General features: G+C 44.6%; 2 protein-coding genes across 6 annotated transcripts in view; both read left to right on the top strand.

Moving 5' to 3' along the window:
• The first annotated feature begins 5,224 nt into the window (after positions 1 to 5,224).
• Positions 5,225 to 34,508, top strand: rcl1 (RNA terminal phosphate cyclase-like 1). Of its 3 annotated transcripts, XR_015078758.1 has the most exons (10): positions 5,225 to 5,395; positions 10,266 to 10,337; positions 15,202 to 15,377; positions 19,072 to 19,146; positions 21,467 to 21,591; positions 23,767 to 23,892; positions 24,980 to 25,136; positions 28,132 to 28,235; positions 28,864 to 29,331; positions 31,984 to 32,070. XR_015078758.1 is itself a non-coding variant. In XM_085990998.1 (9 exons), exons 1-9 carry the CDS (start codon positions 5,248 to 5,250, stop codon positions 32,129 to 32,131), a joined length of 1,137 nt encoding a protein of 378 aa, XP_085847124.1. In that variant the 5' UTR covers positions 5,226 to 5,247; the 3' UTR covers positions 32,132 to 34,508. The 3 variants fall into 3 exon arrangements, 2 of the variants coding, with proteins under 2 accessions (XP_085847124.1, XP_085847108.1); XM_085990998.1 differs by lacking the exons at positions 15,202 to 15,377; positions 28,864 to 29,331 and adding an exon at positions 12,641 to 12,803 and having other exon boundaries at positions 5,226 to 5,395; positions 19,053 to 19,146; positions 31,984 to 34,508; XM_085990982.1 differs by lacking the exon at positions 28,864 to 29,331 and having other exon boundaries at positions 5,230 to 5,395; positions 31,984 to 34,508.
• Positions 34,509 to 47,353: 12,845 nt separating this feature from the next.
• Positions 47,354 to 54,842, top strand: part of LOC147124650 (coiled-coil domain-containing protein 17-like) — a 175,505-nt gene continuing 168,016 nt past the window's right edge. Inside the window, exons 1-2 of one of the 3 annotated variants that reach the window (XM_085990957.1) lie at positions 47,354 to 47,758; positions 49,179 to 49,331. In XM_085990957.1, the coding sequence (XP_085847083.1) occupies positions 47,621 to 47,758; positions 49,179 to 49,331 (291 nt within the window). In that variant the 5' untranslated portion in view covers positions 47,354 to 47,620. The remainder of the gene's footprint in view (positions 47,759 to 49,178; positions 49,332 to 54,842) is intronic. The other 2 variants (XM_085990967.1, XM_085990950.1) reach the window with 2 other exon arrangements.

Here is a 54,842-nt window from a genome sequence, read left to right as displayed (position 1 = left end):
GACTTCCTGACCCTTTCGGGATAGCGCCTTTCCGGAGGTTCTTGTTCTTGGTGCAGAGGCGATTCTGACCCCTTTTCATCGGGTAGTTCATCGGGTTCCACTGCTACTGGGTCTGAAGTAGATGCTACCGGTATGTCGGGTTCATCCCCAGGTACTCGAGACATGGGGTTGACGCCTTCCTGTGACGCTAAGACCTGATCGACGTGGCATCTCACAATGTTCTCCCCGACATCCACTGTGTACATTAATGGCCCCTGCCTTGTACATATCATTCCGGGTTGCCACTTCTCTGTTCGATAGTCAGGGGCCAAGACTGGTTGCCCTACATTGAAGCTCCTTGTCGGCTTCTCATTGATGTGCTGGAATTGTTTGTCCTCAACATTTCTTCGTACATTTGGTCTGAGCAAATCCAGACGAGATCTCAACCTTCTGTTAAAGAACATCATGGCCGGGGTCTGGTTGGTAACTGCATGTGTCACGTTTCGGTAGGCTAATAAGAAATTGTCCATCTTATGCTGTAGTGGAATTTCCTCATCGCACATGGCCTTTATCGCCTTCTTCAAGGTTTGTACGAACCTCTTAGCCAATCCATTGGTGGCTGGATGATACGGGGTGGAGGTGTAATGCCTTACCCCATTCCTTTTCATGAATTTTTGGAACTCGTCGGACACAAACTGTGGTCCATTATCAGAGCAGATCTGCTCTGGCAAACCGTTTCTGGCAAATATGGTCCGCAGGACTGCAATTGTTTTCTCTGTAGTGGTTGAAGACATCTTTATCACCTCAGGCCACTTTGAATGAGCATCAACTGCTATTAAGAACATTGAGTCCATGAATGGACCAGCGAAATCAATGTGCACCCGTTGCCATGGAGAGGAGGGCCACTCCCATGGGTGTAGAGGGGCATGTGGTGATGCATTTTGGACCTTCTGCCATCCTAAGCAGCTCTTAGTTAGGTCTTCGATTTGTTGATCGATTCCCGGCCACCACACATAAGCCCTAGCAAGGCTTTTCATTTTCACTCCCCCCAGATGACCTTCATGTAGCTCCTTTAGCACTCTCTCCCTTAACTTGGGTGGAATCACCACTCTGGATCCACACATCACTGTCCCCTGGCATACTGACAGCTGTTCTCTTCTGGATGAGAATGCTGGCAACAGTGAGTCGCCATGTGTTGGCCATCCCCTCACCGTCAATTCATATACCCGTGACAGCGTCGGATCATTGCGGGTCTCCTTCTCTATATCCACGTTTGTTACTGGCAATCGTTCAATTATCGACGAATAAAATATCTCGATAGGGTCCACTGCTGGTGCTTCCTCCACCGTAGGCAGTGGCAGGCGCGATAGCCCATCAGCGTTCCCATGCTGTTTCGTGCCTTTATATTCTATTTCATATTGATTCGCCCCTAGAAACAGGGACCATCTTTGTAACCGCTGTGCAGTCATTACTGGCATGCCCTTCTTAGGATTAAAGATGGAGACAAGTGGTTGGTGGTCAGTCAGCAAGGTGAACTTCTGCCCATGCAGATAATGGTTGAATTTTTTTACTCCCCATACTAGGCTGAGGGCCTCTCTGTCAATCTGGGCGTAGTTGCGCTCGGCTGAGGTTAGTGACCGAGACGCAAAGGCCACTGGCCTCTCCAACCCGTCTGGGAATTTGTGCGACAGCACCGCTCCAATGCCATAGGGTGATGCATCACATGCCAAACGAATTGGTAGTGCTGGGTTGAAATGGGCCAACACCTCTTTTGATGTGATCAATTCTTTACACTTCTGGAAAGCTCGTCTACATTCGTCATCCCACTTCCATGGCACCCCTGTTTGCAGTAGGGTGTTCAGCGGGTGTAGTACCGTAGACAAATTTGGTAAGAACTTGTGGTAATAGTTTACCAGCCCGAGGAACGACCTCAGTTGTGACACATTTTCCGGTGCTGGAGCCTTGACTACTGCCTCAATCTTGTCAGGGGACTTATGTAACCCCTCTTCATCGATGACGAGGCCGCAATACGAGATCTGTTTCTGGAAAAACTCGCACTTGTGGCGATTAGCTTGTAGCCCATATTCCTTTAATCTGGCGAGCACCTTCTCCAATTTAGCGAGGTGATCACCGTCATTTTCGCCCGTGACCAAGATGTCGTCCAAATAACCCTGGGTCCCTGGAATCCCTTGCAGGACCTGATCCATCGCCCTTTGCCAGATAGCCGGAGCCGAGGCTACTCCAAACACCAGCCGGTTGTATTGATAGAGACCTTTATGAGTGTTGATCGTAAGGTAATGTTTCGAAGCTTCTTCTACCTCCATTTGCAAGTACGCCTGGGCTAGATCAATTTTGGTGAAGCGTTTACCTCCAGATAGCGAGGCAAAAATATCCTCAATTCGTGGAAGCGGATATTGCACCATGTGAAGGACTGGGTTCACTGTCACCTTAAAATCCCCACAGATGCGGATCTTCTTTGGTTCCCCAGGCGTATTACTCAACGACCTCTTCATTACAGGAACGATGGGTGTAGCCCACTCACTCCAGTCCACTTTGGACAATACTCCTGAACATTCCAACCCTTCCAGCTCTGCTTCAACCGCTGGTCTGATCGCATAAAGCACTGGTCTGGCCTTCAGAAACTTTGGGCTTGCATTATCCTCTATTTTAATTGTTGCTGTTATTCCTTTTAGTGTTCCTAGTCCCTACTGGAACACTTCTTTTGCGTCCGTTAGCATTTTTGACAGTCGTCCAGGTGTGACGTCATCATCCTTTTTGGCCTCCACCTTCAGTGCCTGTATGGAATGCCAATCTAAATGTATCTTTCGGATCCACTCACATCCTAGCAGTGGTGGTCCTCCATTTGGCAATACATATATATCCATTTTAGGTATTTCCTGACCTTTATATGTCACTTTCACCCTTATTTTTCCTTTGGGGTAGACTTTTTGCCCCGTATACGTCTTCAAGACAATCTCTGTAGCTTTCAAGGGTATGTGTGAAAATAGCCGCTTGTCGTCTCTTTGATTTATGACTGTTAGAGCTGACCCGGTGTCCAATTCCCTTTCCACTTGGACTCCGTCTATCTTGAGTGTAACCCAGATAGTCTGGTGATCCTCTATTTCGGTTACATTATATAGTTTCAGACAACCCAGCTCCTTGCTTCTGGAGTCTGTGTCACTTTTCTGTTCGTCTGAACCACTGTCCATCACCTGGTGTACCTTTTTGTACTTCTCCTGTGGAGATTTCTTACTGTTGGTTTTCTTCCCAGACCTGCAGACTCTTGCTATGTGTCCTGCTTTCCCACACTGTCTGCACACTTGGTCCTTGAACCAACGATCTTTCTGGTCATGTGTTGTTCTGCCGCAGCGATAGCACTTCCCTGTTCCATAGGTCATTTCGTTGGTGCCATATTCTTGCGGTCTCCGTTGTATCTCTGCAGCGCCCCTTGTGGCTGCTTCGTGTGATACTGCCATATTGAAAGCTTTGTCCAGCGTAAGGTCCTTTTCTGATAGAAGCCGTTTCTGGGTTCCTTCACTTTGTAGCCCACACACAAACTTGTCCCTTAACGTGTCTGCTAGTCCCGCTCCAAACTGGCAGTATTTCGATAGCTTGCGCAGTTCCGTTAGGTACTCAGCATTGCTTTCGTCTTTGTGTTGGTTCCTTTTATGGAACTTAAATTGTCTGCTGTGTGGGGCTTAAGTGGTCCTGTAGGATTTCTACTATGCTTCCAAAATCCTTGTTTACCGGCTTCTCTGGGGTTATTAGATTCCGCAGTAACCCATAAGTTTTTGCACCCATGGAATTTAACAGAACCAGTGCTTTATTAGCATCTGGCACTTCATTCGCCCTGCAGTACACCTCAATACGTTCCACATATGTCGCCGAATCTTCGACTTCATTGTCGAACATAGAGATACTGCCACTCTTCGGCATCGTTGGTTGTGCGTTATCTATCCCCAATGGCGCCTCCCGCGCTTCCCCTTCTTCTCCACTGGCACAAAATGGCGTCTCCCACGCTTTCCTTCCTTCCCGCGCTCGCCCGTCTTCTCCGCTGCGGCTTCACAAAATGGCGTCTCCCGCGCTCTTCCTTCTTCTCCGCGGCTCAATGGCGCCTCCTGCGCTCTCCCTGCTTCTCCGCGGCTCAATGGTGTCTCCCCTTGCTTTGCCCCGCGGACCCTAATCAGCCCGTTATCCCTGGCTGTGCTCTGCGCGTTCTTCCCTTGATATTTGTCGACGCCGCTCGGTCTAGAACCCGGCTGTTTCTTACCCTCTCTCTCTCCGGTTTTGCAGTATTTTTCCACGACGCCGCTCGGTGATCAACCCCTGGCTGCGCCCTGCTCTCTTCACCCTTTTTCTTACCCCGTCGACGCTGCCTGGCTCTCTCTCTCTGCCGTCGGTCGGCTCCAGCCGCCGCTGCTCGGGAAGGGCCTGCTCAGGACCTGTCGTCGGTCTCTTACTGCTCGTTGTGGCTGGGGTACCAAGCCCGGCTCTCCACAGCCTCCCCAGGGAAGTTGGATCTCTGCCTGACTGCTGGGCGGTTGCTCGCGGTCGACGTCCGTGTTCCTGGACTCGACTATTTTTTTTTCTTTAATGTTGCAGGTAGATTCGCATCAACACTCATCGCCACTGTTAGATCCGTGGTTCAGTGGATAAAGAATTACACAGATGCTGTATATAACAAACAACAGGTCTTTACTGGAGTAGGGTCATCTCTAGACTGGAGTATGGAGGCATGCGCACAGCTTATATACCGGTGTGGTTACTGCCGGTACTACAGTATACAGGAGCTGTAAAAAGTAGTTCTGACTTAAAGCACATACACTACACAGGGTGTGCTCAGTATCTCAGTGTGTGACAGTGTGCGGGGTGTGCTCAGTATCTCAGTGTGTGTCAGTGTGCAGTGTGTGCTCAGTATCTCAGTGTGTGACAGTGTGCAGGGTGTGCTCAGTATCTCAGTGTGTGACAGTGTGCAGGGTGTGCTCAGTATCTCAGTGTGTGACAGTGTGCAGGGTGTGCTCAGTATCTCAGTGTGTGACAGTGTGCAGGGTGTGCTCAGTATGTGTCAGTGTGCAGGGTGAGCTCAGTATCTCAGCGTGTGTCAGTGTGCAGGGTGTGCTCAGTATCTCAGTGTGTGACAGTGTGCAGGGTGTGCTCAGTATCTCAGTGTGTGCTCAGTATCTCAGGGTGTGACAGTGTGCAGGGTGTGTCACAGCTGGTGGAGTGCGGGTGGGCGGGGCTGACCTGTGACCCGGGCTTGGGTTCACCATGTGCAGGAAGATGGCGGCCGGCGGACAAGCACTGCGCTGGGAGGGCTCCCGCTACCTGCGGATGAGGCTGTTGCTGTCGGCGTTGAGCGGTCGGACCGTGCGGATCACGGGGATCAGGAGCGAGGAGTTGAACCCGGGCCTGCGGGGTGAGTGCGGGGCCAGGGCCGCACAGGCGGGGACCGGACTCCCCGCAGCCACACGCACTTCGAATTTAAAGTTTCTCCTGTTGTATTTGGTTAAATTGCAGCCCCATTTGCCCAATGCATTGACAGACACGACGCCATCCTGTATCTCTACTTTACAATTAACTTTTTTTTGCATTATGTGCACTATTTAAATATTTATTTATAAATGTATTTTGTGATGTGAGGAGGGTGTTTGCTGGCGGACTGACTCCTGACGGCCCATTGCCGCCCGTCCCCTTGATGCCTCGTGATCTTTAGTGGGGTGTGGGTTGGTTTAAAGACAAATTTGGATTTTGCTTGTTGCAAAGGAAAGTTTGCAACAGAATTCAGCCCCCCGCCTCTCCTGATCTCTAAACGCGGGGAAATGGTTTTTTTGTCGCCTTAAATCGGTTTGGGAAACGCAAGCTGGCGCAGGTTGGTGTCGCTCTGATTGTGGCAGATCGCCCATCCGTGTGTCTGCTGTTCGACTTCATTCTTGGCCATCTTGCGAATAGACTCTTGTTTTTGCTGTCGAGATGGAGGGATACGTGTTCTTTTTAGTCATTTATTAACTTTTAATCTAGGCTGGACTCCTGGTGCATTTTAGTTGCAAGAAGTTGCGACATCTAATCTTAACCCGTGCTTCAGGCAGCTTTCTGACACCAGTCATTATTTACAATATATAAACGGTGGGGCTTGAAGACACTGAAAGGAGGCAACTTCCTGGATGCAATTAAAAAGTTCGGTTCCCACAGAGCGCTTCCCCCCCCCCCCCCCCCCCCCCCACACACACACACACACACATTTTTAAGGCCAGCAGTGGCCCTGTCCTGGGTTAATGTTGGTATTCTCGATGCTGAGGTTTCTCGATTGTTCAGGTGCACCAGTCTGTCAGTGCTCGTCTCCTGAAATTTTTGTGTGGTGGGGAGAGAGAAAATACTGAACTAATGGGAATTAATGTTTGATGGTGTTGTAGTAAGTATTTCAGGGGAGTCTAATATTCACACTACATTTGCTTAAATCATGGAAGGCCATTTGGCCCATTGTGTCTGTGGCGACTCTTTGAAAGAGCTGTCCAAATGGATTTTGCTTCCTGCACCACCTCTATCTTTCCCCAACGCCCAGCATTTTTTTCCCTTTCAAGTAAATTATAGTATTGAGTCTGTTTCCACCACCCTTTCAGGCAGTGCATTCCAGGTCATAACTGACTGCGTCAAAAAAATTCTCATCTGTCCTCTGGTTCTTTTGGCAATTATCTTAAATCTGTGTCCTCTGGTTACTGACAGTGGAAACAGTTTCTTATTTACTCTCTCAACCCTTCATTTTAAACACATCTATTAAATTTTCCCTTAATCTTCTCTGCTCTAAGAAGAACCAGCCCATATTCTCTAGTCTCTTCACCTGCCGTAACTTCGGTGGAATCCCTGAAGAAACGGCCATTTCTCAAAAAATTCTGCTGACGTTACGGTCCAGGCATTGAGAAAGCAAGAACTTGCATTTATATAGCGGCTTTCAGAACCTTTGGCTGTAAAGTGCGTTGGGACATCCCATGAAGTACTTTTGAAGTGTAATCACTGTTGTAATGTAGGAAACCTGCAGAATTTCAACCTTTCTTTCCATGTCACAACTACTGAAAAATGGTGTCAGTAAAAGTATCAGCTGTGTCTCAGTGGGTAGCAGTCTCGCCTCTGAGTTAGAAGGTTGTCGGGCCCAATCCCACTCCAGATACTTGAGCGCATAATCCAGGCTGTCGCTCCCGTGCAGTACTGAGCGAGTGCTGCACTGTTGGAGCTGCTGCTTTTTGGATGTAATGTTGAACCGAGGTCCCCTCTACCCTCGTATTACCAGGGTGAAACGCTGGTTGTGGTGGGGCAATTTCTTATGCAATTAATTAATAGTATCTCACACAGTATTGGCACAACATTAAAACCTGTTGGCTTAAATGTAATTTTTTCTTACAGCACATTGGTACCAAAATAAACCTTGATGACATTTGAGTTTTGAGTAATATTTTTTGAAGTCCACTTGACTTGGTAGTCTGTGGTGATTTTTAAAAATTAATTCATGGGATGTGGGTGTCGCTGGCAAGGCCAGCAATTATTGCCGATCCCTAATTGCACTTGAGAAGGTGGTGGTGAGCTGTCTTCTTGAACCACTGTAGTTCGTGTGGTGAAGGCACTCCCACAATGGATAAATAAGGGAGAACCAGTGGACGTGGTGTATTTGGACTTTCAGAAGGCTTTCGATAAGGTCCCGCATAAGAGATTGGCGTGCAAAGTTAAAGCACATGGGATTGGGGGTAAGGTACTGACTTGGATAGAGAACTGGTTGGCAGACAGGAAGCAAAGAGTTGGAATAAACGGGTCTTTTTCCGAGTGGCAGGCAGTGACTAGTGGGGTACCGCAGGGATCGGTGCTAGGACCCCAGCTATTCACAATATATATTAATGATCTAGACGAGGGAACTAGATGTAATATCTCCAAGTTTGCAGATGACACGAAGCTGGGTGGGCGTGTGTGCTGTGAGGAGGATGCAGAGAAACTCCAGTATGATTTGGACAGGTTGGGTGACTGGGCAGATGCAGTATAATGTGGATAAATGCGAGTTTATCCACTTTGTTGTCAAAAACAGGAAGGCAGATTATTATCTGAACGGCAATAGGTTGGGAGAAGGGGAAGTGCAACGAGACCTGGGTGTCCTTGTGCACCAGTCGCTGAAGGTAAGCATGCAGGTGCAGCAGGTGGTTAAGAAGGCAAATGGTATGTTGGCCTTCGTAGCGAGAGGATTCGAGTACAGGAGCAAGGATGTCTTGCTGCAGTTGTACAGGGCCTTGGTGAGACCACATCTTGAATATTGTGTGCAGTTTTGGTCGCCTTATCTGAGGAAGGATGTTCTTGCCATGGAGGGAGTGCAGCGAAGATTCACCAGACTGATGCTTGGGATGGCAGGCATGACTTATGAAGAGAGATTGGGTCGATTAGGCTTATATTCGCTAGAGTTTAGAAGAATGAGAGGGGCTCTCATTGAAACTTATAAAATTCTAACAGGACTAGACAGACTAGATGCAGGAAGGATATTCCCGATGGCGGGGAGTCCAGAACCAGGGGTCACAGTCTAAGGATAAGGGATAAGCCATTTAGGACTGAGATGAGGAGAAATTTCTTCACCCAGCGAGTGGTGAACCTGTGGAATTCTCTACCACAGAAGGCAGTTGAGGCCAACTTATTAAATATATTCAAGAAGGAGTTAAATATATTTCTTAAGGCTAAAGGGATCAAGGAATATGGGGAGAAAGCAGGGACAGGGTACTGAATTTGGATGATCAGCCATGATCTCATTAAATGGCGGAACAGGCTCGAGGGGCCGAATGGCCTACTCCTGCTCCTGTCTTCTATGTTGTTAGGGAGTGAGTCCCAGGATTTTGACCCAGTGATGATGAAGGAACGGCGATATACTTACAAGTCAGGATGGTGTGTGACTTGGAAGGGAACTTGCTGGAGGTAGTGTTCCCATGTGCCTGCTGCCCTTGTCCTTCTAGGTGGTTGAGGTTGCGGGTTTAGGGGCTGTTGTCGAAGAAGCCTTGGCGAGTTGCTGCAGTGCATCTTGTCGATGGTACACACTGCAGCCCCGGTGCGCAGGTGGTGGAAGGAGTGAATATTTAAGGTGGTGGATGGGGTGCCAATCAAGCAGGCTGTTTTGTCCTGGATGGTGTCGAGCTTCTTGAGTGTTGTTGGAGCTGCACTCATCCAAGCAAGTGGGGAGTATTCCATCACACTCCTAACTTGTGCCTTGTAGATGGTGGAAAGGCTTTGGAGTGTCAGGAGATGAGTCACTCGCCACAGAATACCCAGCTTCTGACCTCTTGTAGCCACAATATTTGTTAAGTTTCTGGTCAATTGTGACCCCCTGGATGTTGATGCTGGGGGATCTGGTGATGGTAGTCCTGTTAAATGTCAAAGAGGGAGGTGGCTAGACTATTGTTGGAGATGCCCATTGCCTGGCACTTGTGTGGCGTGAATGTTACTTGCCACTTACCAGCCCAAGCCTGAATGTTGTCCAGGTCTTGCTGCATACGGGCATGGACTGCTTCATTATCTGAGGAGTTGCGAATGGAACTGAATACTGTGCGATCATCCCCAATTCTGACCTTATGATGGAGGAAAGGTCATTGAAGCAACTGAAGATGGTTGGGCCAAGGACACTGCCCTGAGGAACTCCAGCAGCAATGACCTGGGGCTGAGATGATTGGCCTCCAACAACGACAACCATGGTCTGAGTGAGAACCTTCTGCACCTGTCACAACATTACAAACAGAATCTAATGCTGGGCTCACACTGCACCTTTGTGACTGGGGCATTGTAAATTATAGCACTGGAATAGTATGAAAATGTACAGTATAAAGCTTCTGACCCTGATTGGTGTTGGAGAACTTTCGAGAAAAATGAGAGCTTTGCTGGGTGCCAATATAAAGAGTGGTGCAAAGTCTGTCTTTTTTAAAAAAAAAGACAAAACTAGGTGACCTGTATTTGAGGTTTTACTGATCAGTGGAGTTGGCTCTTGGTCAGTCAAAATCTCACTGGCAGCCAGAAGCCGGTAAACAACACTTTGTGCAAGAGTTTAAACATGCACGTCTTGCACTGTGTGCGTTGGGAGCAGGCCATGCAAACACCGCTCCCGGCTTGCACTGCTACAGGAACACTAATAGGTGCTGTGCAAAGACCAGCATCGGTGTGTTACAAACAACTTTGGCAAAGAAGGATTAAAAAAAATTCTGGACTAAAAATTAAATTGCTGACTTGTGTTTTACTGTATCTAGATGTCTTCATATGATTTCCTTTCCTTACATTTACAGATTTTGAAGCGAGTTTCATTCGGTTGATGGACAAAGTAACAAATGGCTCCCGGATTGAAATAAATGAAACTGGTGAGTTCTTCATAAATAAGTGGTAATGGTCTTCAGCGTGAGCTGCCCCCTGAACAGGATGGGGTTCGTGCCAGCATGTGGGTGATTTTACACTGAAATCAGGTCAGGTATCTTAGAGAAGAAAAAAAAGTTGCTCACTACTATTTTTAATATGTCATCTATGAAATCCTAAAAGATATTTTGTAACTTTGCAGCAAACTTTGTTAGTATGTGAAGTAATGTTATGTATTTCTGCTATTTTTAGCCAGTGTATCTATCTTGGAAGCGTATCTATCTTGGACAAGTGACAGTGTATGGGTACAGGTGGATTGTCCAAATTATTAATTTCAAGGTCCTTGTGCATTCAGTTACTGACAGTATGGAACTTTATTGCTTGTAAAAAATACTCTTTTTCAATACAAGCCATTAATGAACTTTGATTTGCTCTTGCACTCGCTTCCTTCATTTCACCCCTCTTGTCAGCCTTGGCTCAGTGGTAGAACTCTCCCCTCTGAGCCAGAGCTCATAGGTTTAAGACCATTATAGGGACTTGAGCACATAACCTTGGCTGACACTTTAGTCCAGTACTGAAGGAGTGCCAGCTTTTGGACAAGACGTTAAACTGAAGCCCCACCTGCTCTCTAAGTATGCGTAAAAGATCCCATGGCTCTATTCAAAGATCAGTGAAGTTCTCCTGGTGTGCTAGCCAATATTTATCTCCACTAACGCAAGCAAAAAGAGATTAAGTAGTCATTCATCTCATTATTGTTTGTGGGACCATGCTGTGTGCAAATTGGCAACCACGTTTGCCTACAATACTACAGTAACTGCACTTCAAAAGTAATTCATTGCTTGTGAAGTGCTTTTGGGGCTTTGGAAGTCAAAGACATTATATAAATGAAAGTTCTTTCTTGCTCTCTTTCTCCTTCTGGTTCGGTGTCCACTCACTGCCCACAGCCCACTAAGGACAGATGTATGGGTCAGAATTTGCTGTCAAAACAACAGTGAGACTAATTGCGATCGGCATTATTTATATGCAAATTGCACAGCAGCTTCAAGCGAGGGGAAGATGCACTGTTAAATGCGAATATCCAGAAGTTGCTGTCCAAATTGCGCGCTCTGCCGTTGGGTTCGTGAAAAGCATTTTGCTGGCTGCCTCACCATTGAAATGCATTGAATGTCGTGAAGTTGCTTTATTTGCGCAGTAGATACAAACCAAATCTGCCGCAGTTATTTAGGGCTAGTAATTAGCGTAAGTACCCTTTTTAATTACTTAATAAGTGATAGTCAATCAACCTCTCTGGCACTGTAAATGAACTATTACTAGTGTAGAGTCTCATTCCTTCAGGTTTTGAAATTTTTGGGAGATTTAAAAAATGTCAAATTTTAAATAATTTTTTTCCTTTTTTTTCTCTCTCTCAAACCAATCTTCTTTCCCTCTCTGTTTCTCTTTCTGTACCTGATTTGACATTGAATTCACCCACTCACTCTAAGTTACACTTCCTTCTCGGTCCTTGCTGTGTTTATTTCCCAATCCTTCAATCTGATTGCTTAAGGAGATACCCTGTTGGTTGCCCTGTTCACTCTGGTCCCAGATGCCCTGTTTCCCTTGCTGTTATCAGCTCACACTTTCAGCAACTTTGTGGACAAAATTGTTTTGAGCTGAAGGATGCAAGGGCAAGTTCAACTAAAGGCAGACATCGTTAGCCCTGCTACAGAAAAATCTGGCCCTGTGACTTTAAAACAGGGCCTAAATTGTGTTTATACAGCTTGGTGTATTATCCTCTTTCCCCATACCCTTTTCACCCAAAGACTATTCTTGGTCTTCACTCCCCATGTGTAATGCCAGGGGGGAGATTGACTAAAGTTCTATAAAGATTTCAGTGTAAATGTTATGCTGTCTGCAGCAATATTCAGTGGCAATTACAACACTAGACACAGTGGAAAACGTAGCACCAAGCAAATTAAATCAAAAATCTACTGTTGTAGTGATTTTTAAATGTTTGGTATTTAAGTGGTTGACTTTGTAAAGCTGAGGGGTAATGCCCACAATATGTGCCCTATGTATTCTGCAAGACTTCTGCAACCCCATCTATGTTAAAATTACTGAGGGATTGGGTGGCAAGTGCTCTTTTTCCTCGGAGACCTAAGTTTAAATCCAGCTCAGATACGCAATACAAAAATATAAGAAGCGGGAAAAGGACTTTAGCTAAAAGCCTGTCCCTTTTTCAGAGGTTAAGTCTACCGACCCATCTTCACACCTTAACCTTCAATCCCATATCTCTCTAGAATCGATTCGAACACCTTTATTCTATCCACTTCAGTGGCTTTCCCTGGTAACTTGCTCCAGAACCCTATGACCCTTTTGATGAAAATGTTCCACCTGTCTTCCCATCTTTATCCAAGCATCTGGAGTGTCAGCTTGGCTCAGTTACTGGAGTGTTCATCCTTGAGGCAGAGGATTGGGGGTTCAAGCCTACACCAGGACGGAACACCTTATCTAAGGTGACACTTCAGTGCAGAACTCAGGATGAGACATTAAATTGAGACCCCTTCTGCCTATTCAGTGGCTTGGGTGGATGTTAAAGATTGAGGAAGAGGCGAGACTTTAGCTGATGGCTAACATTGTTCCCTCAACTAACGTTACCAAAAGCAGATGAATTTCAGTGCAGTTTGTGGGATCTTGCTGCTGTGTTTGCCTACACAATGACCACTGCACTTAAGGTACTGTAATTCATTGGATGTTTCTGAGAAATGCAATAAGATGTTATATAAATGCATGTCTTTTCCTAATTTCTACCCTGTTAAGTATACATAGCAAGCATTGCCGGCTTTAATTTTTGACAGTTCTTTCATGTTATGAAAACTTCACTTGGGTTACCTGAAGGTGTCTCTCCTAAAGAAAAGTTCTCCTCTGTACCAGGGCAATAATATCATTCTATGATCATTCTTCCAAAACTACATACCCTGGATGGGATCTGACCAACAGATTGGGTATATGGGATGTATGTCTCTCATTGTAAACATTCTATGTGGAACGAGGGACAATCTGAATCCAGTTGGTACTTCGTGTGAACATAAAGCAAAATGTAGTCCCACTACTTAAAACATCCACATTTAAAATGGGCAGTCGCTTATCGGCCAAAAAGCGATAACCATTGTCCATTTGCATTATTGTCAATTTCAAAGTTGCCGGTTATAGTAAGTGCTCTGTTTATGTCGGGCAGAAACAGCTGTGCTTATTCACTAGTTCGCACCTCGTTAAGGTGCACTGAATGTAATTTTAAAAAAAAAGCCTTATTGAGGCAGACTTCACTTCCCTCCAGCTATCATTTCTTCTGCAATAGTCCAGATATGAGCCCATACTTGAGCAAATTCACTGCGTGAAGCACTTTGAGACATTCTGATAATGTGACAAGGCACTATATAAATGTAAGGATCTCTCTTCCTACAAATGTATTTAAGTAAAATTGGGTTTAAAGGAGGTGAAGTCAAAGCACCAACTACAGAAACTTCAATGCTGCAGCCCTAGAAAATACCAATTGACTTTCTTGTAATCATCGGCAGCTCCAAGGCAGGTTAAGAATTAACATTAAGAAATGCCTTACAAAACAGTAGTGGAATTTTTAAACTCTCCTCAATCTTAATTGAAAGGTAATGTATTGGGCAAATGTAAACTCCGGAATGGACGATATTGCACATGAACAGCATTTAAAAAGGAACAGAACAAAGGAAAACACACCAGAACTTGAGCCACATTTTTGTGTTTCCCTTTTGCCCCCTTTAGCTATTCACACACTTTCTGTGTTCAATGTATGTCTTTTATTTCATTCATTATGTTTCTTGCTAACATTTCTGCCATTTATCCATCTCGTTTTCTCCTCACAGGTCATTCTCGTTCTTTCCCTGTGTTTTTATTTTCTCCTCTTATTCTGTTCCTTTTTAAATGCTCGTCATCTGTAATATCTTCTAGTCCTGAGGAAGGGTCTAAAACGGGGTTGTCGATTCCTGTTTTACACAGCCACTGCCTGACCTGAGTATTTCCAGCTATTTCCATTTTATGTTTTCTAGTTACTAAAGGCTCACGGTACAAGTTATCAATAATTTGACAATTTAGCAATCTAATTTGAAGGCTAAGGATGGTGTGGGAGGGAGGGAGATCATACAGCATTGGGATGCTTTTTTGAGTTTGGAGTTAAAGCACATTTTTGGGGCAGAACAAAGGAAGCTTGAGAGCTTTGCTCTGCATCACCCTTGTATATTATACTTGATCTGGGAGTGCTTGAGACATCAACGGGTTTTTGAAATGCAATGCTTCTCCTATCTGACATCAGCTGGGTGAATTTAGAAGGGATTTCTCGCCTGTTGCCTGGCTCCTTTTTTGAGTGGTGACAACTTATTTGTTGGAAGGAAGGCTGTGCAGTTGTCTGTCTGTATCTGATATTTGATCCTGTTTTCTACAGTTAATTATGCTGTCAAATCAACTGCATCAAGATATTCACCAGCATGGCCAGCTTGTTGTATACTCTCTTTTCCCCTCCATTATTTTGCCCACCACCAACCTCTTAGGCCAGTAGATCAACTATAATTGCCAGTCGAAGCTGGTTGCAAGGTGTGTGACAACTCAGTGACAGTGCCCTGATATCTTTGCTCTTCTTTCCTCTTCACTCTCTCCCTTTCCTAGTCAAGTGACTGATACTTGTTTGATGCCTATCCCTGATGTTATGGCTGAGTTTGGGAATTAATAAGTGGTATATAGATGGGAAACATGAATCTGTCTACTTCGATGTAACCATGTATAGGTGCTCCCAGATAATGGCCTTTGTTAATTATTTTCTCATGTTTGAATTAAATACATCTTGATGGACCACTTTGTTTCCTTCAGGTACTACACTATATTACCAACCAGGTCTTCTACACGGAGGAACGGTTGAACATGAGTGCCACCCCCAACGTTCCATTGGCTATTACCTGGAAGCCTTGCTCTGTCTAGCTCCCTTTATGAAGAGACCATTAAAAGCCATCCTGAGAGGCGTCACCAATGATCAAACAGATCCTTCTGTAAGATGTAGTTAACATTTTTGTTGAGAAATTTGAGGTGCTAGTTCAGAGTACTTGACTTGACCTATTGATAATATAACTTGGGTATTTTGGACTTTTCAGACTGTGCGAAATTGGCTAACATTGATTATTATACATATTTTTTTCACTCATTCTCGCTGCCAAGGCCGGCATTTATTGTCCATCCCTAGTTGCCTTGAGGAGCTGGTGGTGGGCTGCCTTGTTGAGCCGTTGGTAGTGGTTTGATACAACTGAATGGCTTGCTAGACCACTTCAGAGGACAGTTAAGTCAATCACATTACTGTGGGATAGAGTCACATTTGGCCAGACCGGGTAAGGTCATTAGTGAGCCAGTTGGGTTTTTATGACAATCTGACAACTTCATGGTCACTTTTAATGATACTAGCTTTTTATTTCCAGATTTTTAAAACTGAATTCATATTCTCAAACTGCCATGGTATGATTTGAACTCCTGTTCTCTGACTTGTCCAGGCCTCTGGATTACTTGTGCAACCACTGCATTACTGTACTCGGGTTTTGCCTTAAGACCCTGGCACTTATGTGGCCTGGGGCCCATTGCAGCCCACTTACTCCTCATCCGCAATCCTCAGGATACATACTGTACCATCCACAAGCCACCCGCTCTGGGGCTGTTGCTGAAACCAGGATGTATGGTTAAAGGGCTTGTGGTCCTTGATGAAATATTACTCAGTAATCCTACCTTAAAATGTAACCAGAAGACTTGCCCTTCCATCTTGATTTCATCCTAGTTTTTAAAAAAATTACTTAAAACAACATTGTTCTTTATGCTTAACTGAGCGAATCTGCTGTTTTGAGTAATTGAAGATCTATGTGTTGAGATGTTATACAAAGTTGGTGCCTTCTGATTGTACTTTAGAGCTTTGCCAAGGAAGTTCCTTTTGCATCAGTCCCACTATGACAAACACTCAAATTTTCCCTTTTAACCTAGGTTTTTCCTCCAGCTTTATGTTTGTTGTCCCTTTATTTTGGTAAGCAGTAGTTGACCTGGTCCTTGCTCATCCAGGTGCTGCTGCATTCACCCATCACCCCTGTGCTTGCTGACCTATATTGGCTCCCATTCAAGCAATGCCTTGATTTCTAAAATTCTCATCCTCATGTTCAAATCCATCCATGGTCTCACCCCTCCCTATCTTTGTAACCTCCTTCAGCCTTTCAACCCTCCGAGAACTCTGCATTCCTCCAACTCTGGCCTCTTGTTCATCCTCCGCCCCACCATTGGCGGCCGTGCCTTCAGCCGTCTAAGCCCTGAGCTCTAGAATTTCCTCCCTAAACCTCTCCATCCCTCTCCTTTAAGATGCTCCTTAAAATCTACCTCTTTAACCAAGCCTTTGTCACCTGTCCTAATTTCTCCTCCTTTGGCTCAGTGTCAATTTTTATCTGATTACGCTCCTGTGAAGTGCCCTGGAATGTTTTATTACATTAAAGGTGCTATATAAATGCAAGCTGTCGTTGCCCTGAACTCGCCTTTTTCCAGTTTCCGAGCTCTCCTCATGACCTCTCCACGCTCATCTTGTCTATGAGATCCACTTCCTGCTCCCTCGACCCTATTCCCACCAAACTGTTGACCACCCAACTTCCTTTTCTGGCTCCTATGTTAGCTGACATTGTTAATGGTGGTTCTCTCCTCGGGTACTGTCCCCATCTCCTTCAAATCTGCCGTTATCACCCCTCTCAAAAAACCAACCCTTGACCCTGCTGTCCTTGCAAACTACCGCCCCATCTCCAACCTCCCTTTCCTCTCAAGTCCTTGAACGTGTTGTTGCCTCCCAAATCCGTGCCCATCTTTCCCGCAACTCCATGTTTGAATCCCTCCAATCAGGTTTCCGCCCCTGCCACAGTACCGAAACAGCTCTCATCAAAGTCAGAAATGACATCCTTTGTGACTGACAAAGGTAAGCTATCCATCCTCGTCCTTCTTGACTTGTCTGCAGCCTTTGACATAGTTGACCACTCCATCCTTCTCCAACGCCTCTCCACCATCGGTCCAGCTGGGTGGGTCTGCACTCGCCTGGTTTCATTCTTATCTATCTAATCGTAGCCAGGGAATCACCTGCAATGGATTCTCTTCCTGCTCCCACACCATTACCTCTGGTGTCGCCCAAGGATCTATCCTTGGCCCCCTCCTATTTCTCATCCACATGCTGTCCCTTGGTGACATCATCTGAAAACAGAGACAGTTTCCACATGTACTCTGACGACAGCCAGCTCTACTTTATCACCACTTCTCTTGACCCCTGCACAGTCTCTAAATTGTCAGACTGCTTGTCCGACATACAGTTCTGGATGAGCAGAAATTTTCTCCAGTTAAATATTGGGAAGACCGAAGCCATTGTTTTTGGTCCCTGCCACAAACTCCGTTCCCTAGCCACTGACTCCATCCCTCTCCCTAACATCTGTCTGAGGCTGAACCACACTGTTCGCAACCTTGGTGTTAAATTTGACCCTGAAATGAGCTCCGACCACATTTCTGCGGCACGTCTAAGACCTGTCTATTTCCATCTCCGTAACATCGCCCATCTCCGCCCTTGCCTCAGCTCATCTGCTGAAACCCTCACCCATGCCTTTGTTACCTCTAGACTTGACGATTCCAACGCACTCCTGGCTGGCCTCCTACGTTATGCCCTACATAAACTTGAGGTCATTCAAAACTTGGCTGCCCATGTCCTAATTTGCGCCAAGTCCCATTCACCCATCACCCCTGTGCTCGCTGACCTACATTGGCTCCCGGTTAAGCAATGCCTTGATTTCAAAATTCTCACCCTTGTTTTCAAATCCCTCCATGGCCTTGCCCCTCCCTATCTCTGTAATCTCCTTCAGCCCCACAACCCCCCTGAGGCATCTGCGCTCCTTTAATTCTGCCCTCATGAGCATCCCTGATTATAATTGCTCAACCATTGGTGGCCGTGCCTTCTGTTGCCTAGGTCCTAAGCTCTGGAATTCCCTGCCCAAACCTCTCTGTCTCTCTACCTCTCTTTCCTCCTTTAAGATACTCCTTAAAACCTACCTCTTTGACCTACCCTAATTTCTCTGGCTCGGTGTCAAATTGTTTCTTATAATGCCCCTGTGAAGTGTCTTGGGACGTTTTACCATGTTAAACGCGCTATACAAATACAAGTTGTTGTTGTATATGACATTATTGTGTTGGTTGATGAGCACTTTTTAAATCTCTTCCCTTTTACCTGCACTCCTAACCCACGAGTGCTTTAAGCTATTGGAGGAATGCGAGGAAAAACTGCATCTTATTGCAACAACAACTTGTAGTTATAAAGCAGTGAAACATCCCAAGGCGCTTCACAGGAGTGTTATCAAACAAAATTACATCAGTTGGTTACACTTTTCAAAAAAAAACTTAAAAACAACCAAAAACCTTTCAGGAATTTTTGAAGAAGCATGCACGCTATTTCTTAAATCAGGAAGTGTTGCAAAGGTACATTCTACAATGATGGTGAAAATTAGTATATACTGATATTTAAAAATAGTAATTAGCGCTTCATTTTTATTTCAGAAGTGGTCAAAGCTAAAAGAGAAAACTTTTTGGATATATTTAGATCGTATTTCTACTGTGTAGAAAATATGTATTATCTAGTCATTCAGTACATGCTGGTATGAATTATGGTTTTAATATCATTTATTCCTTATGTGTTTCATTAAGGTGGATACTCTTAAAGTGACGGCCCTCCCCTTAATGAAAAAGTTTGGTGTAGATGGTGAAGGCCTTGAGCTGAAAGTAAGAAAATCTTCATATTAGCTTTTAAGGCACAGCGTATCTTTCCCTTTTTAAAATGGTGGCAAAGTTTAATGTCATTCCCATTTCAATCTGTTAGAGAAGATTAGGCCAAAAATGAAAATTAACTGAAGGGATTAGTTTTCTACTCGAGCGACAGTGAATAAATGTTCTGTTATTCTGAGCACTAATTTTGGGCAGTATTCACCTGGAGAAATGTGCAGAGCACCATTTGGGGGACATTTTCACAAAGGATTTATGTACCTTTAGAGCTCTACAGGAAGTTCATTCCAATGGACTTGTTGTCGTGCTGGAGGATCGTGTGGAATGTTCTTTCTGCGTCAATATTTTAATGCCTGGAAGAAGTTTTTTTTATCTCTGGCGTTGGATCTGATTTGACACTTAATGGTTGAGTGCATTCCGAAATCTTGTGTTTAAAGGCAGGCTAATGGCTGTAACAGAAGTGGGCTAAAACATTGCCTTTTCTTCTTTGCCACTTGAATTTAGACCTGGAACAGCCTGGAATTCAAATCTTCCCCCTCTTCTGCTTGTAAATGAAATTTGTTTTGTTCATTCATTCATGGGATGTGATTGTCGCTGGCAAATGTCACTTTTATTGCCCATCCGTAATTGCCCTTGAGAAGGTGGTGGTGAGGTGCCTTCTTGAACCGCTGCAGTCCGTGTGGTGAAGGTACTCACATCTTCAACCCTCCATAAATTTTAGCTCGTCCAAAACTGCTGCCCGTATCCTAATTCGCACCAAGTCCCGTTCACCCATCACCCTTTGCTTGCTGACCTCTATTGGCTCCCAGTCCACTAATGCCTGGGTTTTTAATATTTTCATCGTTGTGTTCAAATCCTTCCATGGCCTTGCCCCTCACTATCTCTGTAACCTCGTCCAGCCCTACAACCCTCCAAGAGCTCTGGGTTCCTCCAACTCGGGCCTCTTGTGCATCCCCCACTCTTTTCACCCCCACCATTAGCAGCCGTGCTTTCAGCTGTCTAGGCCCGAAGGTCTGTAATTCTTTCCCTAAACCTCTGCCTGTCCACCTCTCTCTCCTTTAAGACCTTCCTCAAAAATGACTTCTTTCACCAAGCTTTTAGCCACCCTGGTTTGGTGTCAATTTTTATTTGATTTCACTCCTGTGAAGCGCCTTGGGGTGTCTTATTATTACCTTAAAGGTGCTATATAAAGATTGCAAGATTGTTGTCCTAGAGACTTCAGAAGATGGTTGAGTTTGGAGAGAATTTTTCAATTAACCCAATTATTCTAACAATATCGGCAACAATGATTTCTGGTCTATTGTTGAGGCAGAGCGAGCTGAACTCTGTGCCTGGCAGTGTTGAACCTGACGAGTAGTAGTTGCTGACACTGCCCAAAATGCAGCAGTATTCAGTTCCTCAGCACTTTGAAGAATGTAAAAAAAAATTATAAATTTTGCCAGGTTTTAATGAGCAGAATATTTCACTGTTGGCATTAATTGCCTTTGCTGCACTGACATTTAAAATTTGTATTAAGAGTTATTAAGTCACCATTTTTTTTTGGAGGGGGGGGGCTATTAACTTGTGATATCAAGTTGGTCAGAAGACACAGTTACTGTTATGAATGTGTTAAATAGTAATAGCTGCTTCAGCTGGTGCTGAATGAATCCAGCGGTATGCTTAAATATAAGGAATACGCTGCACTATTGGCTACACTTTACAGGTGATCTCTCAAGAACCATTCCTCGAGTTGGGGTGTTGCACCCTGAAGTGTAGGTGTATGTAATTGGCATTATGCTTATGAATGCAAAAATTAAAGAGCAATCTTTGCATTAAAATTTAGTTGGCAAAAGTTATCTAAAGGAAGACACAATGCACTTTACCTTAAGATCTATTGAGTCACTTAAGTGAAGATCTTATTTGCTACGGCTATTGTATTCACCTTCCTCTACAAAATGTAATGCCCCCTTTTTAAAAATGGGTCTGAATATTAATCGTCATCGGATATGTGAAAAATTATAAGATTCTTTTCCTTAAGATTGAAGTGGCCCTAAATCAGAGTTTTATTTCTCCCTCCAAAATCAGTGTTTCCCGTGATTTGGGCTTAAATTTGATAGCTGTCTAAATGAACAATCAGTGCGATGCGATATTGCTCCAATACAAATAGTCCATTAACTGCAAATTAAGCGTTGGTCGCCTTTGTCTGCGATAACTGACTGTTACAGTCCTTATCTAACCGGTCAAATAGATCCGGAGCAAGGAAAATAAATTGTATAAATATGGTGTTACCTGGATCATCAGTAATTGTAGTAAAGATTGTGTTGTGCGCTTGTTTTGATAGGTAGTCCGGAGAGGCATGGCCCCTGGAGGAGGCGGTGAGGTTATCTTCTCGTGCCCAGTGCAGAGGTTTTTAAAGCCTGTCCAGTTAACGGACCCTGGCAAAATCAAACGGATCAGAGGTGTGGCGTATCCTTCTGCACGGAGCCTAGTTCTGTACATGTAGTTCATCCATTTGTTTAAAACTTAATTCTCCTTTCTTTGGGAGCATTGTTTTATAGAAGCACATTATTTGGTAGGGAGCGGAGGATGGAGAGGAAAATGAGTGGCTAAGCAATATATTTTTTCCCTGCCCGGAGGTTCAATACTCCCTCATATTATTGTGCTACCTCAGGGTACATGAAGCTGTTTTTAACCATATGAATTATGACAATTTATAAATGTGCAGTCGTGTCCAGATGTCATTTGAACATGTAGAACAGACACTTTGGCTCTTAACCATCTCTGGAGTTCCCAAAACGCTTCACTGCCAATGAGGTAATTTGAAGTGTAGTCGCTATTGTAATGTAGGGAAACATGGCAGGCAATTTGTGCACAGCAAGGTCCCACAAACATCGGAGAGATAAATAACCAAGTAATCTTTTTAGTGATGTTGGTTGAGGGTTAAGTATTGGCCAGAACCCTGGGGAGAAGTCGCCTGCTCGTCATGGGATCTCTGCACCTCTGAGTGCAGGAATCCCACAGTACTGTAGTGTCAGCCTAGTTTGTGTGTTCAAGTCTCTGGAGTGGGGTTTGAACCCACGACCTTCTGACTCGGAGGCGAGAGTTCTGCCTTTGAGCTAAAGCTGACTCCTGTCAAACCTATCAAACACATGTCTGAATGGCAGATGCTGAAACAATTTATTTTCGAGTCTCTTGTGTGGAATTCTCAAATTTTTCCTTGGTGTCCTGATACGTGAAACTTGTGGCCCCTCTACACACAGCTAAATTGGGGGCATTGCCAGGACAGCGGTAGAAATTACATGGTTTTACTTAACATATTGTTTAGTTTTAATACCAGATTCTCCCTTCCCCTTCTCTTCGCCCCTCCCATATTCAAAAAACCCACAGTGCATTCCCAATCTCGGCTGTGCGATCCCAGGTGGAAGAGGAGTCTGAGACTCTGCGTGGAAGAGGAGTCTGAGACTCTGCGCTTCCTCCAGAGTGTGGTAAATTACCCCTGAAACCTCTGGGATGCCTTGTAGTGGGATGAGCAGAAATTTCCTCCAACTAAATATTGGGAAGACTGAAGCCATTGTCTTTGGTCCCCGCCACAAACTCCGTTCCCTGACCACCGTTTCCATCCTCGGCCACTGTCTTATGCTGAGCAAAACCATTTGAAGCCTTGGTGTTGTGTTTGACCCCGAGATGAGTTTCCAACCACATATCTGCTCCATCACCAAGACTGCCTACTTCCACCTCTAACATCGCTTGACTCTGACCCTGCCTCAGCTCCTCTGCTGCTGAAACCCTCAGCCATGCCTTTGTTACCTCTAGACATGACTATTCCAGTGCTTGCCTGGCAGGCCTCCCATCTTCCACCCTCCATAAACTTGTGCTCATCTAAAACTCTGCTGCCCGTATCCTAACTCGCTCCAAATCTCGCTCACCCATCACCATTGTGCTTGCTGATCTTCACTGGCTCCCGGTCCGACAACCCCTCAATTTTAAATCCTCATCCTTGTTTTCGAATTCCTTTGTGGCCTCCTCCAGCCCTGCAAGCCTTCAAGATCTCTGCGCTCCTTCAATTCTGGCCTCTTATGCACCCCTGATTTTAATTGCTCCACCGTTGGCGGCCGTGGTTTCAGCTGCCTTGGCCCTAGACTCTGGAATTCCCTCCCTAAACCTTTCTGCCTCTCTCTTTTAAGATGCTTCTTAAAACCCGCTTCTTTGACCAAGCTTTTGGTCATCTGTCCTAATATCTCCTTCTGTGGCTCTTGTTAAGCACCTTGGGACGTTTTTGCTACTTTAAATGCACTATATAAATGAAAGTTGTTATACAGCGGCATTGGTAGAGGCCCAAGTTGTGGTCACCTGTCTGCACTCCCTGAGATAGGGAACAACACACGGGACCCAATGGGCAAAGAAGACAAAACGGAGGGAGGAATAGATAGTGAGGAAAATTGGCATTGAACGAATATTTAGACACGAGAGTTTGTTTGCCTGCACCTAGTGACTGAACTGTGCATTACATTGGAAGCAACGTTGAAGCTTTTGTTGTGCAAAGTGGATGAAGACTTATTTTTTTTTAAATCTCTTCTACGAGTTGCAGTCCTGTGTTTCAGAATTTGCTGCTGTATGACTTTCCTTCACCGAGAACTACAGGTACTCTGTCAGGGTTTCGCCACAAATGGCCAACAGGATTGTTGATTCGGCCAGAAGCATTTTAAACAAGTTCATACCGGATATCTACATCTACACTGATCACATGAAAGGAGTACATTCAGGAAAGTGAGTCATTCTGGGGCAATGGGAGACCCACTGTTAAACTTAATTTTGATAGAACATTTTGATCATTTTTTTGAAATGCAATGCATGGTAGAAAGCCAGATAAGATGCTCTGGTTAACAATCATGAAGTGTAGTTCAAACTTCAAGCGAACAATTTTCCATATGTGTATTTTGTTTTCATTTACATGGGATTGTTTCTCCTTGTTGCAGTCCTGTGACTGAGATTTAATACTGTGGGTTGCCAACTTTTCTCTATAATTGCTGTCACTGTTTGTCTATATTCTGATGGCAATCCTTTACTGAAATGGATAGGTCTCCCTCTGTCAGGCTGCAGTCTCTCTCTCTCCCCATTTAATAGTGACACTTTGTTTGGGCAAAACCCTTCAGTCAACTTGCTTAGCCCCGCACTCGTGATTTTCTGTGTAGCGGAGCGTAACTCAATTTAAATGTTAATGTTGGGATTCAAGCCTGGAACTGCTGAATGGGAATCTCTTGTCAACCACCAGCGCTATTGTACATTATCCAGTGTTGCTAAGGCGCTGTATATGTTGTTTAGTATTTGGTAGAATATTGGGATTTGGAAAAAAAAAAAAAAATTGAAAGCAGTCAAAAGTAGAATGAAACCTCTACTGCCCTATCATATCTGCTTTTTTATATATAGGAAGACTTGAATGCATGTTCCTGCTCATATGCAGCCTGACTTGTGCCTTGGATACTGTGTGATACAGCGATGTGCTCACTATTGTGCATGTCACCCAACTGACCTGGAGACAGAGTGATGGAAGGATGTGTGTTGTGCAGGATTAGATGGTTGATTCCCTAAAAGACAAGTATTAAACCATGCCACATTAATGAGAGAACAATAAGGCTACACTTAAAGTAGTGTATATGTTTTTCTGTGACTAAATTTCAAAAATGACAGTATATGAACCATCAGCCAGTCTAGTGAGAAGTAAAGGACTCCAATCTCCTCTGAGCTCAGTCTATCTTTTGCACTAATAAGATGTCGTGGGAGAATTTCCACATGACACTGTTGAAGTGTGGGACTTGGGTGAGAGTGTTTTTAATAAACTGTGATTATGTTTTAGGTCTCCAGGATTTGGCCTGTCTTTAGTAGCAGAAACAACAAATGGAACGTTTCTCAGTGCCGAGCTGGCTTCAAATCCTCAGGGTCAAGGGTCACCGATCCTACCAGAAGACCTTGGCAAGAACTGCGCAAAGCTGCTTTTAGAAGAAGTCTACAGAGTGAGTATCCACTAAACTGCTTGGTGGTCTTAACAGCAGGAAATTCAGAGAGAAAAACTCTGGGCTATATCAAATAATTAATTTCCTTTCCAAAAAAAAACAAAGAAGGCCTCTCCAATAGGCCAGCAAATCTCTCTCTTTCAGATCAAATATAATTCCTCTATAAACTAAATTGCATTTCAAAAAGAACATGTTTGCTTCCAGGTTGATGCTGAGTTCTAAGTTTGAATTTATTTTGTTTGATAGTATAGATTATTTGGTTTTACTTGCTTTTAAAAAAAAAAAGACTGTGTTGCTTTGATGATTTCTTTTTCCCCATTCGTTCTTGGGATGTGGGCATCACTGGAAAGGCTGGCATTGCCTATCCCTGAGAAGGTGGTGGGCCTCCTTGAACCACTGCAGTTTGATACAACTGAGGCTTGCTAGGCCTCTTCAGAGGGCAGTTAATTGTCACCACATTGGTATGGGCCTAGAGTCAAGTATAGGCTAGACTGGGTAAGGACAGCAAGTTTCCTTCCTTTAAAGGACAACCAGTTGGGTTTTTACGACAATCTGATAGTTTCATGGTCACTTTTAAACTGAATTCAAATGATCAAATTGCCGTGGTAGGATCTGAACTTAATAGTATAGGCTTCTGGATTACTAGTCCAGTAACGTAGCCACTACACTACCCTGCTATCTGCATACTTGATCTTTTTCGCTTGCGACTTTTACATGTGGCTAAGTCTACAGGAGTGATTCCCTCCCATTTGGGAAGAACTGAAGGGAGAAATGAAGGGACACGTGCACTGTGGGGTGATGCTGCAAAAATTCATAAACCAATTATATTGATTGCCATTTCTGGGCTCCTACTGCTTTCTAGATCCAAACCTACAGAAGTGGAGATCTGAGCTGGTTACAAAATGTTACATTTTGCCCTGCCTGCATCAGTTGCTACAGACATGATCAGGCATCATTGTGTAGTATGTTCTTCTGGATGTCTTTAGAGCTGGGTTTTAATGGTACTTCAGTGACTGAGCAAATTGTTTACTATTGTGGTTTTGATTAGTTTATAGCTAAACTGCATGTTGTGAAGACCTATTTTTTGACTAGTTGAGGTACTCTTCAAATATTCCCACTGTACTACAACTGCATCTTAGTGCAAGTCTCCTTTTAGAATGCCAACTTTTCCCTCCATGTCAGAAAGCAATGTCCCCTTGTTCTGAAGCAGCCACTAAAAGTGGAATACATCAAACAATTTTATTTAAGATGCATAACTGCTAGCACAAAATAAATTCAATTGTTTTATCTACACTGGAAAAACTAGATTTTGTCGCATTTGTCCTCCCTTTTTTTTCTCCCTTTCTTTCCTGCTAGGGTGGCATTCTACCACTTCTGGCGGCCCTCTGATACCTCTCCCAACTGGCCATTCTTAATGGCTGAGCAAAGCGGGAGGGTGCAAGCAGACTGGGATGGTCATGGCATCAGAACTGAGCCTAATCCTTTTCTTGATGAAAATCTAAAAGTACACACTTCCCATCATGGATAACTGGATAGCATTTAGGAGCAAGAAGCCTGCCTGCTTTTATTCTCATTAACCATGGGATGCCAAAGTGAATAGTAGCAGCCTGACTGCATTCTGGCTAAGATCAGCTAGCTCAATGCAGGTCAAATTAGGGAGCTTCAGAAACTAGTTTCTAAGTGAAAGATGAATGGTAAACGTCTCCCTTGTGTGTCGGTGACCAGAACTGGACGCAGTACTCGAGGTGCAATCTGACCAGAGCCCTGTGCAGTTTCATCATAAGTCCCTCTGACTAGTTTTCTACTTTTTTGGGCTATGTAGTTCAATATTCTGTTGGCTTTGTTGGTTGCAGCTTTGAATTGGTTGGGCATGTTGAGCACCTAGTCTAAAACTCCTAGATATATTTCAACTTCATCCTTGGCTATTTCAACGCCAATCATGGAGTTTGTGTGCTAGCTATTTTTCCTTTCAATGTGTAGTACTTACATTGGTCTGCATTAAACTTTGTCTGCCATTGTTCAGCCCAGCTCAACTGTAATTTCTGGGCTGCCTACTCTAATTCCACTGACCCTCCTAGTCAATATTCCCTTTAAGCTGTGCGGCCGCGCAGCGCTCTTGCAGCTTCCGCGCAGCCGGCTCACCCCCCAAAAATTAACGGGAACATTGCTCCTATTTGACCAGTTTCTGTACTAGGGTTCTATCCTAAGATAATGATGAGTCATTCTAGTGTGTCTGGCTTGTAAGTATGTTTTACTTATGAATAGTGGAGTGTTGTGCATTAAATTTATAACTATTTTAATATTTACACTGGTGTCTCTCCATTGCATTACCTGATGATTAATGCACTTGGAAGAGCTTCTGTACACAATCGGAGGTCACGAGTCTAAAAAATTACTAAGTAATGGCAGCTTAATGGTATAAGGAATTGATTAGCCCTGTGCATTTATCCAAATAGTTTTTCACCGAGAGCTAGTGGCTTTGACTGAATCTTTCCCTGTTGAGGTAAGCTGTTGATGCTCAGAACAATTTGTAGCCAGCTTTGAACAGGAATTTAACCTCAGTCTGGACGCAATGCCAAAATTGTTCTACTTAATAATCTGGTTGAGGGATAAGTATTGGCCAGGACTCCCCTGCTCTTCTGCGAATAGTGCCATGGTACCTTGTACATCCGCCTGAGAAGGCCTCGGTTTAATGTCTCATCTGAAAGTTGGCACCTCCGACAGTGCAGCACTCCCTCAGCACTGCCCTGGACTGTCAGCCTGGTTTATTGCATTGTATGGCTGTTACCACCCACTATATAGCACCAGGAGTCAATGCTGAAGGGGAGAGCCAGTCTCATCGGTGCCCCAGTGGAAATGGCTTTATTTTTAACGTGAAGTGCGTTCATTGTAGACTAGAACCTAGCACTTTGTGCGTCACTCAGATTTTAGTTTTCTTTCTAAGGCAATGTTGGGCTTTTGTAACTCGCTTTGTTTTCTGATTCTGTTTGTACAGGGTGGCTGTGTAGATTCGATAAATCAGAGCTTGGCTCTGCTGTACATGACCCTTGGACAGCAGGATGTTTCCAAAGTTCAGATTGGTCCACTGTCCCCATACACGTAAGCGAAAGCCTTATATTGTGTGCGCATGGCGTGGAAGTGAACTTCATGCAAAAAGATAGTTTGCTATGTAGTGCTTTTTTTGTTGTGTTGGTTTAAAATGTGTCTCATTTAATAGTTTTCAAAATGTTCCCACGACTGGAGGTGGGAAGGTCCGGAGATCTGAACTGTCCTTTTTCAGTTATCACGGTACCGGTGCTGTTTCTTCAAGAGGTACAGTACTGTGATAACTGAAGAGTGGCAGTGCCATCACAAGACTGTTGACCGTTGCGCATTCACCACCTCTCATTTCTGGATGAAGTTTGGAGATAACAATGTCAGGCAAACCTTGATTTACCAGGATTCTGTGCCGGAAGCAGCTTCCCCTTGGTCTTGAGTAAAGCTGAGAAAGTGAACTAAAAGACTGTATTGGATGAAAATGAATGGAGAATGGATCAGATTGATTTCCATTGCTCTCCTAGCTCGGGATTGTCACACGGATTTCAGTAAAGCCTATATGGGTTGTGTGATGCACTTGCTTTGTTTTCTGTTTACCTTTTTGTTTTTTACCTTTCCCATCTACTTGATTGACCTTACATTTGATTCACTTTTTTTCCCCTTCTCTCTCTCCTTGTTCTTTTTTTTTCAGCGACTACTGGTTGAGAGAGTTACATACTAATGGCAGCAGAGCTTACCCATACTGCCTAGCGAGAGTGAACCTGGCCTATAACCTTTAGAGATTAACGTGTCAGACTTGGCTCAGGAGTAGCACTCTGAGTCACAAGATTGTACATTCAAGCCACGCCCCAGAGATTTGAGCACAATCCAGGCTGACACTTCAGTGCAGTACTGAGGGAGTGCTGCAGTGCCAGAGGTGCTGTCTTTAGGATGAGCTCTGCCTGTCCTTCCAGATGGATGTAAAAGCTTTCACGGCACTATTTCGGAGAAGAGCAGGGGAGTTCTCCCCAGTGTGTTGGCCGATAATTATCCCTCAATCAACATCTCGCACAGATTTGGTTATTATCTCATTTCACCAGCTATGAAGCACTTTGGGATGTCCTGAGCTTGTGAAATACGCTATATAAATGCAAGTTCTTTCTTTGTGTTTTCACTCATGGTAAGCAGCATGGGTTAACTCCATTTCCAGAATGTATCATAAACACAATATTTGCACGCATAAATTTAACAAGTGCAGAAATAGTGACACGTTTTCTTAAGGAACACAATCCACTAATATAAATAATGAAGTGTTATGAACCCAGCAAAGACTTCGTAAAATAAAATTGTGTTTGATTATTTAAGATAATTGATAAAAGAACTGGGCCGGGGGTGGGGTTGGAGTTGAGAAATATTTTTTTTTGCAGTGAGTTGTGATCTGAAATGTGCTGCCTGAAAAGTTGGTACAAGCAGACTCAGTGATAACTTTCAAAAGGGAATTGGATAAATACTTGAAAAGGAAAGATTTACAGGGCTGTGGGGAAAAATCGGGAGGTGCGGTACTAATTGGATAGCTCTTTCAAAGAGGCAGGATGGGCCGAATGACCTCCTTCTGTGCTGCAGGATTCTATGATCCCTCTTGTCCCAGTAAATTGTGAAAACCCGCTGTATTTAAGATTTGCTGTTGGGTTGATTTTTTTTTTGTTTACTAGTAGAGAGTAAATGATTAGTAAATTGTAAATTGCCCAGCAAAGTGAACTGGCTTAATCACAGAACATTTCCAAATTAAATAAAATCAAAAGTCCATTTGTGTAGAAACCCATTTCGTACGTTGACATTAATCATTGACAGAATTCATACTCGCCATAATAACAACAGAAAATGCTGGAAAAACTCAGCAGGTCAGGCAACATCCGTGGAGAGAAATTTGAGTTGACGTTGTCATTGTGTGCAAATACTGAATTTGCACTCGGACATGAAATAGTTTAGCACTGAAATAACCCTAAATTAGAAAAATGAAGATGCATGACATAGTTTTAAATTAAGAATAAATATTATAAACCTCTTACTTGGTCATACGTTTTCCCCAATACATTTGTGTGTGTGTGTGTGTGTTTTCACAGGGTGACCATGCAGTAATGGACAGTTAAAGCTTCGACCACTGTTTTTTGGGTGGGATGTGGTTGGTGATGGGGAGAGAGAGTGGCTTACTACAACAACAACAACTTGTATTTATATAGCGCCTTTAATGTAGTAAAACGTCCCAAGGCGCTTCACAGGTGTATTAAAAGACAAAAAATGTGACACTGAGCCACATAAGGAGAAATTGGGGCAGGTGACCAAAAGCTTGGTCAAAGTGGTAGGTTTTAAGGAGCATCTTAAAGGAGGAAAGAGAGGTAGCGAGGCGGAAAAGCTTAGGCAGGGAATTCCAGAGCTTGGGGCCTAGGCAACAGAAGGCACAGCCACCAATGGTTGAGTGATTATAATCAGGGATGCTCAAGAGGGCCAAATTAGAGGAGCGCAGATACCTCGTGGGGAGGGGGTTGTGGGGCTGGAGGAGATTACAGAGATAGGGAGGGGCGAGGCCATGGAGGGATTTGAAAACAAGGATGAGAATTTTGAAATCGAGGCATTGCTTAACTGGGAGCCAATGTAGGTCAGCGAGCACCGGGGTGATGGGTGAACGGGACTTGGTGCGAGTTAGGACACGGGCAGCCAATTTTTGGATGACCTCAAGTTTACGTAGGGTAGAATGTGGGCGGCCAACCAGGAGTGCGTTGGAACAGTCAAATCTAGAGGTAACAAAGGCATGGATGAGGGAGCCTGTTCACATTCCTCAAAAATGTTTTGATTAGGCCACTGTCTCATTTTGAAGCCAATACAGAGAGGATCAAATTTTGAGACACCACTTTATTTTAACACCTTTACCAACGTTACTACTTTCAGATTTGTTTCTCTCCTCCACCTCCCTGTTTTGCTCAGGCCTACAAAGGGGTTGTTCTGCTTTCTATTATCCGTTCTAATGAAGGGTCTCCACCTGAGATCGGTCTTTTCCTGTTTCAGATGCTGACAAACCTTTCTTTGCAGGATTCTCTGTTTTGCTGCAAAATCTCCTTTGTTTTTGCACAGATGATTCGGTTCTCATTTCAGATTCACCAATTAGAAGTGGGAAATTATAGCTTCACATAAACAGCGCGATTTCTATATTGTGTTTTATGACAGTACGCGATTGTGCCCGGCTATTGCGTTTGAGGTGTTGCTGCTGGAACATCTTTGTGCTGTTTTTTTATTAGTGTCTGTCACAAATTAGGCTCATCATAGTGACTTTACTTATTTTTCCAGACTACAGACACATTAATTGACTTCATTAAGAATGTGGAACAAAGGCAGGTCTGGTTCAGTCTGTCAGTTGCGAGGATTGTTAACAGCCAATTGCTACAAAAGACATAATTTAAGCAATTTGATAGATACTACTATCGAATCAAAGGAACATGACTTTTCACAAGCAACATTAATCATTTACTTGGAAAGTCCATTTTTAAAAAGTAATGGAGAAGTTGAAAACTGAATGTTTTTTTGTGACTTTTTTTTGTTTCAACCTTTGATTCATCGTTCCTCTGTGGATTCTCTTGTTTGCTGTGTAGATTTGTGAGCTTTACATTCTTCCACAGTACAAGTCTGAAGGATGCAATGTTGAGATTCTGAAGAAAATATTTGTCCTGGGAGTATAGGATGTATGGTTTCTGTTAAATATTTAATGATTACAAGAGTGAAACACTAAAGACTGCAGATCCCCAAAATACTGAATGTAACTTTTTAATTTTTTTTAAAGGATTGAGTTTCTGCGCCATCTGAAAAGCTTCTTCCAAATCATGTTCAAGATTGAAGCCCAGCCCATGGAAGAACAGAAAGGTGGAGAGAAAGTATTAATGACTTGTATTGGCGTTGGCTTTTCTAACATCAGCAAGACCGTCACGTAGGAGAGACTACCACGCTGTTGCATTTTGACATGTTTGGTGCAGTTATATTTAAACTTTTGCAAAACGTCACTCAGAAAAATGTTCCTCTGGAATTTTATACATGGAAAAATTGTGTTTTACAAGGGCGTGGCATGATTCATCTGTGAATGACATTGCTTTTCTGTTTGGCTTACATGAAAACCTTAAGTGCTCAATGCCAGTTGACCAGTTTCTGTCCAGAAACTAATGTCAGTTTTTTTTTTTTTAAAGCAGTTGTAAATCTTGCATTTACTCAGCCGAAGAATTTTTCACATTACTGTAGTTATTGTCAAGAGCCTTCAGAATGTTCATTCTCAGTGCGGGGTCAGTGTTGGGTTAGATATTTATATTTTATAGGGGCTGGAGGTAAGAGATAAAGGCATCCTCCGTAGTTTCAGTTGGGATAACAACTGATTTCTAGCACAATGGTGCTGACTGGATAATTCAAAGTGAATGCAGCCAGTTTTGTGAAAAATTGAAACTATTTTCCAGGTAAAACAGGAGTCAACACAACTAGTATGTTAGTTCTTCCAGTTCTTCTCCCCTATTTCCCTGTCCTCCCTGCTCAGAACTGGGAAAAAAAGACATAATTTGTGCTGAAAGTGTAAGAAGTCTTAACAAACAGATGGATGGTGGGAGACCTTTCAGTTCATCCAGGTTCAGGACTTAATGTGACCATTTTTCATGTCGCCTGTACTCTGCAGTGGGAGGCCAGTACCTTTTTGCAGTATATTTACTAATTTCCAAAGAATAGCAAAAGAATGAACTGCTGATTCATTAAAAAAGTCTTTGTTCCTCCACTGGTTCTGCAGCAATCAGACCGAGAACAGACAGGCACTCCCCTATGTCTGTGCCACTTGGTACCCAGTCATTAGGTGATTGAGCAGCTGAGTGATTCACCTGCCTCTGTCCCTTCCTAGCAAAAATGAGGAGTTCACCATGTGGAGATTACACTAACAGTCCACAAAGCCACTGTGCTTTGGGTACAAAAACCTGCTACCCTGTAAACAGTTGATCAATGTCAGCCTTGGCTCAGTGGTAGTCCTCTTTCATTTGAATCAGAAGGTTGTGGGTTCAAGCCCCACTCCAGAGACTTGAGCACATAATTTAGGCTGACGCTTCAGTGCAGTACTAAAGGAGTGTTGCACTGTTGGAGGTGCTGTCTTTCAGATAAGACGTTAAATTGAGGCCTGTGTCTTGCCCTTCAGGTGGACTTAAAAGATCCCATGGCACTAATTTGAAGAAGAGCAGGGAAGTTCCCCCGGTGTCTAACCAATAATTGTGCTTCAACCAACATCACTAAACAGATTACCTGGTCATTATCTCATTGCTGTTTGTGGGGCAAATTGCTGTGTGCACATTGGCTGCTGCGTTTCCCAACATTACAACAATGACTGCACTTCAAAAGTACTTCATTGGCTGTAAAGCCCTTTGGGACGTCCTGTGGGACATGGGAACAAGAGTAGGCAATTCAACCCCTCAAACCTGTTCCGCCATACAGTTAGAGCATGGCTGATCTGTATCATAACTCCATTTACCTGCCTTAGTTCTATATACCTTAATACCCTTGCCTAACAAACTGACCTAATCTCAACAGTTTTTAGGGGAGAGTGTTCCAGATTTCCACTACTTTCTGTGAAGAAGGTGCTTCCTGACATCACTCCTGAATGGCCTAGCTCTAATTTTATAGTTCTGCCCCCTTTTCTGGACTCCCACCAGAGGGAATAGTTTTTCTCTGTCTACCCTATTAACTCCTTTAATCATCTTAAAAACTTCAATTAAATCACCCTTTAATTTTCTATATTCAAGAAAATACAAGCCTAGTTTATGCAACCTGTCCTCATAATTTAACTCTTGGCCCCAGTATCATTCTGGTGAATCTGCGCTACATTTCTCCAAGGAGCTGCTTTCTGTGGTGTGATGTCCAGAACTGAACGCAGTACTCCAGATGAGGTCTAACCAGAGCTTTATATAACTGGAACATACCTTCCACTCCTATGTATTCCAACCCTCTTGAGATAGAGGTTGTGAAAGGCACTATATAAATGCAAGTTCATTCTTTATTGTTTATGTAATGTCTGATAACAGTAGGCCCATTAAGAAATGGTAGCTTGTGTTTAAGCAGGAAGTAGTTGCCACTTTTCAAGTAGTGTTTAAGAAAGGATGCTGTATTTTTTTTGAAGTTTCTAGTCATTTGTGTTAATGACCATGTTCTAATGGTTTGTCATTTGTACATCTGTTTAAAAATGAAAATAATTACATTCTCATACACTTTCTCCAATCCAATCAAAATGCATTGTTGCATTTATACTGTCTGTTGTTAAAGTGCCTTTTTATAATAAAATGCCTCTGGAATCTTTAGTTGTGAATGCCCTGAATACTCGCCCAGCCAAAGCTCTTTACTTGAACTGGTGTGAAATTGTGTCACTTCTGGCAAGGTCACTTAACAACACAGGGTTGTTGGAGGTTGCATCTTTGAGAGTTCCTCACCCTTTAAAGCCCAGGAATCGGTGTGTAGCAGTTAACCAGCACTGAGTGAAGATGGTTGGAGAACAAAACATTCACTTGGAGGGGGTGGCTCTTGGTTACGTGGAAGCCATTCACTAAAAGTTTTGAAGGTGTAGTATTGGGGCCACCAAACCGCATCAAAAATGTGTATAAATTGGGAGTGCACGGCCTGAAAGGGTGGTGGAAACAGATTCAGCAGTAACTTTCAAAAGGGAATTGGATATATAATTGAAAAGGAAAAATTTGCAGGACTATGGGGAAAGAGTAGGGGAGTGGGCCTAATTGGATCGCTCTTTCAAAGCGTCAGCACAGGCACGATGGGTCAAATGGCCACCTTCTGTGCTGTAAGAGTCTGAAATTGCTGTGACTTTTGCTACAAATTCTAAGTTTCATGCTCATTTGTGTACATAAATTGTTTTCTTATTTAGGCAGTAAACTGATACGAGCTTGTAACCTGCACCATATGTTCTAGTTTGTGTTCGCACTGAACCAAGTTGTATAACCTGTGTATTAACTTGGCATGCAGTGTGGAAAACGGACAACACAAAAGCAATATATGAGTAGAATTTCAAAGCTTTATTTTTCACCTTATATCTACAGACAATTGGTGTCATTCTGATATCTAAGTTAACCTAATTTTGAATCATGACTTTGCAGGATATTCAATGGTAAAACACAGAATAATTAGTTAATTCCACGTGTGAGGGAAGAATAACCATTCCAGCTGCGTGCAAGAATTCCACGATTTCCCTTGGAAACCCCCCTAATGCATCGAACAGTGTACAAAAGTGTTGATTGGTGTTCAAATGCTGGCTTTTAATAAAGTAGCTTGTCTAACAGTCAACATAAATTGTTGCAATTTTACAATTACAGTACTTGCATAATGCAAAAGTGGAGTGTAATCAAGCCAACCATTAAGAATGGTTTTGGAGTCAGGCTAGGCTAGTGGACCCCCATACACCAATCTCTTAATTGTTTATCCTCTCTGCTAATTAAAGTGCTTATTTTTAAAATTCATTCTCTGAACATGGGTGTCACTGGCAAGGCTACCATTTATTGCCCATATCTAGTTGCCCTGAGAAAGTGGTGGTGTGCCGCCGCCTTGAACCTCTAGTCCATGTGGCGAAGGTGCTGTTGTGTAGTGAGTTCCAGGATTTTGACCCAGCAACAATGAAGGAACAGTGTTATATGTCCAAGCCTGGATAGTATGTGACTTGGAGGTGATGGTGTTCTCGTGCACCTTTCCACCCTTGTCCTAGGTGGTAGATCTTGCGAGTTTGGGAGGTGCTGCCGAAGAAGCTTTGGAGAGTTGCTGCAGTGCTCCTGTAGCTAGTACACGCTGCAGCCACGGTACGCAGGTGGTGGAGGGAGTGGATGAGGTGCCAGAACACACATCTGTTTCTCCTTTTGTCCCGCCTCGTGTTGAGATTGGTGCTCTTTTTACTCCTCCCCATCCTGTTGATGCTTCTGCCTCATCTTTTCTTCAGCCTTGTACCTGCACTTCTGCTTTTCTGCCTCCAGTTGAGGCACTTCTACTTAGTGACTCACCAGCCTGATTTCTATGCTGCTCACTGCACCCTAGATCCCACTGGTGGTTCGACAGTCACCATCTCTCTGCGTTTCCCTCCAGAATTATCTTTCACTCACGAACAAGGCCCTTACTATCCATAACCTTATTGTGGATGATCACATTGACATCATTGCTTTGACTGAAACATGCGTTATGGGTGGGAACACTATATCCCTTACTGAAGCCACCTCGTCTGGCTGCACTTCCTGTCACCTGCCCTGCCCAAACAGTCATGATGCTGGTGTAGCCCTTATAACCAAATCCCATTACTCCTCTGGCATCTTCTCCTATGAGCACCTCAACCTGTTCCATCCCTCTCACCTCGCCGTTAAAATTCTCATCAACTGCCTCTCCAAAAGCTCCACACTGAATTTCTCGTGACATATCCTCCCTCAGCTTCTATACAGAGCAACTCCTCATCCGTGGCAAGTTCAATACCCATCTCAACTGATCTTGCCCTCTCTGAATTCACTACTTTCATGTCCTCCCTAAAACTTTTCTTCCATATAAATTCTCCTACTTTCAGAACTTTAAAATCAACTCCAGATAAGCAAGCTTTGATTGGAGTTGATAGATCGGTTTGGTTTTCGATAAACTAATCTGATAGAGCATCTTTATCAATTTACTAAAATGAATAATCAATTTTGCTGGTACGTGACCAAAGTAATTTGTAAACAATGCTGCACATCTGGAGCATTTTTATCTATTTTGAGCATTGCAGAAGTGTTTCTTTCCTGACTGCCCTCTCAACCTTGTCATCTTACATTGTCTGTGGTCTCAAAAACAGACAAGACCATGGCCGATCACTTCCTTGTATCACTTGGGCACTTCTACCCTCTTTCACCCACACTTCTGCACCCACCCCTGGAAAAATAAAGCCTAAGTTATTTAAAACTACACTCTCGACTCCCAATTGTCTATCATTTGGCCTTGCGTTTGCCACAACACCTCTAGCTGTTGATGTGCTCAACCAGTCCCTCGCCACAACCTTCGATACCCTTGTCCCCAGCAAAACTGTCATTCTGCCCTGATCTTTGTTACCTAAAGTCTAAGGAGTACAAACAAGCATACTTGGCACACAACTGTCTTGCCTATCAATTGCCAGATTTGGATCAACTACATCAAGCTACTGGGTCTCTGCCAAATCAGCCTTCTACTCTAGGATCATCATGGAGGGCAAAACAATCCTAAACTTTTTATATAACACTACCTGTGCCCTGCCTCCTTCATCCTCAACTCTTAACAAGTACAAGGAGCTCATGGATTTCTGTCACCAAGAGATGCAATCCATTCAGCACCTCCTGTTTACCCCTTGTCCACCAAAGTCAAACCAACCCCTCAGTCATCCTCTTATCCTTCCTTTTGTTTTTATCCCTTGACTGCATTCCCATTAAACCCCTGACCACCCAATTTCCCTCTTGGTCCTATGTTAGATGAGTTTTTAAATGGTTCCCTCTCAGGCACCATCACACTTTATATAAAAAAAAAAAAACTGCCATCATCATTCCTTTCAAAAAAAAAAAATCACCCTCAACCTGTCTTTTCTAACTATCACCCTATCTCCAACCTCCCTTTCCACTCCTAAATGTGCCCACCTCTCCCTAAACTCCTTGTTTGGGTCCCTCCAATTAGGTTTCCAACCTTTCTACAAAATTACGAATGACATTTTCTGTTACTGTCATCGTGGTGCATTATCCCTCCTCGACCCCTCTGCAGCCTTTCACACAGTCGATCACAGCATCCTCCACTGCTTCTGCTCTGTTGACCAGCTCGGTGGGGCAGCCTTCTCTTTTTGTTCTACTCATACAAATTCAACTGTAGCCAGAGCGCTTTCCTCCAGGAAAACAATAGGAAGACTGAAGGCATTTTCGATCCCCTGCACAGCGCTGAATCCATTTCCCTCTCTGCAGCCACTTTCTACCTTCCTCTCCTTTTAAGGCCCTCCTCTAAACTTGCCTTTTTGACCAAAGTTTTAGTTACCCTTCCTAATCACTCTTCCTTTGGCTCCGGATCCATTTTCCCTCATTCCTCTGTGAAGTGCCTTGAGACACTTTCCAATGTTGAAGGTGCCAGATAAATGCAAGTTGTTTCAGTTTAAGATTTTGCCTCCAGGATCTATTCCTGGGCCTGTAGTCATGGTAACTGCTGTTTGATTCTGACTATTTGCTTGAATTTAAACTTTGGGCAGTTGGTGTGGTCTACCACCAGTTGCTAAGGTTCAAGGTTTCTCTAACTCTTTCCATACAGACTTGTCTGAGCTGACAAAAATGCCCCAAATGAGTACCATGAATAAGAAACAATTAAGCTCCTTTGTTGGTGTTGCACACCAGAGACCATGTGGGTTGCCTGCCACAGTCTTCAGTCTATTTCGAAAAGAGGTAAAAGCCAGACTGACAGATGGTTATGTGAATGCTGAAATTAATACTTTCATTTATAAGTAAGATAATTTCACAGAAGCAGAAAAAACAAGTTACTGATAGTATACCTAGATAATAAACGTAGAATCAGTCCACAAGACCTTGAAATATTGTTAGAATTCATTTCTTTCTGTCTGCATAACTTGGATAAAATCTTTTGTAGATTTTCCAATGTGATGTTGCTATATGGTGAGGCAATTTCGCTGCTCACCACAAGATGTCTGTTACAGAAACTGAAATGGGGCTGAATTTTGAGCTGAGGAGTAGTAGTAATAACATTTATTCTGAAAGAGGTCTTTCCTTCCTAAGGTGCTTTGAGACGTTAACTCTTTAAAATTATTTTAATAAATATGTCTTCATACTTTTAAAGATGCCACTAATATAAAACTAACCTTTAATTCACATTACACTGTATCTAAAATCATATAAAAATATAATACAGAATTTTTTTCTGATCCAAAACAAAGCTGCTCTGGGGAGAAAATGATTTGGGGATAGCAATCCAGCCCTTGCAATTCAGGCAGCTCAATCCTATTTGCACCATATATTTCTTATCTGCTGATTTGTCCTGCTTCAGTTTTCTACGGTTGGAGATTTGGAAAGTGCTTTGTTTTTGGCACTATTCCCACATTGGTGAATACATCCTAACTGCAACACCAAAATTTGCTTAGTATCAGCAACTTGAGATATAAACAAATTAATGGAAATGTGGACTTTTTTTATTCATTCACTGGACGTGGCCATTGCTGGCAAGGCCAGCATTTATTGCCCATTCCTAATTGCCCTTGAAAAGGTGGAGGTGAGCCACTGCCTTGAACAGCTGCAATCCTTGTGGTGAATGTTGATGGTGGGGGAATTAGACGATGGTAATGCCATTGAATGTCAAGGGGAGGTGGTTCGACTTTCTCTTGTTGGAGATGGTCATTGCCTGGCACTTGTGTGGAGCAAATGTTACTTGAACTTTATATGTTGGCCCCGAGTCTTTGTGTCATGTACTTGTGCAACCGGCAAGGACAAAATGTTGGACACCTCTGCAATAAGGTATACAATACTCTCGCAATTGCCCTGACACTTTAAAACACTTTTGTAATGCTCAAAATGGATAAAACATTTAAGGTGTGCGGCCTTGTTTACTAATTACTTTTGTCATGTACCATTTTAATAATTTGCTAAACAGCATCTAATCTGATAGATAAGTTTGGTTTTCAATGAAAGTGTTCTATCAACTTTATTCAATGCTTGCGTAATACTATTTATTATGTGGAGTGGATTCACTTTGAGTTCTGAGGGTGATGGGACTTAATAAACGCTTCATCCAGCTGGTTCCCTTCTGCTCACTATCAATCAGGTTTTCTGTTTCTACTAATGGAATGGTGTCTTGACATTTTGACCTTGAGGTGCTCACCATGGTTGACTCCTTCATCTTTGTTACAGTAGTACTGAGACACTAGAGCAGTACGTGAGCCGTCCATGGCGAAGAGGGTATTCTAGTATTAGGCCAACTTTCTATGCAGAAAATACCCTGTTTTGTTTATATACAAAAAATAGTCCCTACTGCCTGTCATGTGTTACATTGAGTTATATGTTGGAGGACTTGGACCCTCTACTCCATGCCAGTATTGTGGCCTTATTTGGGTTTTTAAGTACATAGGAGTGTAATGAACCCTGTAAAAGGGCAGTTTTCATGTGTTCTTCCATACAGATTGTAGAGGTTTGGATAGAAAGATGGCCATTTTTCTACTTAACCGCAAGCATTGCAGTCCTCAAACCACCCAAAACTCAGTAATAAAACAGGCAAAGCTTCCTGCCTGGAGATATATTTACCACCACTGGGTCTTTCTGCCAACTCATTTTGGCATAATCCGAGCATGAAAGATGTAATCAAAGATGCTAATGGAATGTTGACCTTATCTCAAGGGGGTTTGAATTCAAAAATGAGGCAATGATTCTTCAGTTGTGCAGAGTGTTGATCAGAACCCAGCTGGAGTACTGCGTTCAGTTTTGGACACCGAACCTCAGGAAAGTTGAATTTTGTAATAATATGGACAAACTGCTACAGTCCTGTCTATATTAATGAGTTTAAACACAAAGTCAAAAACACTTGCAGATCTATTAAAAGTTAAATGTTACACATACGACCAACACTCGAGATTACAAAGGAAGCTTTGCTGCAGAAGATACGCACATTACAGCTCAACCCTCCGGATGTTGCCCATCATTTCCCAGGGCTACTTCATTTTGTTTTCACCCCTTTTATACTGTTGCGAGCTGCACTAATCCTATAGGCTTTGGCATTCCGTAACCCTTTACCGCACTCAGTCTCCTATCTCTCATCTTGTGGTCTCGAGAAAAACATTGGTGACATGCCACCAAAACAACGATATTGAGTCTCTAGTTTAGAGTAATAGATTGAATCTAAATGTAAACGTGTGCCAGTTAGCCTTTGAGAATGCCTCTTGTACAGTTATTATACTGTTAGTTACTTTTGCCATCTTTAATTCTAAGATTTAATTACAGAACAATATAAAATGGAACTGAATGAGTGATTCTTGTGCGTAAACTGGATTACTTTACTATTTCTCAATCTTAATCTCTAGCAGTACACTGGCCTTGGAAGGGGTACAGTGCAGATTCATCAAAATGATACCAGGGCTTAAAAGGTTAAATTATAAGGACAGGTAGCCTGAGAAGGATAAGGCAGCTGGTGTATAAGTAATTAATTGTATTCCTGTAGCTCTGGGTTTAGATAGTGGACTCAATAGATGAAACTTATCACATGATTTTAAGAGTGCATACATTTAAAATAGTTAAGTTGGGGTGGGGTTTACCATGAAACAGAAGTATAGTGGAAAAGTACTGAGAAACATGATTAAATAACCCTGAATAAGAGATCGGGCCTCCTGTCTAATGGTTTTGTGCCAAAGTGATGTACTGCAGAGCTGGACAAATCTGGCTTGAGTGAGTTTTCAGATAAACTGCTAGCATGTGGTACTTGGGTTACATCCTATTTTATGACCAAAAGTAGGTATGTTAGGATAAAAGTATAAATGTAGAATGCAACCTACCAATTAAAAGATGAACCAATCCAATCTACAACTTTTGGAGCAAACGTTCAAAATTGAAACCTGAATAAATGTTTTGTTTTTATTCAGCCCAGTTTGTTTCTCAAAGTTGCTCGTGGCCTTCTGAATTGTGTACAACATTCAGAACATCTCCATACATAAAGAATAACAAAAAAGAAAGCAGGAGGAAAAATTACAGTTTTTAAAATAAAATGAGGGATCAAAAGACTAGAACTACTTTCCATGAGACTTAATAAAGTGAGGTTAATGTTCAAGATGAAAGGAAGAGACTAAAATTTAAATCTTTTCTAGGATTAAATATTAGATGTGGGGACTTTGGTGCCTTCGTCTCATGGCTAGTGGAACAGATATATTAGGAATGATTGCAGAACTCCTTCAAGTATTGCAGCAGTGAGCATTCAGTTGAATCTTCACTACTGTTTGTTCAACAACAACTTACATTTATATTGCACCTTTAATGTAATAAAATGTCCCAAGGAGCTTCACAGGAATGTATAAAACATTTTTTTTTGACACAAGCCATATAAGATGTTAGGGCAGATGACCAAAAGCTTGGTCAAAGAGGTAGGTTTTAAGGAGAAAGGAGAAGTAGAGGTGGAGAGATTTAGGGAGGAAATTGCAGAGCTTCGGACCTAGGTAGCTGAAGGCATGGCTGCCAAAACTGGAGCAATTAAAATCGGGGATGTTCAAGAGGTCAGAATTGGCAGAGCGCAGAGCTCTCAGGGGATTTTAGGACAGGAGGAGATTATAGAGATAGGGAGGGGTGAGGCCATGGGTGGATTTGAAAACAAGGATGAGAATTTTAAAATCGAGGCATTGCTCAAGTGGGAGCCAATGTAGGTCAACGAGCACAGAGGAGATGGGTGGACGGGACCTGGTGTGAGTTAGGACACAGATGGCAGAGTTTTGGATGACTTCAAGTTTATGGAGGGTAGAACTAGGGAGGCTAGCAAATAGTGCATTGGAATAGTCAAGTCTAGAGGTAACAAAGGCATGGATGAGAGTGTCGGCAGCAGATAAGCTGAGGCATGGGCAGAGACAGGTGATATTACAGAGGTGGAAATGGGCGGTCTTAGTGATGGAACAGATATAAGGTTGGAAGCTCAACTCATGATCAAATATGACACCAAGATTGCAAACAGACTTAATCAGCCTCAGACAGTTGCCAGGGAGAGAGATGGAATTGGTGGCAAGGGAATGGAGTTTGTGGCGTGTACTGAAGACGATGGCTTCGGTCTTCCCGATATTTAATTGGTGGAAATTTCTGCTCATCCAGTGCTGGATGTCAGGTGAGCTGTATGACAGTATAGAGACAGTGGAGGGTTTGAGTTCGAGACTGGTGGAGGAGAGGTAGAGCAGGGTATCATCAGCCTACATGTGAAAACTCATGCTGTATTGCCGGATGACGTCACCGAGAGACAGCATGTAGATAAGAAATAGGAGGGGGCCAAGAATAGATCTTTGGGGGACACCAGAAGTGACAGTGCGGGAGCGGGAAGAGAAGCCATTGCAGGTGATTCTATGTCTACGGCTGGAAAGATAGAAATGGAACCAGGCGAGTGCAGTTCCATCCAGCTGGATGACAGTGGAGAGGTGCTGGAGCAGAATTTTGTGGTCAACCATGTCAAAGGCTGCAGACAGGTCCAGAAGGATGAGAAGGGATAGTTTACCCCTTGCAATAAAGGCCAATATTCCATTTGCCTTCTTGATTACTTGCTGTACCTGCATACTAACTTTCATGCACAAGGACCCCCAGGTCCCTCTGAACTGTAACATTTTGTAATACCTCCCTCCATTTAAATAATCATTTGCTTTTTTATTTTTCCTGCCGAAGTGGATAACCTCACACTTTCCCACATTATATTCCATCTGCCAAATATTTGCCCACTCACTTAACCTGTCTATATCCCTTTGCAGATTCTTTGAGTGCTCTGCACAACTTGCTTTCCCACCCATCTTTGTATCATCTGCAGACTTGGCTACATTACACTCGGTCTCTTCATCCAAGTCATTAATGTAGATTGTAAATAGTTGAGGCCCCAGCACCGATCCCTGTGGCACCCCACTAGTTACCGTTTGCCAACCAGAAAATGACCCATTTATCCCAACTCTCTGCTATCTGTTAGTTAACCAATTCTCGATCCATGCTAATATATTACCCTTAACTCCGTGAGCTCTTATATTATGCAGTAACCTTTTATGTGGCACCTTATCGAATGCCTTCTGGAAATCCAAACACACCACATCCACTGGTTCACCCTTATCCACCCTGCTCGTTACATTCTCAAAGAACTCCAGCAGATTTGTTAAACATGATTTCCCTTTCATAAAACTATGCTGACTCTGCTTGACTGCATTATGATTTTCCAAATGCCCTGCTACTGCTTCCTTAATGAAGGACTCCAGCATTTTCCCAACGACAGATGTTAGGCTAACTGGTCTATAGTTTCCTGCTTTCTGTCTCCCTCCTTTCTTAAATAGGGGTGTTACATTTGCAGTTTTCCAATCTGCTGGGACCTCTCCAGAGTCCAGGGAATTTTGGTATATTGCAACCAATGCATCCACTATCTCTGCAGCCACTTCTTTTAAGACCCTGGGATGCAGGCCATCTGGTCCAGGGGACTTGTCGGCTTTTAGTCCCATTATTTTACCAAGTACTTTTTCCTTAGTGATAGTGATTGTCTTTAGTTCCCCCCTCCCTGTGGCCCCTTGATTATCCATTATTGGGATGTTGTTAGTGTCTTCTACCGTGAAGACAGATACAAAATATTTGTTCAGAGTCTCTGCCACTTCCCCGTTCCCCATTATTAATTCCCCATTCTCATCCTCTAAGGGGCCAACATTTACTTTAGCTACTCTCTTCCTTTTTATATACCTGTAGAAGCTCTTACTTTCTGTTTTAATATTTCTTGCCAGTTTACTCTCATAATTCATCTCTCCCTTTATTATTTTTTTAGTCATCCTTTGCTGGTTTTTAAAAATTTCCCAATCCTCTGGCCTCCCCCAATCTTGGCAATATTGTATGCCTTCGTTTTCAATTTGATACCATCCTTTATTTCCTTAATTAGCCACGGATAGTGCTCCCTTCTCTTAAAATCTTTCTTTCTCACTGGAATATTTTTGTCATCAATACTCCTGTGAAGTGTCTTGGGATGTTTTATTACATTAAAGGCACTATATTAGTTGTTGTAATACAAGTTCTCCTTGACCTGCCTGTATTGCGTGACCACATCTTATATACCAGCTGGCATTGTATTATGGAACATGTTTTCTCAACTCAAATTCAACTCACAATTTCTTAATTTGAATTGAATTTTGAATTCCTCTTTCTCAACATAAATTAAAATTCTAATTTCTATAACAAGTTAAAGTACTAATCTTTTTAAATTTAATTTCACTTCTCTTATTTTGATTTTTTTTCTTTTCGGATTAGAAATTTAAATAGGAATTCCTGGGATGGCGGGATTGGCCTATGAGGAGAGATTGAGTAGACTAGGCCTATATCCTCTAGAGTTTAGAAGAATGAGAGGTGATCACATTGAAACATATAACATTCTTACAGGATTTGACTGGGTAGATACAGGGAGGATGTTTCCCCCGGATGGGAAGTCTGGAACCAGGGGTCACAGTCTCAGAATAAGGGATCGACCATTTAGGACTGAGATAAGGAGTAATTTCTTCACTCAGTGGGTGGTGAATCTTTGGAATTCTCTACCCCAGATGGCTGTGGAGGCTCAGTCGAGTATATTCAAGATAGAGATCGATAGATTTTTGGATATTAAGGGACTCAAGCGATATGGGGATAGTGCAGGAAAGTGGGGTTGAGGTAGAAGATCAGCCATGATTTTATTGAATGGTGGAGCGGGCTCGAGGGGCCGAATGGCCTACTCCTGCTCCTATTTCTTATGTTCTTATGAATTACTTTCTTTTTCCTTAATGCAAATTTTAATTTTAATCCCTAGGAAGTACTCAAATTATAGTTCTAATTATGTTGATAATGCATTGCTTAAGATATAAAAATTATTCTTCTGTCATCAGTAGTGTTTAAATGAAAATAAAGTCACCGGATCAAACTTCTTTTCCTCTTGTCAAGTAAACCATATCAAATTATTACACATTTTATTGTTACAGTGATCAGTTCTTGTCCCTAATTCATATTCAGTTCATCAAACAATTGAACTTCAAATCCTTTTCCTAAATTTAAATTTATATCCTGCTTCAATTTAAAATTTTGATTGCATTTAACAACTCAGATACCTTTTCTCCAGTTAAATGAGTCTAAGGTGCCAGCTTTGATTCACTGGTAGCACACTCTCGCCTCTGAGTCAGAGGGTCATGATTTCAAGCCCCAGTCCAGAGACTTGAGCACGTAATCTAGGCTGACACTTCAGTTCTGTACTGAGGGAGTGCTGCACTGTCAGAGGTGCTGTCTTTCAGATGAGACCTCTCAGCTGAAAAATGCCATTTGCAGAAGAGCTGGGGAGTTCTCACTGGTGTCCTGGCCAATATTTATTCCTCAACCAACACCTAAGACAGATGGTCTGGTCATTATCACATTTCTGTTTATGGGTCCCTGGTGAGTGCAAATTGGCTGCCACTTTTTCTGCATTACAACAGTGACTACACTCCAAAAGGTACTTCATTGGCTGTGAAGCACTTTGGGATATCCTGAGGTTGTCAAAGGCACTATATAAATGAAAATTCCTTTCCATCCTTCTAAATGCATATTCAAATTGCAATCTTTTCATTTAAATATTTTATTAAATTATTTCAAATTTTGTTCTTTCATTTGTAATCTAATTTCTTTTCCCGAATATTCTGTGTGGTACATTCCATATAAACTTCAACTTCATTATTCTTTTTCAATTCCTGATATTCTTCTAATTTGAACTCAAAAAGCTGTCCTCAATTTGAATTTAAATGCAATCTTTGTTCTTAATTACAGTTAATGTTTCCCCTCATTCAATTCCTTTGACTTATCAATATAAATTGATTTATATTTTTCCAATCAAATTGAATTACATTTCATAATTTGATTTTTGTTTTATGAATTCAGATTTAAATTTAAAACCATTTTATAAATTGATTACTCTGTACTCAAGAACTATGTCTTTTTTCTTAGTACGGATTCTTTGCTTTTCCGATTGAATCAATAATCTAACCCATATATGTAAGTTAATTTCCATTTTCAGGATTCTGATTCAAATGTATGTCCCGTCTCTGGGTTTAGTTTTATACTGCTGACTCTTTTCTCTATTTATAGTCTCATTGGGTTTATTTTAAAATTTAAAAATGTAATTTTCGATTAAAATAGTGCTTTCTCACTTAAATATATTTTATATTAGATGTAGCCAGAGATAATTGTAATACGAATAGACGACTCAAAACTAATTTCCTTTTGGAAATGAAATGTATTTATTAGAAAGACGATATTAAATTTGGAGATAGGAAAGTTTAGATTTGGGTGGAAACATTAGGTGTTATGATGAGTTTTGCTGTTCTACAGCGAGTTTAATTATTAATTCATCTTTCGGGCAAGACATTAAACGAATGTCCCCGTCTGCCCTCTGGTGGATGTGAAAGATCCCATGGCACTGTTCGAAGAAGAGCAGGGGAGTCCTCCCCGTGTCCTGCCCAATATTTATCCCTCAACCCACAACACCAAAACAGAATAACTGGTTATTTTTCTTGATTTGCTGTTTATGGAACCTTGCTGTGCAAACATTGGCTGCCGCCTTTGCTTACAGAACAGCGACTGCGCTTCAAAATGTAATTAATTGCCAGTCAGCCACGGTACAGCCCACTCCCGCCGCCAGCTGGCACTGTACGGCGGTCCTCGCTTCCAGTGCCGGTTGCAGATTTTGGCTCACGTTGTTGCTATTTATGAGTCGAGATGACGCCTAGGTACCTGAGCTGTTCGAGCTGCAATATGACTTTTAAATCACCGTCTCTGCTTCAAAAGCACCGGGAGAAATTTTGCATCGGGACCGAGATTGGGAGAGGATTAATGACCAACACTCCAGAAAACATGGTAAAGTAGTGTCGTTTTTTAAATTAAATGTTTCTATTGTCTCGTATTATATCTCCAACAATAACATCTTAAGCACGTATTTGTGTGGTTGAGGACGTCAAGCGCAGCCCTTTAACATTGACCGGAGAGCGCGTGCACTTTCTGCAAGTTTTCACTTGCCTTGGCTATCGATAATCCTCGGGGTCAAAATACAGCCAAATTTCACTGCTCCATTTGGAAAGAAACAAAAATTAGATGTGGGGAAAAAAATGAAATGCGATTACAAAGCTCTTCATTGTTAATTTGTTATACACGGTCCGTTTTATTGTGTTTTATTACATATTCCGAGCCAAAGCTTGATGTATGGAACATTTTTGAAAAACCGCAGTAGAACAACTGCAGCGTTTTTTTGGCTGTTGCTTTCGCCATTAACATTGCAATTCAGTGTTTCTGAAGCTGCGCTTGAAATTGATTTGATTGTCCAGGCTCTGAAACCCAGCAACAAGACCACGTGTTTACTGAAACTCATCGACTTGAACAGTTTCCGTGTGTGTGTGTGCGCGCGCGCCCAGGGTTTGTAGGCAAATACTGGTTGCTATGGGCTGGGATATACGTTTAACACCCGGCACCATAGTGCTGTATTTACTCCATCGCTGATAGGCGAATCACCTTGTTGGTGTTCAAGGGATCCAAGTATTCTCACCACGCACTTTTTAGCTGCCGCAGAACTAGGCCCGTGCGAATGATCATGTTGTCCTGGGCGAAGCATTCACATACATACCAAGAAACGACAGTGAGGGACAGGAAGAGACCCGCCGGTCCAGCTAGCCTTTCCCAAACAATTGCAATGCCTTATGCATCACAATACATATACTCCCCACCCCACCACAAACCCATGTAACCTTCTGGGAAAGGCGGAAACCAGCTAAAAAACACATTTGGAACATTTCTCTCCAAACCCTTTAGACTATCGAAGCTCGTCCAAGAGACGTGTGTGTGTGTCTGTGTCTGTGTGTATATATATATATCAGAATCGAAATCATTGCAGGCATGTGTATAGTTTACACAGAATCTTCCTACATTACAACAGTGACTACACTTCAAAACTACTTAATTGGCTGTAAAGCGCTTTGGGACGTCCTGAGGCTGTGGGGGAAAAGGCATAATATAAATGCAAGTTCTCACTTTCTCTTTTTCTCTCTTTCTCTTTCTTTCTCTGCTTATTCTCTCTCCCTTTCTTTCCCTTTCTTTCTCTCTCTCTCTCACTTTCATGCTTTCTCTTTCCATTTCTCTCTCTCCCCCCTTTCCCTTTCCCTTTCCCTCTCTTTCTCGTTCTCTGCTTATTCACCTACAAATAATAAAATATAAAACAGTGAGGTGAGAGATTGCTAATGGAGATTTTTTTCATTGCTTTAAGTTTATTTTCCTTCTTTCACAACAGCTTGATCAGCTGAAGGACTATAAGCGACGCCGTGAGGAGCAAAGGAAGCAGCGTGAAATGGAGGAGCGAGATATCCTGGAGGAAATGGATAAGAATGAGAGGAGGTTAACGAATGATAGTTTGATATCTGATGAACAGTCAACATTTGGCCAGGTAACTTCTCTGTAGCGAAGAAGCTATGGCCTCTCAAGGGAAGATAAATGCCTCCTATTTTAGCCGAACAGAAAGTGTGCACAATATGTCACAGGGAAGAAATATTATCATCTGTTAGGCCTCATTCATCACCCAAGACATTTCTTAAAAGTCTGAGACCCTTGCAGTTTAAATGTGTCACTTAGGATTGTAGGAGATGTTACTCCTGCTTCTCCTATGATGAAAAGGGTGGGAGGATAACCGGAATGGGGAGGGCGGGCAGAGGAAGAAGGGAGGGGAAAGGATTGGGCGGAATGGTGTGGGCAAGGGATAGGAGAGGGGAAGTGGGGGAAGGGAGGAGGGGGAGAAGGGAAAGAGCGGTGGATCAGAGAAGGGAAGGAGAAAGGAATTGGGGGATGAAGGAGGATGGGAAGGAGGATAGGAGAGAGATGGGGCGGAAGTGGGGGAGATTGGGGAGGGGATAGAGGGAGGAAGTATGGAGAAGGAAATGAGAAAGCGGGAGAAATAGGAAAGAGGAGGGAGAGACAGGTGGAGAGGAAAGGTGAGAAAAGGAAAGAGGAAGAGGGGATAAGAGGGAGTGAGGGGGAGGGCGAAAGCTGAGGTAGAAGAGATTGGAGGAGAAGCATGTGAGAGGGACCATGTAGGAAATGTGGAAGAGAAGAGTGGAGAAGAGGAGAATGGGGGGAAAGAAAGAACTTGCATCTATAGAGCATTTTTCACAACCTCAGGACGTCCTAAAGTTCTTCACAGGCAATTAAGTCATTTTGAAGTGTAGTCCCTGTGGCTTCTTTAAGTCTTTCAGTCTCTTCTGGTGGTGCTCCATCTCCCTGTGGGCCACTGGCAGACTTTCACTTATTGCCGGGAATCCCACAGGGAGCCTGCCGTGAATATATATTGATATCTGACCCAGAGAACTGGGACAGGGTCATGATGGTATTGGGGCTGAGGCAGTGGGAGGAAAAGTCCCATCCTGATCCTGTAGGGCTGGAAAAAGAAAAATCCACCCCTCAGGGTTATAGGGACGTTGGGCAATTTGAATATGGGTCTCGACATAATAGACACAGTTATTGCTAGTTTGGTTGAACTACAGCGCACTAATTCTGGTGTCTGTACTTGAATTAACCCGGACTGCCTTAGTACTTAAAATTTATCTAGCTGGAGTGCCCGGCGGTGCCGAGGTTTTTTCGAGGGCATGTTGTTGTTGGAAGAGAGAGAGAGCGCGACTGGGGGGAAGAGAGAGAGCGACTGGGGGGAAGAGAGAGAGCGACTGGGGGGAAGAGAGAGAGCGACTGGGGGGAAGAGAGAGAGTGACTGGGGGGAAGAGAGAGAGCGACTGGGGGAAGAGAGAGAGTGACTGGGGGGGAAGAGAGAGAGAGAGCGACTGGGGGGAAGAGAGAGAGAGCGACTGGGGGGAAGAGAGAGAGAGAGAGCGACTGAGGGGGAAGAGAGAGAGCGACTGGGGGGAAGAGAGAGAGCGACTGGGGGGAAGAGAGAGCGACTGGGGGGAAGAGAGAGAGCCCCGTCAGCCCGAGCCCTGCCCCCGATCTCCCGAGCCCCGCCCTCCTGAGCCCCGCCCCCCTGAGCCCCGCCCCCGATCTCCCGAGGCTCGCCCCCCCCGATCTCCCGAGGCTGGCCCCCCCCCCCCGATCTCCCGAGGCTGGCGCCCCCCCCCCATCTCCCGAGGCCCCCCCCCCCGATCTCCCGAGGCTGGCCACCCCCCCCGATCTCCCGAGGCTGACCCCCCCCCCGATCTCCCGAGGCCTGCCCCCCACCGATGTCCCGAGGCCCGCCACCCCCCCCGATCTCCCGAGGCACGCCCCCCCACCGATCTCCCGAGGCCCGCCCCCCAATCCTCCGAGCCCCGCCCCCCCCGATCTCCCGAGCCCCGCCCCCCCGAGCCAGATAGACAGACGTATCCGTTTATATATCTTCTCTTCTATCTATCTTCTATCTTCTTCTCTATCTATATCTATATATATAAAGCGGCTCTTCTGTCTGTCTGTCTGTCCGTTCTCTATACGTTTGAAAGTTACAGAGCGTACTGACGTGCGCGTCGCCTCAAAAGAAAGCTTGCGATTCCGGACCGGTCATAGGCGTATTTACGTTTCGGCCGCACAAAAATCCCGCCCGCGGTATCCGAAAAACGTTCAGCCTTCCGCTCATTAGCATCTCATTAGCGACCGTGTGACATCGAGGTCGACCAATCGGACGGCGGGTTCCTTCCTACAGTTGAGTGTCGAGTGACTCGACGATTGACCAATCCTACGCTTCGGTGACCTGACCGGTCGACCAATCGGTGCGTGTGTGGGCGGGCCTTATCCTTCTGAACCGAGGTGAGTGGCCGCCATCTTGATTTTTCACGATTTTTTCCCCACACTTTCAGTGTGTTAGGGAAGTAAGGTAAATATTTGAATTATGTGTTAGGGAATTAATTAACAATTTATTTGAGTTTTATATTGTGTTTAGCAACCCCCCCCCCTCCTCCTCACCCTCGCGCAGGGGGGACTCGGGGCCTGAAGCTCAAAAAATTTCTCTCTCTCTCTCTCTTTCTTCCCTCTCTCTCTCTCCTTCTCCTCTTCCCTCTCTCTCCTTCTCCTCTTCCCTCTCTCTCCTTCTCCTCTTCCCTCTCTGTCTCTCTCTACTTCCCCCTCTCAGATTTCACGGTGTCGCGGACGGAGCGCGGGCGGGCCACCCGAAGTTTCCCGCTCACTAACGGCCGCCAAGCCGCCCTTGCCTGCTCCCCGCGGGCCGCCTCGTGCCGCCCGCACTGACCGCGCATGCGCCGCCCGCACTGACCGCGCATGCGCCACCCGCACTGACCGCGCATGCGCCGCCTGCACTGACCGCGCATGCGCCGCCCGCACTGACTGCGCATGCGCCACCCGCCCGCAGCGGCCGTCCATCAGCCGCGCGATACGCGGGGGACCTCAGCTCCGGTCCGTCCCGGCCTCAGAACCCGACCGCGCCTTAAGCGCTAGGCCCCGCATGGCCGCTATCGCAACGGCACCGGACCTCAGGCGCTAGGCAGGGGGAGGGGCCGGAGAGAGGGACAGAGGGGAGTGGGGGAGCGGGGGAGTGGGGGAGGGGAGGCGAGGGGAGGGGAGGGGGTGGGGGAGGGGAGGGAGGGAGGGAGACGAGGGAGGGAGAGGAGGGGAGAGGGAGGGAGAGGAGGGGAGGGAGAGAGGGGAGGGGAGGGAGGGATAGGACAGGGAGAGGACATGACAGGGAGAGGGGGGACACACCGGGGCAGGGAGACCAAGCGCCCCAAAATTGCCCTCGCAACGCGGGGCTCCCCAGCTAGTATATAAATAAATGGATCGTTCTGTCTGTCCTTCTGTCTGTCTGTCCTTCTGCCTGTCTGTCCTCACGTGTGCGTCTGTCCGGCTATGCGCTTGAAAGTTATAGAGTGTACCTATGCGTGCGTTACGTCGAAAGAAAGCTTACCTTTCCAAAACGGTCGTAAGCGTATTTACGTTTCGGCCGGACAAAAATCGCGCCCGCGGTATCCGAAAAACGTTCAAAATTCCGCTCATTAGCATCTCATTATCTGCTCATTAGCGACAGAGTGACCTCGAGGTCGACCAATCGTACGCCGGGTTCCTGCCGCGTGCGGCCGGGCCCTCCTACGGTCGAGTGACGGGACGATTGACCAATCCTACGCTTCGGTGACCTGACCGCGTGTGTGGGCGGGCCTTATCGTTCTGAACCGAGGTGAGTCGCCGCCATCTTGATTCCAAACTTTTCCTTTCTTTTTCCCGCTTTCTGCATCTTTAAAAAAAACGTTGCTTTTAAAACACATAGGCCTAGAAATTGGGTTTTGGCTTAGCCAGGGCTTTAGCGCCGGAAGTTAGTGCCGGCGCTAAGTCCCCCTGCGCGCGCCAAAAATTCAGTAGCGCCGCGCCCAAACGGCTGCCGGCGCTACTGAAGGGTCTTAGCGCCTGGAAAAGGGCGCTAACTGCCGTTTAGCGCCGCAATTCCGGTGCTGCGGCACCCGATGCGGTGCGGCAGGCTGGGGAAGTGCAGGCCTCCTCCTTCCGTTAAGGAGGAGGTGCCTGCACCCGGCCGCGGCCCGCGCAAATCTGCATCTGTTCCGGGGGGGGGTGGGGGGAGAAGTCCGGGGAGGGAGCTGCGGGCAGGCGGCCGGCGGGGAAAGCGGCCGGCCGCCGCGGGGCCTTTAATGCGCCGGCGCAAAAACACATGTTGGACTCTGTTGCCAGAGTCTTAGTTGCGGCTGCCACGGGCGAGGCGGCCGCAACTGAATTTCGGCGCTGGGGCCCCGTCGGCATGGCAAACCGGGACGACTGCGCACACACCGATGACGTCATCGGTGCCGGCGCAGAGCGCTACCCCGGTGCAACGCCGCTTTAGGGCCCCAGGGAATTTTTCAACTGGCCATAACTCTGGCGCTAGTCCCTCTAGCGCCTCAAAAGCGGCGCTAAGGCTAGTGAATTTCTAGGCCATATTGTTTTTAAAAAAAGTTTAATTACTTTCTAAATCTTTTATCGAATCTCATTAATTTTCCTACCTTTCCCCATTTTTCCAGGTAGGGCCTCGAAGCCTCGGCCTCTTCCTCCGCACCCACGCCCGAGCTAGGCACCCTCCCAGCCCCAGTCAACAAGCGGCCCCCCGATCGCTGCCATCTTTGTGAAGGCTGGAGGGGGCGGGGCCTCAGCCCGAGCGCCGCTACCCCACCACCGCCATCTTAGTAAAGGCGGGTGGGGCAGGAGTCAGCGCGCGTGACTTGAGTCCGGCCGGCCTCACGCGGTAGGTTGCGCAGCGGCGTCTCTCTCTCTCTCTCTGCTCTTGAAGCCGGCTCGGGCGGGGTCTCTCTCTCTGCTCTTCAAGCCGGCTCGGGTGGGGGGCGGGGTCTCTCTCTCTGCTCTTGAAGCCGGCTCGGGCGGGGGGCGGGGGTCTCTCTGCTCTTGAAGCCGGCTCGGGCGGGGGGGCGGGGTCACTCTGCTCTTGAAGCCGGCTCGGGCAGGGGGCGGGGTCTCTCTGCTCTTGAAGCCGGCTCAGGCGGGGGGGCGGGGCTCCAGAGATCGGGGCCTCCGGAGATCGGGGGGGGGGGGGGCGGCAAGCCTCGGGCAGATCGGGGGGGGGTCGAGCCTCGGGAGATCGGGGGGGGGCGAGCCTCGGGAGATCGGGGGGGGGGCGAGCCTCGGGAGATCGGGGTGGGGGCGAGCCTCGGGAGATCGGGGGGGGGCGAGCCTCGGGAGATCGGGCTGGGCGAGCCTCGGAGATCGGGGGGGTTGGGGGGCGAGCTTCGGGGGGGGGGCGAGCCTCGGAGATCGGGGGGGTGTGGGGGGCGAGCCTCGGGGGGGGGGGAGCCTCGGGGAGATCGGGGGTGGGGGGGGCGGGGCTCGTGAGATCGGGGGGCGGGGGCTCGGGAGATCGGGGGGGCGGGGGATCGGGGAGCGTGGGATCGGGGGATCGGGAGGGGAGGGGATCGGGAGGTCGGGGCGGGGAGGGGGGAGGCCTCGGGAGATCGGGGGGGGCCCCGAGCCTCGCGAG

The sequence above is a fragment of the Somniosus microcephalus genome, chromosome 1 (genome assembly GCF_052327205.1).
Source record: "Somniosus microcephalus isolate GS21.2 chromosome 1, FLI_Smic_1.0, whole genome shotgun sequence".
NCBI lineage: Eukaryota > Metazoa > Chordata > Chondrichthyes > Squaliformes > Somniosidae > Somniosus > Somniosus microcephalus.
The sequence above is the reverse complement of the archived record's forward strand: the minus strand, read 5'-3'. Positions and strand labels throughout refer to the sequence as shown.

Coding starts and splice junctions, on each gene's coding strand:
- rcl1 (XM_085990998.1), top strand. CDS start 5,248: ATGTGCAGGAAGATGGCGGCCGGCGGACAAGCACTGCGCTGGGAGGGC. Junction 5,396..10,265: donor GTTGAACCCGGGCCTGCGGG/GTGAGTGCGGGG, acceptor TTACATTTACAG/ATTTTGAAGCGAGTTTCATT. Junction 19,147..21,466: donor GTGAAGGCCTTGAGCTGAAA/GTAAGAAAATCT, acceptor TTGTTTTGATAG/GTAGTCCGGAGAGGCATGGC.